At 43.8% G+C, this 72,089-nt stretch overlaps 1 protein-coding gene across 1 annotated transcript; it reads right to left on the bottom strand.

The window, feature by feature from the left end:
- Positions 1 to 26,286: 26,286 nt before the first annotated feature.
- Positions 26,287 to 67,883, bottom strand: LOC147889022 (uncharacterized). Its single transcript, XM_087392575.1, has 6 exons — positions 67,556 to 67,883; positions 56,318 to 56,430; positions 53,386 to 53,464; positions 53,091 to 53,229; positions 47,723 to 47,837; positions 26,287 to 26,956 (listed from the first exon to the last, which is right to left on the bottom strand). The coding sequence occupies exons 1-6, from the start codon at positions 67,717 to 67,719 to the stop codon at positions 26,841 to 26,843; spliced, it is 726 nt and encodes a 241-aa protein (XP_087248701.1). The 5' UTR covers positions 67,720 to 67,883; the 3' UTR covers positions 26,287 to 26,840.
- Between the last annotated feature and the right edge of the window lie 4,206 nt (positions 67,884 to 72,089).

The following is a 72,089-nucleotide window of genomic DNA, read 5'->3' as shown; positions in this document are numbered from 1 at the left end:
TGCTCTAGCATTTTCATTATGTCTTTCCATTCCATTCTTGCACCTTCAGTTTTGATTATCAAGATACTTTTTCTCCCACAGCTCGACTAACCACAATTCGCAGTATTTTGGCTTTAGCTACCCAGGGAAGTTGGCCCGTGTTCAGATGGATGTAAAATCTGCCTTTCTAAATGGAGATCTCAAGGAGGAGGTATACGTGGAACAACCACCAGGTTTTGTGATCCCCAGTTCAGAAGGTAAAGTCTGTAAATTGAAGAAGGCACTTTACGGGCTGAAACAGGCCCCACGAGCATGGTACCAGCGAATTGATGCCTACTTTTTGCAAAACGGGTTTAGGAGGAGCCCATCTGATGCAAATGTGTATATCTTTAGAGATGGACGCAAGTGTATGATCGTGGTCTTTTATGTGGATGACCTTGTCATAACAGGGAACCATGAAGAGAAGATCTTGCAGATGAAGCATTTGCTAGAAAGAGAGTTCGAAATGACAACAGACCTTGGACTGATGCATTTCTGTTTGGGGATTGAAGTTTGGCAAGAGCCAAAATAGATCCTTATTTCATAGCTGAGTTATGCTGGAGAGATACTGAAGGCATTTGGCATGGGAGAGTGCAAGATAGTTGGTACCCCTATGGAGGTTGACGTGAAGCTCTCAAACGAGGATTCATCAACACTGGTGGACGAAGCAAAGTACACAAGGCTTGTGGGCAGCTTGATTTACTTGTGCAACACACGGTCGAACATCAGTTTTGCGACTGGTGTACTAAGCAAGTTTTCCAATAAGCCCCAGGAGAACCATTAGAGGGTAGGGATGCGGGTGTTGAAATACATCAAAGGCACACTTGATTATGGCATCACCTATACCAAGGGCAACATCTTGACCAGATTCTGTGACTCGGATTGGGCAGGAGACGTGGATAGCAGGAGATCAGTGACAAGTTATTGTTTCTCACTTGGATCTAGAGCTGCGTCATGGGTCAGCAAGAAGCAACCCATAGTTGCTCTTTCTTCTACTGAGGCTGAGTACAAATTATCATGCTTTGCTTCTTGTGAGGCAGTGTGGTTGAGGAGGATTTTAGGGGACATTGGTGCAGTGCAGAACAAGCCTACGCAGTTATCATGTGACAATCAGAGTTGCATGGCGATTGCAAAGAACCCTATGTTCCACGCTCACACAAAACACATTGAGATTCAATATCACTTTGTACGCGAGCTCATCATGGATGGAGAGGTCGACTTAGTGTACTGTCTGACTACAGAGAATGCTACAAACATCTTTATGAAGGCTCTTGGAAGAGACTTGCTAGAGAGGCATCTTCATCGACTTGGCATTGGACCAAAAAAGTAAGTTCACTTGTGGGTGGACATTGAGGGGGGGTGTTAGATATCAATGCTCCACTCTCGTGTAACTACACGGGAACCAACTAACTCTACTTGTAAGCCCCCCATATGAGGAGAAGGCATCTGAGTAGCTCAGTTATCCAATAGGTCGTGGTTTGGACACCAGATGGGGGCCATGTGTGGCCTGATGGCTAGACGGCTTCAGATAGAGTTGGCACACTGCCAACTAGGCTACATGCAAGTGTAGGTAGGCATCCCATGACTGACCGCATTAAGGGTAGACAGAGCATTTCCCGGGGTAGCCCACTCTCGAGTTGCGAGGCCCGTTTGGAGCCTCAGATGATCCCAGATGGCTCTGGGCCGAATGGTAACCATAGGTTAGTTGCTCTATTTTTTGTGCACCGATTCTATCGTGTGGTCGATGGCCTATTTCGAGACCAACCCCCAGTTGACCGTTTTGGGCAAACTGGGTCGGTCACCTGATTGAGCCTAACCGACTACGACTGGTGGCTATATAACAGTGAGCCTGTGAAGCCCATTTCATCACTGGCTACAGCAACCTTGATTCCTTAGCATCCCGCCTCCGTCTTCTACTATTTCTTGCTCGCCATCGAAGCTTCTTTCACAAGAGCGCACGGTTGGTTGGGAGGTAGTGCCATCTATTGTATTAGTTCTACATTAATCAAATTTTTGATTCTCCATACTATCTGCTCTTCTCTCTTGCGTACGAGATTCTGTTATCTATTGAGCACAGACATATTATTTTCTTACAGGGACAAACTCTAGAGTATTCGTTCCACAAACTATGAGTCCTCCATTTCAAATCCATGTCAATGAGTTTCTCCTTAAGGACCTTTATCTTGATTAGGTGGACCATCATTACATCACCATCTCTCATTTTGAGATTACCAATTGCGTCTTTAGGATAAGATTTGTGACCAATGTCTTTCCCTCATAGATGGGCTTTTGTGGCATTTTGTGTTGGAGTAGGCACATTACCATCAATAAGTGTTCATATCTTTTGCCCCACAGAGAGATTCTTTATTTAGTATTTTTAGATGTGGAAGCTAATTCCATCAAACATCAAGGTATTTGGCACACAAAGTTCTACCACCACCACCACTAATGTCAAATCCATGATGTATCAAACACTTTAATTGTAAAAATATGCCTTGTGCATGTAAGATAGTGGATCTTCTAATGCCACTATTAATCAAGCCTCTCAAAAGTACCAATTGAGCAATGTACATTTTAGATGGAGATGAGCTCTTCAAACTATTTGAGAAAGCTCTGAATTGAAAATTTTAAGAAAAAAAATTATAAGCCTCTAAAATTGCCAAGAATGAGACAAATATGCTATTTGGACCTTTGATTGTCACCTAACTAGAGATAACCACCTAGTATAGTTGGGTGTAAGAAGTTTTTGTACAAAAGGACAAAAAATACAACATATTTTTCTTAGAAAGTTGAATTTTGGTTATTGCCTAGTGATTATGGACTTTCAATGAGGGCGCTTGAGGAATGGAGCCTTCAAGTTGAAAGAACTTTGGCATTACATGCTCAAAGTCTCCCAATTTGCAATTTTTTTTCCTAAGAAGATGCACTATGGGAGACTTAAACTGAAGACCTCTTATGTGAAAGGATAAAGCACCTACCACTAGGCCACACAAGCCCATGTAATGGCATTTTTGTATTAAAATGTTGTGGATCAATGTAGGGAACCTACTAGTGATTACACTATGGTCATTATCTAGCAATTACCCTATGGTTATAACATTGTAAATTGTCCAATTAAATATAATAAAACGTGTACATATGCATTAGGTCCTAGGATGGGTAGTATTTGCATGGGAGTTGCATTAATTAATGGTAGGAATTAAAGAGTCATTGGCTAAGGGTAGAATAATGGAGTATGCCCAAGGGGAATGAGTCTCATAAAAATACACTCAAGTGGGCACTCCTTGCGCCACTTTTGGCCAATCCATCTCAATTTTTGCAACATTATCCACACATGAGCATCTTGAAATTTTATGGTTGTGACAAGTGGTATTAGAGCAAGGATCCTCTCCCTCGTGGACCTGCCATTGTGGAAGTTGTGCAAGTGTCAACATCAATGTGATGTCACTAAAGAAAAGACCAGGGGTCCCTTGTTTCTCTTTTTGTCCTACATTGATTTTGATAAGACACTGGAAGAGAGAGGAGGATTTAAAAAAGCCCCCCCCCTCCTCTCCTCCTCTCTTTATGAGTCATGCAATTTATGATCTCCTTTGGATCACCACGTTGAGTCACCCCCCCCCCTCTCTCTCTCTCTCTCTCTCTGTGTCACAATTCTTACCCCCTATCATTGTAATCCTCCTGCTAAACAATCTATCCCTCTCTATGTCTAAGTCCTCTACATGTTGCGTAGAGGTTGCTACATGTCATTTTATCATTCTATGTGGCTAGTGATTGCAACAATAGTAGCAGGGAGTGACCCAATCCGATACTAGCATCGTGGGCAAACCATGCGTCAATTATTTCCCCCGCCCCTCTATAGCTAACCGAGTCTACCCTCTGAACCCCCTTACGTTGTGTTGTCCAATAGAAATCCCTGCTTTCTCTTTCTAGCCACCTTACATGGCATCCCCCCCCCTTGCATGGTGCTGTTGCATTAAAAAGTCTATATTTCCTCCCCCCCCTCGCTACACTACTCATCACCACTATTTAGTCTACAAGCCTCAACCCTTGACTTCATCATTCCTTTGTCACCTGCAACTCCGTCTTGTCAACCTGCCTAGTATTTGCTATGTGTCTTTGCCTTGGGACTCACCCCCAAACCCATTGTGTAGTTCCCATGTTGAAGAAGCCACCACTGCCCTTTCTTCCTTACCCCTCCCCTTTCTAAAGTTCATTGACATTAGCACTTAAACCTTTCCTACCCCTCTCATTTAATTAATACCTTCCTAAGTTCCTTGTTTAATTTCTTTTCTCCCCTCTTCTATAGCTCTCAACCCTAGTATATGCTCTAAGAAAATTTCAAAGAAGACAAGAAAAGAAAAAGAAAGAGACCTTCAAGCTCACCTTCTACAACACACAAAGCATATTAATGTACCTTCCTTGTTGGATGGCATCACCTTCTTCTTTGATGTTGACCTTTGTTGTTTACATGAAAGGGTGGCTAGCGATGGTGAGGCTTGCTATTTAGAGGAGGGGGTGGCTTCATATGTTGAGGTTTCTTTGGAATCCAAAAATATGATTCACCCTCAAAGTATCCTTGAGCCTTCAATAGAGCCTTTCAGACCCATATTTGCTTGGTTGCCTTTTGTCTTCATCTTCTTCCTTGGTGGCATCCTTGTCGAGGTGGGGAGGTGGAAGTAGTCTAATAACCCTTTGTAAGTGTCTTGGATCCAGCTTTTACCAAGAATGGGAGCTTTCATTAAGGTACCTGCAGGAGCTACAAAAAACTTGTAAGACACCATGTAATTGTCCAAGGAAACATTCAACATTAAAGAACCAATAACCTTAATAGAGGTACCCTCTATGGATTGAATTTCAGAATCACATACTTGAAGGTGTACTTGGCCAAGATGCTTTAATGTCTCCTAAGAGATAAGGTTGTGGCCTTCTCGCCCATCTACCATGGCTTATATTCGGTATGTTGCACTTGCTAGTGTTAGCTCTGTTGGGATATATGTGATCAAGGGCTTGCTAGGTGCATGTGTGCATCCACTAGCAGTCATATGGTTGTGTGTGTGTGTGTGTGGAGAAGAGGCACACTTAGTGCCATAGACCATTACATAAGTGATGATGTAATGCAAAGGCCCCCACATGGGGTGGTGCCTATGATTGTGGAGTCCCTATGATTTAGGAGCTACCTCCTTTGATGTAGGAGAGGTGCCATTGATTTAGGCCACCCTCTCTCCATTTCTATAAAAGAGGGACTTCCCTCTCACAATGAAAAGAACACCCATTGCTACATCTTTTGTGTTCTCACTCCTCTTGCCACAATGCATCTATTCTCCCCCACGTTCCAACATTTGGTATCAGAGCCATGATCCTCCTTGAGCTTTTAGACTCCTAGGCTACCACCTCATCATCTTCTTCAACCTTCTTCCATACCAATTTTGTTCGAATCTTGCAGCATCAATTTCTATAAATCCAACTGTTAACTTTCAAAATTCTTTTGGGTCCAACTTTTCCACGTTAGGGCACACCTCTTCACCATTGGGATTGACACAATTTTACAATGAGCAGCCGTGCTGCTTCGTTCTTTGCTCGCCAATCTAGCTCAAAATTCTGCCTGTTGGGAAACAATTTTGCAAAACCCTATTAGTCATAGTTGGATGACATTATGAGCTTGTTGTTGATGAAATTTGAGCTTAAATGCTTGCTGGAATAAGGAGAAAATGCAAAAAAACCAGTCAAAATAGGCGCATCTCTCCACAGTGACACAGCTCGAATTTTTACCAATCCTCTCTGCTAGAAGTAGTCCTCAATAAGAGCTTCCATTTTCCTTTAAAATCCCTCTCAAAGCTTTTCTCTTTAGCTTCAATTGCACCCTCCAATTTCAGACTACTCAATTTGGGGGTAATGGTGATATGTGCTTCTAAGATGAACCATTGAATATGATTAAGTGCTAGAAAGTTTTATTATTATCTCAGTCATATTTGGTCTTTAGGATGTTTGACCATTGGAAGTGATATGAGGCATTTTTCTGTCTTATCTTTGGAGCACTATCCTACAGTTTGACAGTTTTGATAAATGCTCATAATGCATTTATAATTCGAATATGCTTGAATCCTATTTTTTGAAGCAATAGACACTGTGTTTCCTTTATGCTAAGAGTTTGGGGTATCTAACTATCTCTCCTTGTGGAGAAGCAAAACGGCCTTGGAGGACAAAGATAATATAGGGGTATAGTACTATGCTTTTATAGCAATGTGCACATAACATTTTCATCGGTTTGTGCTGCCTAATTTGAGAATCATTAGAGGCAAAAGGTTCTATTGTCATTACCGATGTTCATCTCAACTTTGCATCCACACAGTAGTCGAGCCGTGTGGAAATCTTCAGCAATTCCCAAGAACATGTATCTCTTTTTCATTATGACTTAAGATTAGAATTTGAGGAGCCTTTAAATTGCTTGAGCCTTCTTTCTTTGTTTCAATCATTGCCTACCTTTTCACCTTTTTTGAACTGTGATTTGGTGTGTTTAAATCCTTTGCTGCTCTATAATTGCACAGTGTTCCTTCCTTTCTCCAACAAAATCGCATTGTGAAGCTAGGAGCTTGGGAACTTGGAGGGCAAAGATAATATAGGGGTATAGAACTATGCTTTTATAGCAATGTGCACATAACATTTTCATTGGCTTGTGCTGCCCAATTTGAGAATCATTAGAGACAAAGGTTCTACTGTCATTACCGATGTTCATCTTAACGTTACGTCCACACAGTAGTCGAGCCATGTGGAAATCTTTAGCAGTTCCTAGAACATGTATCTCTTTTTCATTATCACTTAAGATTAGAATTTGAGGAGCCTTTAAATTGCTCGAGCCTTCTTTCTTTGTTTCAATCATTGCCTACCCTTTCACTTTTTTTGAACTGTGATTTGGTGTCTTTAAATCCTTTGCTGCTTTGTAATTGCACAGTGTTCCTTCCTTTCTCCAACAAAATCGCATTGTGAAGCTAGGAGCTTGGAACTTTGAGGACAAAAATAATATGGTGATATAGTACTATTCTTTTATAGCAATGTGCACATAACATTTTCATTGGGTTGTGCCTAATTTGAGAATCATTAGAGACAAAGGTTCTACTATCACTACTGCTATTCATCTTAATTTTGCATCCACACAGTAGTCGAGCCATGTGGAAATCTTCAATAGTTCCAAAGAACATGTATCTCTTTTTCTTTATGACTTTAGATTAGAATTTTAAGAGCCTTTAAATTGCCTGAGCCTTCTTTCTTTTTCTTTAAATCCTTTGCTAATTTGTAATTGCAACCCAAAGTTTGATATCTCCAATCACAACTACTACCCAAGAAATTCATTCCTATTATAAGGATAAGCTAATAGATCTACATTGTACATCTCTGCTCTGCAGTTTATGGGGATTTGCACTTGATTGAACATGTAACGTGGCTGATAGGTAGTGACTTCTAGCAATGAATCCAAATGAGATTCAATTCCACTTTGAAATTGAAAGCCATAGCCATAGTGACTCTAGCAATGAATCCAAAAGAGATTCAATTTTAATTTGAAATGGGAAAGAAGGCCATATCCATAGTGACTCTAGCAATGAATCCAAAAGAAGGCCAGAGCCATAGTGACTCTAGCAATGAATTCCAAAAGAGATTCAATTCTAGTTTGAAATGGGAAAGAATGCCATATCCATAGTTACTCTATTCAACCCAATGAATGCTTGCCTCTCTTTTCTATTCCTACTACTATGTCCTCATAGTAGCCTTCTTCATGAAACTTTCTGCCTTACGATTCTTACACACATCTCATCAGTTAGCTCTTGGTGATCTTTCCTCTTCAGTCATTTGCACCTCTCAACAAAATGTTTACGGATACTGTGCCACACATCAATAGCATCACACCAAGAAATTGATTTCATTAGCTTTAGGTGACTCTACTTTTAGAACTCTCTTCTCAAAAAGTTATGTTCATCTCGTTTAAGGTGTCAACCACAACTCCTTGCAAATAGTGCCCACTCTACTCATTGTTGTTGCCCAACATCTTTCATCCCTCCTCTTGATTTGAACTTGGAACTCCTTCAAACACAAATGACCATGACTAGCAACCCATTCCTCTGTGTACTTGTCAATTCTGAAAAGGGTGTGCATTTGAGATCTTGAGGAAAGCCAAACCATGAGGTCATGTGCATACCAAACACCATCCAATTCTTCACCCGCAAATCAAGTGCATGAAGTTGTATGTGAAAAACTCTCTCTCTCTCTCTCTCTCTCTCTCTCTCTCTCTCTCTCTCTCTCTCTCTCTCTCTCTCTCTCTCTCCTCACACCCACTCTCTCACTCACCTCTGTACTCTCTCCTTAGATGATTTCATGTGCCCGTCGAGTCAATTTTGGTTGATCGCCCATGCCCTCGAGACCCAGTCATGTGCATTACCAAACACCATCGAATTCCTCACCCGCAAATGCAAAATCAAGTGCATGAAGTTGTATGTGAAAAACTCTCTCTCTCTCTCTCTCTCTCTCTCTCTCTCTCTCTCTCTCTATCTTTCTATCTATCTATCTATCTATCTATGTATCTATCTATCTATATATATGTATATATATATATATATATATATATATATATATATATATGTATATATATATATATATATATATGTATATATATATATATATATATATATATGTATATATATATATATATATATATATATGTATATTGTTGAGATATCAAGCTCTATCCCCGACATATCTCCTGGATGACTATCATTTATGTCACCGTCTATGTTAGTTGTACTCGTGGTGTAGTTAGACTACCACGTATGTTTTGGTTTGGGTTCACATATGAACCACGTATTCTAGGTTTTGACATATAGGGTATTTCCCTCTTCTATTGTATTGTTGTTGTGTGCAAAAGTGAAGAAAGGCTTCACCCTCCAACCTTGTGTCCTCTCTCTTTCGTGTGTTGTGAAGAAAGCTGAACTTGAGTCTCCTATCTCTCTCCCTCTTTCTTTACATGGTATCAGAGCCTTGTTCGTGGTAAGGAGCTCAAGAAAGCTAGCCAAGTTTCTGGTGTCCTGGTAAGAGGACCAGTGTAGCTTTCCTATTTCGAGTTTGGGAGCAAATCTCTGCAGGTAGCACAGCCAAAAGTGCAGGAGTGCACTGCTTCAGATTGAGAGGCCCTTCGCGGTGCGGCGAGAGCGCAGTATATGCTGCGGGCGAGGGCGAAGCCCTTGGTGACTTTATTTTTCTGATTTGAGGCCGTTTCGGGGCCCGTTTTGAAGGCGGAAGTTCTTCGCAGGCACTCAGAAAAAGGCCCTGTTTTTGCTGTGCGACCACCGCGCGGCTAGTCGGTGGAAAGGTGCCACAGAAATTGCATCGTATGCCTATGTGCAGAGATATTGGGAGTTGCAGATTCATGCCTGTTGCCTGTTGATGCAAAATCGTCACGAGGAAGTGACTGTGTGGTGAAATACCACTTTCGTCAGTGTTGCAGATCTGCCCCTGTGAGGCTTTTCGCAGAAGTTTTGCTATTTGCCCTTGTGAGGCATTTGCTGTGTTTACAGGTTGCTGTTGCAATTCGTGATTTGTAAAATGTCTGAGAATCTGTCTACCATTGTCAGTGAGAAGCTTGACAAGAACAACTTCCAAGCATGGAAGTTCAGGATGACAAACTTCCTTATGGGAAAGGGAGTTTGGGATTACATCAGTGGTGAGACTGCAGAACCAGTTTTGGGTACTGCTCCCACTCCTGCTGAATTGAAGGCCTTTAAGGAATGGCATGAAAAAGCCAGAAAATGCTTGTATTGGCTATCTGTTAGCATTTCAGATTCTATGATTGTGCATATACAGGATCTAGAGACGCCTAAGGAAGCATGGGATACATTGGTGAAGCTGTATAGCACAAATACCAAAGCACGAAAGATGCAGCTAAAGCAGGAGTTGCACAATGTGCAAAGGAAAAATCTGAATATAAATGAGTATTCCTTGAAGGTGAAAGGCCTTGCAGATTCTCTTGCCTCCATTGGAGCACCTGTTGATGATGAGGACTTAGTGTCCGTGACCTTGAATGGTCTTGGGAAAGATTATGCACAATTTCGGACATCCATTGGAGTCCGTGAAACATTTCCTGATTTTCAGGAACTTATTGCTCTCTTGCTGAGTGAAGAGCAAAGGAATGGTGGTTCAGCCACCTCAACTTCTCAAGAGACTGCTTTCTACTCGAATACAGGTAGAGGCAGGGGTAGAGGAAGACGCCGTTCTGGTGGCCGTGCAGGAAATCAGAACCAACAGCAACAACAGGAAAACCAGTCCTATGGAGGAGGACGTGGTAGTTCTAGAGGCAGGGGGAGCCAAAGAGGCCGTGGTTCATGGCAAAGGAACCAGCAAGTAAATAGCAGCACAGAATGCTATTATTGTGGAAAGCCTGGACCCAAGGAGAATACATGCTATAAAAAGCAGAATGACATCAAAAGTGGAAAGTTGCAGCAAAGCAACTATGCATCATCAAGTGGGCATGGTGACGACAGAAATGAGCACCTTTTTGTGATGCAGCATATGGTTAACTCCATGTCAGGAGATGCTGCAGCTTGCAATGATGTTTGGTATGTTGATTCAGGTGCCTCTAACCACATGACCAGTCATGGTGAGTGGTTTCATGATGTCAGAAATTTGGATAAGCCAGGTTATGTTGAAACAGGTGATGATACTGCGCACCCAATTACGCAGGTTGGTAAAGTGCCATTGGCTATGCAGGATGGCAAAACAAAGTACTTGGCAGATGTACTTCATGTTCCAAAAATCACTAAGAACCTGGTTTCAGTTGGCCAGATGGTTGAGCAAGGTCTGCAGGTTAGATTTAACCCTGATGGATGCTTCGTTGAGGACTTGAAAAATAAGTGCCGCTTGGTTGCGAAAGGCAACAAAAATGGCAGAATGTTCACCTTGGATGTTGATATGCCTGAGGTGAAAGCTGCTATGTTTGCGCATGGGAGAGGTGTCATTGCAGATATTGAGATATGGCACAAGCGCATTGGGCACGTGAATATACAAAGGCTGAAATCTATGCAAACGAAAAACATTGTTGCAGGTTTGCCTAAATTCAGAGTTGAGGGAATGCAAAAGGTATGTGAAGCATGCCAAATGGGTAAGCAGGCCAGACATGCATTTCCCAAAAATGCTAAGGTGAGCAGAAGACCTTTGGAAGTGATCCATTCAGATGTTTGGACAACCAAAGCTGCTTCTATTGGTGGATGCCATTATTATGTGACGTTTATTGATGACTACACTAGGAAGGTGTGGATTTATTTTATGAAGCACAAAAGTGAAGTGTTCAGCCATTTCAAGGCTTTTAAGGCCATGGTTGAAAAAGAGAAAGGTGTGCATATTAAAGTGCTAAGATCTGATGGAGGGGGAGAGTACTTTTCAGAAGAATTTTGTGAATATCTGAAAGAACAGGGAATTCAAAGGAAGTACTCATGCAGGTCTACCCCTCAGCAGAATGGGGTTGCAGAAAGGAAGAACAGGCATATTGCAGAAGTAGGACGGGCGATCCTAAATGAGAAAAACATGCCTGATTATTTTTGGGCTGAAGCAGTAGCAACTGCTGTTTATATTATGAACAGAACCCCCACTGCAGCTGTCCATGGCATGACGCCTGAAGAAATGTATACAGGCCAAAAACCAGATATTTCTCACTTGAAGGTATTTGGTTGCATAGCTTATGTTCATGTTCCTGATGAGAAGAGAACAAAGCTGGATCCAAAGGCAGAAAAATGCATCTTTATTGGATATGCTCAGCACCAGAAAGGGTATCGCTGTTATAACCCTTCCACCCGCAAAATGCAAGTGAGCAGAGATGTTGTTTTTGATGAAATGAGCAGCTGGTATGCACCAACTATTATGGTAGGAGATGCAGATGCAGGAAATGGGAATGCTGCAATAAATGCAGAGCAGCAATCTCAAGCCTTGAGTGGACCCAGAGAGTCCTCTACTAGTGGATCTAATGCATGGACAGGGAGATTGAGATCTAGTGAATCGTCACATGGCAGTCCTGATAGTGTTGTGCAGGTATCACATAAGGGAAAAGAAAAAGTGGACCATGCTCCAGTATTTGATGTGTCTGCTGGTAGCTCTCATGTTGATGGAGAGTCAAGCGGCTCTGAAATGAGCCTTGATGAGGAACTTGGGATTCCTTCTGTTGTTACACCTGGTGCAAGGAAAAGCAGGCATGATTTAAAGACTCCTGCAACTGATCCAGTTGTACGGAGGTCCACTCATATTAAGTATCCAGTTGACAGGCTGAGATATGATGGGTATACAGCACATCACTATGCTTATATGGTCAAGGTTCTAGAGGAGCCAGAGCCCACATGTTTTGAGGATGCAGCAGGGCATAAAAATTGGGAAGTAGCTATGGATGAAGAGATGGCTGCCTTGGATGCAAACCACACTTGGGATTTGATGCCTTTGCCTCATGATAAGAAGGCTATTGGCTGCAAGTGGGTTTACAAAGTAAAGCACAATGCTGATGGGTCTGTTAGCAGGTACAAGGCAAGATTGGTTGCCAAAGGTTTTGCACAGACATATGGAATTGACTATGAGGAAACTTTCAGCCCAGTTGCAAGAATGGCAACCGTGAGAGCAGTAATTGCTATGGCTGCTGCAAAGGGATGGTCTTTGCATCAGATGGATGTGAAAAATGCCTTCTTGCATGGTGACTTGCAGGAAGAGGTTTATATGATGCAGCCAGAAGGTTATGAGGATAAAGCACACCCCGATTTTGTATGCAGGTTGCGCAAAGCCTTGTATGGCTTAAAACAGGCGCCGAGGGCATGGTCAGACAAGATAGGGCAATATCTTGTCACTATTGGATTTCAGATTTCCAATTCAGATTTTTCACTTTATGTGAAAAGGACAAACAGAGGGATTGTGCTTATAGTCATCTATGTTGATGACTTGATTATTACAGGTGATAGTGATGCAGACATTAATGAAGTGAAGCTGCTGTTGAAGCAGAAATTTGAGATGAAGGATTTGGGAGAGCTGCGTTACTTCTTGGGCATTGAGGTTATTAGATCCCCGAGTGGGATATGGCTGTTGCAAAGGCAATACGGTTTGGACATGCTGTCCAAATATGGGATGACAGGCTGTAAGCCTATCTCTGTTCCATTGGAGCAGAATGTGAAGCTCAATGCAGAGACAGGTGAGCTTCTTGAAGATATTACTATGTACAGGCGCATAGTAGGTAGCTTGATTTACATGACTATAACCCGACCAGATTTGAGCTATGCTGTGGGGCTGGTGAGTCAGTTTATGCAGGCACCGAGGAAGCCACATTTGGATGCGGCTAGGCGCATACTGCGGTATGTGAAGTCCACATTGCATTATGGACTGTTTTATGAAGCTGGGTGTGCATTACAGGTACATGGATACACAGATGCTGATTGGGCTGGTAGTGTCTCAGACAGGAGATCTACTAGTGGTTTTATGTTTTCCCTTGGGAGTGGTGCCATCAGTTGGAGCAGCAAGAAGCAGCCAACAGTTGCCTTGTCGAGTACAGAGGCAGAGTACAGGGGTGCAGCAATGGCTGCATGTGAGGTAGCTTGGCTACGGAAGCTACTTGCAGATATGGGACAGTCAGTTCATGCAGCAGTTGTCATTCAGTGTGACAACATTAGCAGCATCATGCTTTTTAATAACCCAGTTTATCATGCTAGAACGAAGCACATTGAGGTGCATTATCACTTTGTGAGAGAGAAGGTTCTAGCTGGTGAGATTGATCTTGTCTATGTCAGCACTGAGGAGCAGGTGGCTGATATCTTTACGAAGGCATTGGGTACCGAGAAGCTTCGCAGATTTAGGAGCTTGCTTGGTGTACATGAGATGGATTTGAGCTTGAGGGGGAGTGTTGAGATATCAAGCTCTATCCCCGACATATCTCCTGGATGACTATCATTTATGTCACCGTCTATGTTAGTTGTACTCGTGGTGTAGTTAGACTACCACGTATGTTTTGGTTTGGGTTCACATATGAACCACGTATTCTAGGTTTTGACATATAGGGTATTTCCCTCTTCTATTCTATTGTTGTTGTGTGCAAAAGTGAAGAAAGGCTTCACCCTCCAACCTTGTGTCCTCTCTCTTTCGTGTGTTGTGAAGAAAGCTGAACTTGAGTCTCCTATCTCTCTCCCTCTTTCTTTACATATATATGTATGTGTATATATATATATATATATATATATGTATATATATATGTATATATGTATATACATATATATACATATATATATATATATCCTTCCCCCCTCTCTCTCTCTCTCTATCCTCCCCCCCCCTCTCTCTCTCTCTCTCTCTCTCTCTCTCTCTCTCTCTCTCTCTCTCTCTCTCTCTCTCCCTCTTCTCACACCCACTCTCTTACTCACCTCTGTACTCTCTCCCCAAGATGATCTCCCACGCTCCTCGAGTCAATATTGGCTGATCACCCATGCCGGCAAATGCAAAATCAAGTGCATGAAGTTGTATGTGAAAAACTTTCTCTCTCTCTCTCTCTCTCTCTCTCTCTCTCTCTCTCTCTCTCTCTCTCCTCCCCCTCTCTCTCTCTCTCTCTATCCTCCCTCCCCCCCCCTCTCTCTCTCTCTCTCTCTCTCCCCCCCTCTCCCTCTCTTTCTCTCTCTCTCTCTCTCTCTCTCTCTCTCTCTCTCTCTCTCCCCCCCCTCCTCACACCCACTCTCTTACTCACATTTGTACTCTCTCTCTCTCTCTCTCTCTCTCTCTCTCTCTCTCTCTCTTTATCCTCCCCCCTCTCTCTCTCTATCTTCCCTCCCCCTTGTCTCCTCTCTCTCTCTCTCCCTCTTTCTCTCTCTCTATCCTCCCCCTGCCCCTTCTCTCTCTCTCTCTCTCTCTCTCTCTCTCTCTCTCTCTCACATCTATACTCTCTCTCTCTATCTATCTATCCTCCCCCCTCTCTCTCTCTATCCTCCCCCCTCTCTCTCTCTATCTTCCCTCCCCCCTTGTCTCCTCTCTCCCTCTCTCCCTCTTTCTCTCTCTCTATCCTCCCCCTGCCCCTTCTCTCTCTCTCTCTCTCTCTCTCTCTCTCTCTCTCTCTCACTCACATCTATACTCTCTCTCTCTATCTATCTATCCTCCCCCCTCTCTCTCTCTATCCTCCCTCCCTCCCCCCTCTCTCTCTCTCTCTCCCCTCTCTCTCTCTCTCTCTTACTCACATCTGTACTCTCTCTCTCTCTATCTATCGTCCCCCCTCTCTCTCTATCCTCCCTCCTCCCCCCCTCTCTCTCTCTCTCTCTCTATCCTCCCCCCGCCCCTTCTCTCTCTCTCTCTCTCTCTCTCTCTCTCTCTCTCTCTCTCTCTCTCTCTCTCTCCTCCCCCTGCCCCTTCTCTCTCTCTCTCTCTCTCTCTCTCTCTCTCTCTCTCTCTCCCCCCTCGTCACACCCACTCTCTTACTCACATCTGCTCTCTCTCTCTCTCTCTCTCTCTCTCTCTATCCTCCCCCCCTCTCTCTCTCTCTCTATCCTCCCCCCCCTCTCTCTCTCTCTCTCTCTCTCTCTCTCTCTCTCTCCTCACATCCACTCTCTTACTCACCTTTATACTCTCTCCCTAAGATGATCTCTCGTGTCAATTTTGGCTGGTTGATCGCCCACACCCTCAGGACTTGCAACTCTGGAACTCGCCTCCTTTGGAGACTCATGCAGTGTTCACAAAAAACCTACAAAGCCTTACAATGGAACTGCAAAATTTTGGGTTTCACCTTATAGTTTCATATTTTCAAGTTTGTGGAAATTATTCTTGTATGTGTTTCCTAGGGATTTGACTTGCAAGAAATTTTATGAATTTGAGTCGATAAAACATGCATGTTTTTTAGTGGATTACATTATAAAGTCAAGGTTTTGAAGTATGCATGGCTACATATATAAGACCTTGAGCTTATGGTTTAGAGAGAAGAGAGAGAAAGAAGATCATCATCTCTAGAGGAGGATCAAGATAAGATTGTCTCCCTTAGAAGGCTTTGCCACGTTTGGCTAAGCCACCTCTAAACTAGGTCTTCACTTAAACTACGCATCTTCCATGCTGTTCACGTTTTGGGAATTTCATGCTGCATTCAACTCTTAAGTCTGAACCTTGCCTCGATTTTAATCAGTGTTGAAGATTTGCCCATTCGCGGGTCTTCTTTAGGCCGCCTTGCCTTTCCTCATTGCAACCTTCTCCTCCGTCTTTGCCTTCATCTTTTCATCCTCTTCATCTTCGACCTTCTCTGCTTCAATAGCCTACGCTGGTGGAGTTTCTTCCTCTCGGTCCACTTCCTTTACTTCCTCATTAACGCAACCTGCTTAGAGGTGAGTTCATATGACCTTCCTTCCAGGCTCGGTCCTCATCCATCAAATACACAAGCAATCCAGCCCGGCCTCTACCACGAGATGGCCATTTGATGTAGCAAAGGCCCTTCCAAAAACCTCAGCTGAAAAAAATTGCTTGGGCCTGGGAATCGGAGGAATGCTAACTCATTTCCTTGTTTCAATGTCAATAGCTAGCCAAGATGTCCCTTTGGAGTTGAAACGATGTATCAATCACTCCTTCTCCTTGCTACAGCTGGGCAATAGTGTATTATATTACTGATACACTTAGCTTTGAGTCATATCGAGTATATCTACACACTTTGGGCTTTTCATATTTTCTTCATGGCGGGTTGACAATGATGGCTATTATTGTTGATTGTTGCTCGTTAGTTCTTATTCTAGAAGCAGAAAAGCTTCCTCTTGTATCTTTTTCCGTCTCCAAAACATTTACGAAGCTGTCTGGTAATGAGTAACAAAAATGACATTTTTCATTGTCTTTCGAAGATGTTTTATTCACTTTATTGTCTTTGTTTCAGCAGCAGCAGCAATAATGTCCGTTGGGTCTAGTCTTTGGTGCTCATGGAGCATCATTTGGAGTTTTGCCTGAATGCCAGGTAAGCTTTTTTCCCTTTAGAATCTTACGATGTTGTTTTATGAGGTTTGGACTCTTATTCTCCTACCGGTCTCATATTAGTAGATCTTTTCTTTTGAGTGTAGTTGGAGCACTCCATCAGGGGTTTTATTTTTTGAGTGCAAGTTGCTACGCATCTACAACCTTTATGTTCTTTCATAGCATGTTGTCTTCTATCTTTCTATTCTAACATAGCATTTTTCCATTCTTCTAAATGTACCATATAAAAATATAAAATATAATGGGCTTTCTTACGAGTTTGTGTGAGGAATATCTCTAAGCTTTCATTGTATTTAATCTGAACAAATTTAGGTCTAAGCATGAGTCAAAGGCAAACAACTCTTTTTGCTTTTCCTGGGTTGACAAGAGTGATATCTCCAGTGAAAAGAAAGAGAGCAAGAAAATCTTTGTCAGATGTAGCATCATCCTCTCAAAAGAAGAGATATCAAGCTTGAGTGAAGAAGATGAGGTCTCTAGAATAAAAAATGCATGTTTATCTTGGAGTGATTCATGGGCAATCTCTTTTGAATGGGCATTTTTTGATAGAAAGCTTGGGCGCATCTTTTGTACTACATGCCAAAAAATAAGAAAATGCCGTAGTGAGTTTGGTACTTGTGGATCAGTGAATATTCAGCTTAGTTCCATTAGATGCCATGCCTCTTCAAAACAACACAAGTGGGCTTCATATGCACTAAACTATGGAAAGAAAGCATTACATGAAGGAATACAATGGCAACTAGGTGATGTTGATGCATGAATTTTAAATTTGTTTCGAGCTTCTTATCATGTTGCTATGGAAGACATGGCGTTTCTGAAATTTTCTACAATTCTGAATTTACTGCACTTGTGTGGAAGTGTTTGGGTTCCTAGAGATTTATATTGGAATGAGAAAGCCATAGTTATATTTGCTACTTTCATCAGTGACCATTTTAAATACTACAATAGAGAGGCTGAATAAATCGCCATTTTTTGATCTCTTAGTTCATGAGTCTATTGATATTTCACTTGTGGAGCGTTTGATTTGTATGCTACTTATATCTATGATCATGAGCCTCGAGTTTATTTCTTAAGATTACTTGAAGTGCATGACAGGATAGCTAGGGGTTTGGAAATTGCAATAATAAAGTTCTTTAGAGAATATGATATAGATGAGAGGAAAATGGTCAACTTTGGATATGATGGTGCATCAGTGATGATTGGTTCTACAAATGGATTGGCTGCATTGTTAAAGAAGAGGAGTCTTTCTTGACATTGATTCATTATGTTGCACACCAAACTCACTTATGTGTGTCTGACACTTTCAAGCATAATGTTGATGCACAACATGTGGATTTTGTGTTGAATGAGATTGCTGGAATGTTTAGGAAAAGCTCTAAAAGGTCTCTAGATTGGTTGAATTAGTTCGTCATCTTGATTGTCCTAGCTTGAGGATGGATAAAATACACAAGATGAGATGGTTGAGCAGGTTTAAGGTAATTTCCAAGATATGTGAAATGTATGAGCCACTTTTGGTATGCTTACAAGAGGAGAATGCAAGATTGTTTAAATTGGTTTCAAACTTCAAGTTTATGTACATGTTGCATTTTTTGGGTGACATGGTGGATCATCTCGCAAGCTTGTCATATGCCTTTCAAAAGTATTATGTGGATGTTATAACAATTCCTAGCCTTGTGGCTTCCACCATCACTTTGCTAGAGATGGAGTTTATGGGGCCGCAAGACATCAATATAAATATGCAAGGTCATGATGGTTATGGATTCCCTTCTATTCTTGAGTTTGGCGGCCAAGATGGTTGGTTATGTACTATGCACAGGGCTTTAAAAGGAGATATGTACTATGGAAAAAGAATTGATAGGTGTGTTATTGGCAGCGATCTTGCTGAAGCTCTTGAATTTCAATGTGCTTTTTGTAATGAAGTCAAAAGTAACTTGCAATCTCAGTTTTCTAAAAATCATGTGTTGGAGAGCTTTAAAATCCTTGCACCCTCCACATTTCCTTCAACTCAAGAGTTGGAAAGCTATGGAGGAAATGAACTAGGAGTGTTGGTACAATAGTTTGGAAATAATGCAATTTTAGTGGATGGCACACATGTAGAATGTTTGATTGATGGTCGAGCATTGAAGAGGGAATATCATATAGTTAAAATACAAGCAACATCAGATTGGAAAGGCAAAGTGTTGAAAGATACATGGTGCTTTATTGGTAGAGATAAAGTGCTTATGTGAGAAATATCCCATGCTTCTTCGAGTTGCAGAAATTGCAATGTTGGAATGTAGTAGCATAGCTATTTTGTGAAAGGGGATTTAGCATTCAAAACATCATTAAAAACAAGTTGAGAAATAGATTGGAAACCAAGAACTTGGATGCTCTTATGCGGATTTCAATTGAAGGTCCAGCTCTAGCAACATTTGATTTTATGCAAGCTATACAACTATGGCACAATGCAGCAAAAACATGTAGACATGCATATTCTGAAGTGATATGAAAGTGTATCATGCATCCTTGAGCTGTTTTGGTGCTTTTTTATGAAGATCTATCCACATGTTTTCTTGAATGTATTTTCATCTACATTTTCATGAATGTATGAGCAACTATGTTCCTTCTTGTAACATGTCCATTCACATTTCCATAACTTCAATATTATCTATAATTCCTTTAAAATCATAAATGTAAAATTTTTAAACTGTTAGGATATATGGATGCAGTTGACAAAGGGTAAAATTTTATTGTGGTTAAGTGCTCAAATTTCCCTTCTCATAAGGGCAAATTATAAAATCTCAAGTTTTTGATGACCAGGCTGATCCAAAAACCTACAAACTTTGAGATTTCAGGTTTCTCATTCTACAATCAAAAATATTTTTGGGGAACAGATTGATGCATGCAAAGGGCATGATGAGGTTTGGTGGGGAGGGTGACGACTAACACGTGACGAGGGAGATTGCATCAAGGGGGGAGAGGTAGATTTGAGGTGGCCCCAAGGGAAGAGACAAGGCAAATGGCTTTAAATGTAGGAGTGCCATATGTCACGGAGCAGATGGGTAGGACAAGCGCGCAGTGCAGCCTCCAACACAGTCATGAGACATTGGGACCAGTGTTCCCCAAAAATATTTTCGATTGCAGAAACTTCCAAATCATCAAAAACCAATCGGCAAAACTGCATGTCTCTATCCCCACGGGTCGGCGTGATAATGCTAAACCGTTAATCATTGCCATAGCTGTATCCTGCCAATCAAACAAAATAAATTGGGACACATTGCGTAAATCCTTCATTGTGGGATTTTCCCCTAGTGGTCCAATGTGGCCATTGTTTCATTGGGGAAATCATGACACATCCCAATGTCATTATCCTAGGGTGGTGATTCCTGAACCCATGTATCAACAAAGGCTACATCTACCATCGCCTACACCACCCAATCCATCCAATCAGGCACAATTGGTAATACACGGAGCCACATCAGCCAATCAAGGGCAATTTAGGGCTCAAAATATTCCATTATCGCTGCTAGTACTGGGACCTCAACCACCACCTCCACGAATTACTCACTTGAATCAAGTATTGGTGGAAGAGCTACCTAGTGATTGGGGAGACCCAAGACCTACCTTCAATGGACACAACTATACTCCAAATGGTGACAATGCAAATCAGTCTAGCATTATAAGTCACTACATTTTACAAGGTGACCAATACATTCTGATCTACCAGATGGCACCGATTCCTCAAAAAATGGGATATATGAACTTGACCAAGACACAATCCATCCAATGCCATACGTGTCAAGGGCCACACCCTGCCAATGAGTGCCCATATAAGGGGCAATCTAAGCAGCCAATCACATGTGCACTAGCGTCTAATCTGCCATCGCCATGGTGTACTGGGTGTGGTGTAGACCATCTTTTTAAGGATTGCTCGATGAGAAGGCTATCTAAGTTCACAAGCCTTAACTTGTTAAGCCTTGACAAAGGCCAAGTGTCATCAGTATCCTTGAATGTAATCACAAGGTTGCAAGCTAAAGCCCTTAATAAAGAGCTTCACAAACAAGCCAAAAGGGATAAAGCTAGCATGTCACAGCCTAGAGAGGCAATTGAACCAGCATGAGTAAGCACCAAGGGTGCAACAAAGATTGGGAAGGGAAAAAATAAGATCATCATCCAAGATGGGTCGGATGAAGATATAACCTCCCTAGTAACATCATCTTCCTCTGATGATACTCTCTCAAACAGTACCAACAACAGCCACCTGCATGAGGCAAATGAGGCACTGCTAACGGCCTCAACCCATGGCCAAGCTACAACACCTAAGAGTCACCGTGAATATCCCAACCCATGGGTGGGGAAACAAGGTCTCACCAAGGTGCATAAATTGGTACACAGGTGCCAAAAGGAATGTCAGTAGAGTCTCAAGGCAAGCAAGAGTACTGATACAATTCATCCTAGACATGAGATAAATGCTTGAGCCTCAAATGCCTTGTAAATACCTGAAAGGGTTGAGGAAGAAGGTGTGTCATGCCCTTCAAGGGGATCCACCCTAATGCAACATATGTTTGAAGAAGACCCACCTTGCAACAACTAAAGGAGGATGCCAACATGTCCTTATATGGCTTAGAAGAGTCTAAATCAATAGGCATGGAATCTATCACTGGTCCTCGAGACATCGTAGGATTAGCCTCATTCCTATCCACTGAGATCAAGATTCCCATCCTGACACTATAATGGGGTAATCCTACTCTATGGAGAGACCTCAGATTGGATGAATGGGCAAATACCCACAAATCCTAATAATGTTGAATCTCCCAATCATGCTCAAAACCTTCAGAGTAGGTGTTAGCATCATCATGAAACAATGCTGGGAAACATGGGGAAGTCCCAACCGAGAGAGTACTTCCTTGGTAGTTAGATAAGGTGATGGAGGCACGGCTCATCCTATCCATAGGAGTACTCAAGGACATTAAAATCAAAACTGGTGGTCTCACATATCGGATGTGCCTTGTTGTAATAGATTTTTAAAAGAACCCTAGATATGAGGCTATTCTAGGGAGACCTTTCTTGTGTATGGCAAGATTGGTCCATGATTGGTGCTCCAAAAATATTTATATAAGGAAAGATCAGCAAATCGTGAGGGTTGATCTCCAAACATGGAAGGCTCACACTATGTTTGAAAATCTATTTGCAGCAGCTAAATCAGATACCACCGATAGGTTTGTGACGGTAAAGCTGGTTAAAAAAATATGAGAAAGAAGATAGTGAGAAGAGTCTTGATGAACCTTGGTGTGCTCCTTTACCAGAACTCGAAGACTCACTTGATTGGATGCATACACTGGCAGCAATAGATCCACCAACTACAGAGAGCACTTAGATGATGTACCTTGATGGATGACCAACTTAACTCCATTACACCATTTTACACCATAAGAGTGGTACTACGTAATCAAATTTGTATTAGGAATTGACAATTTCCTTGATCCTAACGAGATAGATATGACTCCATCTCAACTTTGGGTAGAGCTTGTTGGAACTTGGGGGAGAATAGATGCATTGTGGCAAGAGGACTGAGAACACAAAAGATGTACCAATGGGTGTTCTTTTCATTGTGAGAGGGAAGTCCCTCTTTTATATAAATGGAGAGAGGGTGGCCTAAATAAATGTTCACCTCTCCTACATCAACGGAGGTAGCTCCTAAATCATAGGGACTCCACAATCATAGGCACCACCCCATGTGGGGGCCTTTGCATTACATCATCACCTGTGTCATGGTCTATGGCACTAAGTGTGCCTCTTCTACACACACACACACAGAACCATATGGCTACTAGTGGATGCACACATGCACCTAGCAAGCCCTTGATCACATATATCCCAACATACCCGCCCTCAAGGGTTGCCTCTTACTATGTCAAGGATTCATCTAGTTAAATAGTTTCTCATGCCTTCTCATGGACTCTCTGTGATATGAAACAAAATGCTAGGCAAATTGCAAAGAAGATTATCTGGAATAATATTATCACAAATTTCTAGGAATAGTTGGTACAATTGCACAATCCCATCCATAAAGATGCTAATCAAGCTATAGAATGTGTTGTTGAACTATAGACACCAAAAGAAGAAGACATAATTGCTGCAACACCTCTCTCTCTCTCTCTCTCTCATATTTTCTCAACTCAGATTTAGACAGTGTTGTGCAATAGGAGTGTGAGCAATAAGATAATCACATGTTGCATGCAAAGAAGGGACCTATGCAGGGTTAAGGGAGACTAAAAACTTAGAAGGGATTCAATGAATTTACGGAAACTCTCCACTATTATGATTTTTGATAGTCTATACTTGAATCATCTTTGCTTATGGCCTCCACCCATACATCAAACACATCAACCTCAATCATTAGGGGAGAGAACAGACCTACCAATGATGCATCGTGCCATTGAATCTCCTGACGATGATATATTGGGTGGAGAAGAGGAGAGGAAAGAGGAGAGGAATTAAGGGAGGGTTCAGAGGATTAGGGTCAATCCATGGAGAGCATATAGGAAGGAGATGAGGATTGAGATTTCCCCAAAGTTGTTACCATTGTTGCTCCTCCTACTACAACTGTTGGCTACTTCATTATGCTACTATTGTCGGTGCCTCTTCCAGCTACTACACTGCTATTGGGGACAATGTAGTGGGAGTCGTGCAGATTGCGGCAGCAATTGCAAGCTATAGGAGAGGAGCTATAGGGATGCCAATTGTGGGACGCGATATGGAGAGTTGACGATAAAGATTTACAAATGTAGGAATTTGGGCATGGAGATGGGAACTACAAAGGTCGAAAGGAAGAAGGAGAAGGGAGAAGGGAGCTATGGAAATGGAAATGCTTGAAAGGCAAGAAAGAAGAAAGAAGACAAGACAAGTGTCCCTACACACGTGCATGTGCACATGTGTATGTATGTATATCTATGCACATGTGGATGTTTTTTAATCTACGTATGCATACACATGTGAGGGTGTGTCGACATGTGTATGCTGATTCTCTAGGCATGTGTGAGTGTGCCTCTATGTGTGGTGTTATTATACATGTATGTCTCTACGTGTGTATGTTTTTGTTATATGGGTCAGTAAACACACAAGATATCCACAAGATACACACACATCATTGACCCCATGGGCATGTAGATAGAGATGTGCACACTAAAACATGCCCAAAGGCCCAACACACATATATGTGTAGACACACCATGACCTATGTGCACACATAGGCACACACACACACATGCATGTATAGACAAATATACATGATCATATATACACTTGGGCATGTGAACACATTTGTGATATACAAGTGTATGTGTGTGTGTGTGTCACATATATATATATATGCATATATATACATATAAACATAGATAGATAGATTGAGAGAGAGAGAGAGAGAGAGAGAGAGAGAGAGATTATTAGTATAAAAAACATTTAATCTAAATAAATGCACTACTAGGGCTTCATTGAGGTTTGATTTGAAAACTTACTAAACAGCATCCAAATGTTGAGATTTGCAAACTTTCACATGGAGTGAGAGAGAGAGAGAGAGAGAGAGAGATGGCACCAAAATCACTTTTCCCCAACCGAAAATAATTTAAAGATCCAATTTGAAATTTTATTTAAAAGCATTCATATATTGAAATTTGTAAATAAAAGCTATACTTTTATTCCTTAGAATTAAAGGCACCCTAGGATCCAAACCTTGAGACCCAGTGGAGTGAGTCTCTAACCTGTCATAGACAAATTTTTATTTATATTTTAATATTTAGTGCTCTGTGTGTGCGCGCGTGCACGCACGTACATGCGTGCGTGTGCATGCGTGCATGTTGGTATGTCTGTATAAGTTATTCACAAATTGTCTTAAAGTCCCTCAAAGTTCAAGATATATAAATGAAACCTTAAAATTTTATTAAAGGCAATCTATGATTGCAACCTTAAGATGCAGCGGAGTAGGTCTCTAGCCCATCATAGACGGGTCAAGTTACTTGTACTACTAAAGCGCAGAACAATGTATTTTCTAGTAGTGGGCATTTTTTGAAGCCACATGTCCAATGTCCTAAAGAGGTGTCCTCTCTATTGTAAAAAACCCTTCTTGAGGTTTAGGGTGTGCTCTTTGTTGTATCCAATTGAGCCCTTCTTGGCTTTTAAACAAATGTTACCTATACTATCTGGTTTGCAATCAATTTGTGAAATTTTGAATAATCAATTTGTGGTAAATTGAATAAGCACGCTTGCTAGCACAGGATATCACAATGTTATACTCTCTAACTTCTCATTAATTCATGGCTAAAATGCTTCTTATTAGCTATAATGTTCATGTGCAAGTGAATGTATCTTTTGTAGTCCTAGCAAAATATATCCTCTCAATGTGTTTGTTCTTACCAGGCCTACGATCCTATGTAAATTTGGGCTTTACAGTTTATCTAACTATGTTAAGTAGTCAATAACTATTCTAGGAGTAACCTTGATGCACTGATTCAAGCTGCATGATGCTTGAAGGACGTTTTTGTAGGCTGGAAATTCAGAATATTCAAACAAGTGGAGTACAAGTACTAGTGACCACTTTAGTTTTGCATGTTAGTATGGTTTATAATTTGACCGACATGAGAGTGCATATTGTGCTGTGTGAAAATATGATCATGCAAGCAATGAAGAATTATAAGAGAGGAGTGTGATTAACATTCTTTGATTGCTTGCTTCTGTTGGTTTAGTTGTCAATGTTTGCACCTTCCTCATTTCGATTTTTATAAAGCGTTGATATTCTATTGAGGATGCTCATGAGTTGATTTGGGAATAGGGAGGGAGAGAGAGAGAGAGAGAGAGAGAGAGAGAGATCACGCAGAATATAAAGGAGCAAGGGTATTGGATGAGTAGCAAAACGTGGCGTAAAATAACTGGAGGGACACTTCTGAAAAAAAGTGTAAGGAGAGCACTGCCTGCAGGGCAGTGCTAATAAATTACCTTCCTTGGTGCACTGCATCTTGACAAAAGGTATTACGTCATACAACTCAATGGTTCTCTTGCTTGTGCATTGGAGTCCCAACCCTATTACTACCACTAGTGAAGTAAAAAACCTAAACCATTACTCATGAGGTAGCTGAGAATGGACAAAATTGACAAACGCAGCAGCTTCAGAAGATTGAATGAATTGGTGCGCTGAATCTCGCCAAAAGATATTACATCATAGAACTTAACGGTTCTTTGTTGGTGCATTGAAATCCCAACCCTATTAACTACCACTAATGAAGTTGAACCTCAGCAAAAAAAACATAAACCATTACTCATGCGTTAGCCGAGAGTGGACAAACTTGGCATAAGTGGGGCCAGAGATGCTTAGATGCGCGTTCCAACATTTCCTTCATTTACGTGTTCCTATACCTCCCGCTCCACCATAACAGCCTCAAGAGTCCATGTATCCCAGGTACTGCGACCGCAGGCAGACCTAATGTTGAAACATAAGACCTCAATGCAGAAACCCGGTGACACAAACCATGGTTTACTGACACAAATTTTCAGATCAGATGCCTCTATGTTCCTAGTGCCTTTATCATAATTTAAAAAATTGTAGCAGGAGTTTTGAGGAAAGGCTTGCAGCCTGTTTATATTATTGTTTCATGAATCCCAGCCCTAGAAATACATGATTCTCAAAAAAATTAACATTTTGAGATATTGTGACATGGCTGTGATCAATCCCTAAAAGCCAACAATCCTGGCTCCAGAAACAAGGCACATCCACATCTTACTTCTGCCACTCCAAAAACTAACTATTTTAGAAGTTTGGTGCAAGTTGCAACACCAACAGCAGCTGCCAAATGCAGGCAGCATGAAGAAAAGGTGTATCAGGGGAGCACATCGTCAGCAATGAACAGAGCACACCCAACTAAGGAGGATGTGGTATGTAAAACATGAGCTTTCTTCAACTGTGGCTCCATCTGCACCCTCTGTGCAAAAGCAAACCTAAAGAAAAACCATTCTCAGTTAGAGATATTAACTTAATTTTTATTTTAAACCTACAATTTTCAAAGACAAAGAAAAACATAGAGCAAAACATTGCCGCCCCAATTTTATTTTATCAAAAAAAAGAAAGCAACAGTGCATGAAGTGATGCATCAAGCACTGATGAAGCTTGAAAGGGGGGTGCTTCGGCATCCTGAGACATGATAAGAGCACCTTAACATTGTGTGCTCATTTGAATCCCAAACTAGAGTACATTGAAGCTCTCTTGGTTTTCAGAAGAGATATGCCAATTTATTTTTGCAAGTGCTCTTGAAACTTTAAAAGTTGACTTTACCTCTCCCCATGTTTTGAAGAGTAGATGGGCTGTGGACTCTCTTGATTAAGAGTGAGTAGAAGTACAATACACTTCAGGACACATGGTGAAGGAGCTGATTGAGAGACACACTTTTGAAGAAAGCGTGAGCTTTTTCACAGGTATTAGCAAAAATAGTGAGGTTTCTTCAATAAGTTCTCTCAAGAAGAGGTCTGCCAATTTACATTTGCAAGTGCTCTTGAAAGATTAAAGGTCGACTTTCTCCCTCTCCCCTATGTTTTTGAAATGGAGTGGATGAGTCTTGCACGCTCTCTTGATTAAGAATGAATAGAAGTACAATGCACTTGGAGAAAGAAAATGAATTACTTGAGGACAGTAGAGTTTACAATTTGATCATTAAGATGAATCAAGCTCATGAAGCCTGCCCATTTCCTGAGGGAGAGAGTCTTGACTTTCAGCTCTAGCATTGGCCTTACTTTTTTTAAAACCAGCATTTGATTGCAAGCAACTTTGACAGTAGAGTTACGATTAACAACTCAGACTTTTAAGACCGTGCTTTCTGTTCAAGTATGAGCAGGCGAGTTTGGCCTTATTTCTTATTACTTTGGCCAACCAAACAGCTGATTGGGAGTTGCTAGATTCAGTAGACGCTTTCAAAAGGTAGTGTTCCGATTGGCAACTTGCACTACGATCAGAGTGGAAGTTTAATTTTAGCAACTTTAAGGAGTAACCCTCAGGGCCAAAAGTTGATGTTCAGAAAGGGGGTAGTGAGTTGAATGGATCTCTAAAGAAGACACCTACAGGCTGAGAACTGCTAATCCAACACATCGAAACAACAAAAAGGCAAAATATTTAAGCTTAAGTTACACTGGTATCAGTTTTTTTCTTGCTTGTCGCACTGTTTTTCTAAATGAATGGCACATACATGTGTACTGGATGACATTGAAAGACTTGCAGATGAATGATTTTATGTGAGACTCAGCAAAGGCTCTAGCAGAAAATGTCCAGTACACAGATGTGGGAAATAAGGGTCTTGAATTCTTGAGTTACAGTGACTATGGGCCATTAAATGAAAGGATCCTATGAAGACTCTTAAGAATTCCAACCATATCTTTCTTATGTGACAACCTTGAGATAGCTTTTGATAGTGCATGAATTGAAGTCTTAAGATAAAGACTCAAGCGATTAAAAGATTACTTTGCTCAATATTCTACCATTCCCAGAGAAGACCAGCAAGACAAAGACGTATTTGAGTCACATGTATGTACACCAGTCATTTATGGCAAGATGTTCACCATGGGCTCCCCTGATATTCTCAAGAGTGTTGGGAATATGAATTTTTAGAATGGGGTGGGAAAGTTTTATACAAGCTAAAAGGGATTAATCTTCCATAAAGATAGATTTCACCTAATAGATCAAGAGGGATTCAGAATCTGGAAATCTCCTATTAAAATTGAATGCTAGGACGAGTGCAATCATCATGGTATCTACAAGCCTAAAACTTGATTTAAATGGAAATGGGATGTGTATGTCTAGTCATATGTGGCCGAGTGTTACCAAAGCCAATGAGAGAAACTAGAATGCAGTCAGCTTGTTCTAATTTCAATAGGCAAGGGGAGAAATACCATCAAGATAATTGTCACAGGGTTATCCCTGACAAATATGAGGATATTATAAGCTTGGGTGAGAGTCAATGACTACCAAGTGCTACATGAACTTACAAATTGATACAGCTCATATCTTTACTCGGGCTTTGATGATTAGCTAATGACTTTAAAGGTGACCAAAGCTCCAAGTTATATATTGATATTTGTAGACGAACCAAAAGTTAGGTTGGAATAACTCACATGGAATTAAATATTGGAATTAAATGGCACTGGATTGTAGATCTTATCCATAGGCATCGTAGGTTGGCAAGCCAGTTCAAAGGCTCCCATGTGGAGGGGGCACCTACGGTATGGGACATGGATGTCTACAGGACTAGGAGCAGGCCATGGACCTTACCTGTGACCTCTCTATGCTTAAAGTTGAGCTCGAGAAGCTCTCTGCTTGGGTTATGAGTTCTAGAAGGTGATTACTAGTGTGTGATCTAAGTCGTTCATTTGATTGAGCTATAATCAAGCTAGACCCTATGCCTACGGTTGTCTCACAAACATTTGGATACAAAGGAGCTAACTTTGTACCAGCTGGAGGAAAGAGTCACAGAACGCAACAAAGTAAGGGCAGTGAGAAAGGAGGACAAATGGGCAGTTTACAGGGGAAGGGAGAGCAATCAGAGATTCAAATCCAAATCTAGGGATTCTTAGGCTTGAACTAACGTAATGATGAGTCTCTTACACTTAGACACTTACACTTAGACAATAGAGCCATAACATGTAGCAGAAAGTAGATATGCTATGTAATAATCCGAAGACAGTTTATTCATTTCTTAGAGATGCTTTACAAATTCACATTTTGGATGCTAGACTGGATAGCAGCATGTCACAGACTTCTACACATTTGAGCTGGAACGTAGACAAAATGCAGTGGAGGAGGGGGCGGGAGGAGGTGACGAGGAGCTATGGAGCAAAGCTATAGAGACCACGCACAAGGCAGAAAAAACCAAAGCACACATGATGGAGGTCGCACCTATATTGGCTCTACTCTAAGGGAACCATGAGAGATGGGTATCACTCTTGAGATGGCCCACCAAATACAGAGATCACATAGGCCACGGCCCCCACTGTAGCGAAAGACAAACTGGCAGAGGCAAATACGAGAAATCCTCATATCCCATCAAGGGCTATTGTGACACCAGATCATAGTTGATTTGATCATATCTCCTACCCTCTCTCAAAATTTGAGTTTTGAGTTCTAGCTAGATTTTTGAGTTTCTTAGTGTAGCACTCAGCAAGGGCCTTAGCGTGCCCTGCTTGAGCCCATGGTGGCTTATATGAGATACTATTTTGGCTGTACTTTCATTCTTGAGGCCGTCCAACGTAGAGAGCAGCTGCTCAGGACACATAGGTGAGATAAGGGTGCACAGCCAGACTCCACTCAGAGCATGGTCAATGAGTTTTCCAGCAGGATAGCATCGACCAGCAGGCCCATAGGAGACAGAGGAGCCGACAAAGCCAAGATCCAAATGATAGACACAACCGACTCTCCAACGACTTGTTGATGCACAAACCAGGCTTGGGGACCTTCCCTCCATGTTCACCAGACTGGAGGCACGGCTGATAGGGCTGACAGTGGCACTTGTCCGACGCAGGGACATAGCTAGGAGACCACAACAGACCACACATATTGATTGTCACCAACACCCTATCACAACTTTTATGCCACCACAACCCAATAGACCGCCGGGCTTCCCCTTGGGCTTGTCCCTTTCGCCAGCTTCCAGAGGACCACCGTAGTGATGCCACACCATAGTTCCACTCTCTCCATGGGCTCATACATTTCATGCATTAGTATTCCTATGATTATGTTGTATTTGTCTTGGGCATTGATGCCCACTTAGAAGCTCCACCCACCCAGGTCATATTATCAAGTTCTTCCATTCTCATAGACCCTTGGGTCTTTCAAAAACTTTTAATAAACTTTGTTTCTTCCTTTCTTTCTCATAGGCCTTTGAGGCCTTCAAAAAATGTCATACCATCCTTGGATCTCATAGTAGGCGGGGCACGCTTTTGGACCAATCCGTCGTTATCTCTTGTGACGTAGTCCCCTACTATTGTCTGCTCTGCTGCAATAAGGCCTCTTTGTGTCATCGCATATCCATCAAATAGAGGCCAATGCAGACCTGGTCATGGAAGTGGATAAGCGGAGAGAGTGAGCAAAGTGACATGTCACAAACTTATAGGCATTTGAGTCAAACCCCAGACATAGGGGAGTAGAGGAGGAGGAGATAGCCAACATGAGAAAGTAAGATTAGTAAGAAGAGACGATGCGGAACTGTAGAGCTAGAGACCAAGGCACGCACGATGGGGGTCCAGCCCCTCCCAGCTCTACTCAGAGGGACCACCCGAGCCAAGGTGTCACTCTTGATAAGGACGCTGAATACGGAGATCGCGGAGACTAAACCCTCCCCCCTCCGCACAATGAGAGACCACTCAACAGACTCGGATACAAGACATCTTCACAGCCCACCAGAGAGTCACCATGGCACCTGGATATGTTTTTCCCAGCACTAGTTTTGAGTACTTGTGTTTTTGAGCTTTTGAGAATATTAGCATAGGAATCAGCAAAGGCCTTAGCGTGCCATTTGCCTCACACCACAGTGGCTTGTATGAGGTGCCTTCTCACAAGAGAGCCACCATGGCACCTGGATATGTCTTCCGACTCCTACTTTGAGACTAAGTCTAGCTATTAGTCGCTAGTTTTGGACTTGGAGTTTACATGTTTTTGTATTTCTACTTTTAGTCTAGTATAGTACTGAGCAAAGGGTCTTAGTGAGCCCTTTGTGGCTTGTATGAGCACATCTCACTTTGATATTGCACTTTTGTCTCATAGGCCCGCGAGGCCTTTCGAAGATGTTAATACATCTTTCTTTCTTTCTTTCTTTCTTTCTCGCCTTTCAGTACAGCCTAGAGGCCCCCTCTCCTTGGATACTACAGAATGAGATCAATTGTGTCATATGGTTGGATCTACTTCAACTCCATATAACATAGACTTGGGGAGGGATCAAGAGTTTCCCACCAAGCTCCAATTCTATCACGATCATTTTCTGATGATGTCGAAGGATGGATGATTGTTCGGCCTACTCTATTGTCTCACATGCATTGAGGATTGCCAATAGGTAGTTGCGGGTATCATCCCATCAATTTTCATTTGAGGCAACGAGGGCAACAAAGATACCTAGAGAGTAGACAATATGCAGACTATGCACATTAGGGGAGGTGGAAACGGAGGAGCACTTTACGTGTAGATGGCTGGAATACTATGAGAAATGGGAGCGTTCTCATTGCAGAAGGGACATGGTTTAAGACCACTAACCTAGGTAATTCATTTTCCCAATCAGGTGTGGGTCAGCCTATACCTGATAGAGCTGCAGAGGCATAGGGACCCTATTGCAACGGATCAGACAACAAGAGAAGATATCAACACTTGATATAGGGATGAATTGGACACAGATGCATGTCACAGACTTCTATGAGTTTTGAAATAGGGCTGATTCACAAGGAGGGGGAGGAGGAGGAGGTGGATGAGATGAGGGCAACTGGATTAGTAGGAGAGAGAGAGAGAGAGAGCACAGATTGCAGAGACCAAGAGCAGAGCAAAGACGGACCAAAGCATGTACGATGGGGTTTCAATCTATCCCAGCTTTACCCAAAGGTGACCACCAGACATGAGGAGTCACCATTGACAAGACTGATGAATACAATACAAGACATGGAAACAATGCTCCCCACCCATCCCAAGAGACGACTCGACAATGCTAGATCTGTGATATCCTCGCATCACATCAGAGGACCTCACCACCATGACATAGTTGTGCCCATCAGGAGGGTCATCTCGACTATCCCCACTTCTATATATATAGCTTCCTTTGATGTGTGATGTTCAGCTCAAGGGTCTAGTGTACCTTGCACCAGCCAATGATGGATCCACTTTTAGATATATTTTTTTGTCTCATAGGTTCGTGAGGCCTTTTGAAGACCGTGATACATGTTTCTTCTTTCTTTCTTTCTCTCACCTAAGCCTTGTAGCCCCCCCCCCCCCCCCCCCCCCCCCCCCCACAACACACACACACACACAAGAATTCCCACCTCCCCTTCTGCAGGGCTCCCCTCTACCCCACTGCTGATGTGCAGACGCTACCTGCTGCTTCTGTGCAAATGCCTCTTGCTGCTGCAGCTGCTGGCGCTGCTGCCTGTTGTTGCCTGCTCCGCTGCCACCCATTGCTGCTGTTGCTGCTGGCAATTCTCTGCAGCCACCCATAGAGGCCCCAAAAAATCCCCCTCACCAGAAGGGCACTGCTGCCAAGGCAGCCCAAACAAGTGGAGCATTGACAGGCTGCTGCAGGGCAGTCTACACAGCCCAGCAAAAAAGCCCTCCCCCCCCCCCCCCAACTTGAGATCGCTCATAATCACCCTTACCTTCACATCAGCCTCCCCCCTCCACCAATAGCCTCTCTGACAAGCCTCGACAACCCCCCCCTCTCTCTCTCTCTCTCTCTCTCTCTCTCTCTCTCTCTCTCTCTCTCTCTCACACACACACACACACACACTCAGGCACGCCTGGCAGCTTTGCGTCATAGATTGGCCCTACGGGATCACCCCACTATATCGATGGATGAGGATCTGACAACTTTGCAGATAGAGGAGAGATGGGCTCTTTTGCAGCTGCGGGATGCGGCTTGCAAGAAGGGGAAGTGGGCAGTAGTGCGGGATGGACGTCTCATCACCGGACGCCACCGATCACCTGACCGTTCTCCCACATAGGGGGGTAGGGTCTATGAGATGCAGGATACCGAGACGCTCGCTTGCACCATTTGGAACTGTAATGGTACCCTTTGGTCAGAGCCTGGGAATTTCTCAGTCCTACACAAGACAAGACATAGTCTTCTACACAGAGAACATCATAGCCCAGAGCGTCCCTTACCGATGGCCAGTGGACACACTTGGGAGTCAGCCTACAGGGAAGAGATGAGGGAGATAGGCGGAGTACATGGATCAGGAGAAGTGGCAATCCTATATAGATCATCTCTCATCGAGGCGATCTCAAAGGAGAGGAGATATCCACACTTTGGGTTTCTTTAGGTCCGATTACGATGTAAAACTAGCCGAGATCTCTTCATAGCTTTCTGCTACTTCCCACTAGAGACATCACACTTCGCCAGGGCAGTGCGGGAGGACTCTGAGATATCACCATTCACACCTCTCCACCTGGATATCACGGATTTTTTGAGCCACGGAGATGTTCTCCTAGTTGGGGACTTCAACGCGAGGACGGGAGCACGTTAGGTGCCACTGCTAGATTTTCAAGAGGATGTTGTTTTACTTTCCGACATAGATCTTGCTAACGCTAGCATATCACCAGTGTTCGCTAATAGATGGGCCCCTATTACCTCCTTTGGGCATGCAATCCTTGATCTAGGTATGGCGCACGATCTCATTCTCTATAATGCACGATCTCATTCTCTGTAACGGTCTTGAACGATGGCCTTCTTCCAGTGGCTTCACCTGCTTTCCACATGGAGGGGGGTCTAGCAGGGTTGATAATATCCTGGGATCCCCTACCTTCACATCACACATCACGGACTTCTTTGTTTCACCACCTCCACCTGGGGCTGATCATACATATATTTTCTTTAATATCACCACTCCTTGCCTTGCTACACCACCTACCACACCACCCACTTACACTACCTATCACGATATACATTTCGATCACACCCTCTCACCAAGATATTCTGCACGACTCTACACTCTACTCACTTATATTGATCACATACCTCTCCTAGAGAACCTGGCCGCTTTGATTACCCAATAACTGCACGAGGCTGCCCTTCATGCCTTCCCGTACACCACATGCTCTAACCGTCCACCGCCTCTACGCTCTGTGCGATGTAATAGTTGGTACGATGACGATTGTAAGGCTCTTCACCCACAACTCCGATTCGAATCCAAACATGGCCTACTGAGCGCACCGGACACATTACCCGATTACCGCCGTCTAGTTCGCCAAAAGAAATGAAACTTTGTTCGCCGAAACGAGGAGGAATTGCTGAACATCCTATTCAGTAATCATTCCAAAGACTTTTGGCAACGGTTTCTTGAACGGCGGTCCCCCTCACCACTCACAGATACTCAGGTTTGGCTCGATCCGCTCACACATTATATGAAATCCCCAACCAGCCCAATCCTGATCTCTCACACACACCACGACCGACCTCTTGCACTCTATTCACTCCAGGGGACGTCAAACACGCGATCATGAAACCGAGTCAAGGATCATGAGGGTTTATGCACCAAGTTTGTTGCATGCGGGATTGATATCCTAGCCCCTATCCTAGCAAAGCTATTTAATGAAGCAATTTGTCTCCGTTTCCCACGTACATGGACCCTCAACACTATCACACCTATCCACAAGACAGGGGATCCTATGAGTCTAGGTAACTATAGGACCATTATGAAGATTTATGCTTCAGTACTAGATATGGAGGTCAGTTGCTATGTAGAGATGCAGGGACTCAGAGCAGATGGGCAGGCAGGCATTCGGCATAATCACGGAACCATGAACCACATACTAACACTCAGGAGTGTCATAGAGGAGGCCAGGGCACAAAAACAAAGGGTCTAATGCTGCTTTGAGGATTTCCACAAAGCATTCGATACAATACCACAAGCACGTCTCAACAGGTACTCGCACGAGTTTGGCTATGGTCAGGAGATAGTTTGAGCTGCTATGGCACTTTACGAGAGCATTTTTGGTAGAGTCCGGACTCACTCTCACCAACCTTGTTTGGCCCTTATATCGACGAGCTTGAGTCTTTTATGTGGACCCTAGAAGGAGATGGTTGCTCTCTCGTCGCCTCCTTACTCCAGATTCTGTTATACGCAGATGATGTAGTACTCTTATCCTCATCCGCAGCCCGCTGATGGGCTCCAGAGACATCTAGATGCACTATTGGCTTTTTGCGAGTCCCATGACTTGAAGGTCAACCTGGGTAAAACCAAGGTTATGATCTTCAACATCTTTAGAGATGTAGCACACAGAGAGCAATTTACGTTTGACAGGGCACCAGTGGGGATTGTCTCATCATACACTTACTTGGGGGTTCTGTTCTCTGGATCTATCTTCACGATGAGACCGGCGATGCAAGCCCATTTGAGTAGAGGATACGCCTCACTTGACCGACTGGAGAGACAGTGCTTCCATTCGCATTTTCATGACCCACTAACCAAGGCTCTCCTTTTCGACTCCTTGGTCCGTCCTATGGGTATGTACAACAACAATTGTTGGGAATCAGACCTATCCAACATAGAGTGGACTCGAGTGGAGAGATTACAGGTTCTCTTGTTATCACGGATGATCTGCAGCAAGCCATCTATTCCTCATCAGATCATTCACGGGGCATCTCCATTGTAGTTAGATGCGGCATTCCAGACTATCACTTATCTATACCGTATGCGAGCTTATGGCTCCTGTACCATAGGGCGACGCAGGCTACCTTGGTTGGCATTAGCATCTTCTATGGCACTAGCAACTCAGGGTGATGAGAGATACTGGTATGCATGCACATACAGATGGTTTAAGAGACTGGGTTTCCATATAGACAAGCTGCCACCCTTCCAGTATAGCATTGATGCTCCGTTTGTCCCGTTTCTAGGGAATGAGTTCAACCCGATCATCCGGGAGGATCTCCTACAGTTAACACACATTCAGGACCTGGTTACAACAGATAGAGCTTCCTGTGAAGCTCAGTTTCTATCAGAACCACTGCCTGCACATCTCTGAGGAGGGTTTCATTATCCCACCCTGGATACACCCAGATCCACCTCCCACACTCAAGATTGCCATTGGATAGTTTTGTGTGCCCTCACACCAACTCCGTATCGAGAGTAGGGGCAGACGGGATCCCTAGAGAGAGTCGTATCTGCACATTATGCGAGCGGCACGAGGTGGAATCAGAGGAGCACTTTATCTTCTGTTGCCCAATCTACTATGAGATCCGTGGACAATACCACTGCCTTTTCAGAGATGGATTCGAGGGCCTCTCCAGACTCCTCTCATACCCAAAGCAGAGTTGCACCTAGCAGCTTTCATCCACGAGGCGGTTCGACATAGAGAGCGTCTCACAGATCACGGAGATAGGAGCAGGGGGCCTTGCCTGGCCCATCCCAGAGTATGATCATTGAGTTCTTCCAGTCAGAGCATGTTGCTTCACCGGCCACAGATAGCAGGAGAGACAGAGACCCCGAGATCGAGATGCGACACACTCGATAGAGGACAAATGCGCAAATCACACTCACCGACAGTTTTTTTGTTTTTAAACCTGGGGTGCGGACGACCGGGGTTACTATGGCGCTCGTCAGGAGTTGGGTAGCTACCAGGAGGACACGACGGACTACTCGTCCACATAGCAGACAAAGATCTATCACAGGATTTTTGCCTCTCGGGTGTACCTTGACGTTCCCTTATGCACTGTATTGTATTGTATTGGATCAGACTGCGTCTCCCATGGGGATGATGATGTCAGGGATGGATGTATATGACTATGGTGACATAGTATGATGATATCGTTGATTGTGTCGACACACTTTTCTCTAGCATGGGTTAGGATGCTCACTTCGTAGCTCCACCTTTTTGCTCATTGTATCAGGTTTTCTTTCAGTGTCATAGACCCATGAGACTTTAGCAGACTTTAATAAACGCTCGTTCTTTCTTTCTCTCTTACTTTCTAACGGAAAGAAATGCCCACTGGAGCATGAAATATACACCCAATGAGGGGCTTCCTTAACAACCCACTCCTACAGACACAGGATGATAACCCACAGCAAAATTGCAATCTACCATCCAGGAAAAAAGGTTGTTGACAGGATGCCATTCACAAAAGATGACGGACCCGTCAATTTCTGTCACTACACTAACACTAATCATTTCTTGTCAAAGACCAGCAAGGTGTACACTGATTCTCCTTACAGTCATTTGGAGCTTTTAGTGGGAGATCTTCTTTAACTCAAGGATGCTACCGAGCCCCAATTAGATGTTCGAAAAACCTAAACAGAGGGTATGCGCACAGCGGAAGATAGATAGAATAGAATAGCCTAGGAACTCACAAAGTGGTCTTGGGGGTGGGGTGGAAGACACTGATCTACTCCAAACATACCGCCACTGTGCGCCTCCTGTCACAATGATATGCCAAGTTTTGTAAATAGTTTTTCCACTTAATGCATGCTTGTGGGTAGGCACTTAGGTGTGCACATAGCCAAATAGTGCTGGTCCTGGGTATTGTGAGCACCTTTTATCAGGAGACTCTATGTTCTGATGTTAAAAATCTGTTTGAGCTTATGAATGAATTTTGCAAGGCAACAAATGGGAAGTGATGAAATGCAATGTGGATGCCAGGCACTCCATAGCATAGTATCCAGTGTTACGGTGATGGTGGGTTGAGTATTCATTTGGGCATATGTGGTTGTAGTCTCGTTGTAATGTCATATGGGCATTGATGTATGAATGAGGGTGAAGTATGTAATTTCATGTGTGGCATGCATGCATTAAATGCCTAGTTTAAGTGTATGTGCAAACGGTGTGTCAAAAGTTGGGATTTTGGGCATTAAATTCCTTGGTCTAAGATTGGGGAAAGGGAATTGGAGAGTGCTTAGTGGCAAATTGCAAGGGGTGAGGTGGCTTGAAACTTTGGAAGCAAAGGAATGTACATACGAGGTGGCTACGTGATGGAGATTTCCAGGCTTCTGGAAAGCAAGTTGGCAATGGCACGTAAAGTTGCAATTCCTGGAGAATTCGAGATAAGGGATGATTGGCAGAGATGGACATAGAAACGTCGCCAGACAGAGATAAAAGAATGGTTCTTGTGGAGATGCAATCGGCACAAGAAGAAAAGGAGCGATAGTAAGGGAACTGGATGCTGCAGAGATCGTGAGACACTCATGCGCGAAGCTGGTCAGCCTGAGGGCTGAAGAGGAAGTTTTTCCTTGACGTCGCAAGTACGTTGGACCAGGAGATGATTGCGTGGGTTTTTGACGTAGAGATAAGAGAGAAGGGGGATGTCCTAAGGGAACTGGAAGCCTCCTTGTAGGTACGGAACGAAAAGAAAGAGAGAGAGTGCATGTACAAGACGAGTCGATAGAGAAGTCATGTCAATCTTAGATAAAGTACAAAATGCACAAGTACAAAGTACTTGTACATAGACCTAGGACTAAGTGTCCTAGGTGTCACATAGGACTTAGTGTACTATGTGGCCTAAAAGGCACTAGCACTATAAGTGCCCACACTTATGCCTACAAGGCACATACCATGGCCTATAGGGCATCACTAGAACCACCAAGAGATGGCCTACAAACCCCCCTCCATGGGATGGGCTGAAGTACTCTCGAAACGTCTCAGAATACCTGGTAGTTTCTGGTCATGGTGGCACATGTTCATCCAAAGGGATATAGCCACCTATGAATGTACAAGGAATGTCAGATCCTGTAACAAAGGGAACCAAGTGTAAAGCCTGTCGGAAGACTTCGAACTTGGGACGAGGAAGTGCCTTTGTAAACATATCTGCGACGTTGTCCTCTGTGGGAAGATAGGAAAACTCTATGTCTCCTGTTGACAACCGCTCCCGAACATAATGATAGTGAACTTCAATATGCTTGGTACGCGCATGAAACACTGGGTTACGCGCAATGGCCAAAGCACTCTGGCTGTCAGTGTAGACAATAGTGGAGGATGTCTGGCAAATACCAAGATTTGTAAGTAACTGTCGAAGCCAAACACACTCTACTGTAGCGGTGAAAGCTGCCCTGTACTCAGCCTCACAGCTAGACGTGGCAACTGTCGGTTGCTTCTTGCTGAGCCAAGAAATACATGAATTGCCAAGCAAAAAACAATTGCCAATATGTGGCACTCTGGTGTCCGAACATCCTGCCTAGTCACTATCCATGTAAGCATGCATGGTAAGTGAACCCTGATCACCATAGAAGAGGGCTAAATCCTGAGTGCCTCTGAGGTATCTGAAGACTCTTTTCACTGCCTGCCAATGCTGTGAACTGCGCATGTGCATGAATCTGCTGAGCTGAGATACTGCATACTGCAAGTCAGGTCTGGTGTGACATAAATAAATAAGGCATCCAACAGCCTGCTGATAAAGAGTGATATCACATGGTGGGCTCCCATCATGAGCTGAGAATTTGAAGCCAGGGTCCACCGGAGTAGAGATTGGCTTGCAATCCTCAAACTGAAAACGATCAAGGAGCTGTCCAATGTATTTGGACTGAGACATCATGATACCCCCCTCAACATGAGCAAACTGAATGCCCAAATAATAATGGAGCTGTCCCATGTCTGACATGTCAAAAATCTGGTGCAAATCAGCCTTAAAAGCTGCAATTTGCTGAGTATCTGGGCCCGTGATAAGCATATCATCCACATATAAAATCAGCACTAAAAAATCAGATCCACTCCCACGGAAATAAAGAGTGGGTTCTGTGGGACTATTATGAAAACCAAGGGATAGTAAGTGTGCATGAATTTTGGCATACCATGCCCTGGGTGCCTGCTTCAAACCATAAAGGGCTTTTCTAAGCCGGCATACCTTATTTTCAGAATTAACAACCTCAAAGCCAAGAGGTTGTGTGACATAGACTTCTTCCTGCAGATCCCCATGAAGAAAAGCGGTCTTGATGTCAAGTTGATGCACTTGCCAATGATGATGGGCTGCAATGGCAATGACACATCGAATGGTAGTAATCCTGGATGTGGGAGCAAATGTCTCCTCAAAGTCAATGCCTTGTTGTTGGGCATACCCTTTTGCAACAAGACGGGCTTTGTATCGATCTATGCTGCCATCAGATTTCCTTTTTAATTTGTAGACCCACCGCGTTCCAATGGCATGCTTGCCAGGTGGGAGATCTACAAATTCCCATGTGTCATTTTTGGCAATAGATTGTAACTCAGCTTTCATTGCATTTATCCACTCTTTGCTGTCAAAAGCATCTTTATGGCACAAAGGCTCTTCATTGCAAGCTGTAGCAAGGAGTGCAAACTCAAGAAAGTGACCATGCTGTCTATTCCCTGATCTTGTGCGGGCAGCAAAAAGCTGATCTTGTTTGCTGTCCCTCAATGTGTCAAGAAGCCATCTGGGAACTTGCCTTTGTTGCCTATTGACAGCTCTTTCTTCAATGACTGCATCATGAGTAGTGGGATCATTTTGTGCCGGAAGAGAAACCTGCAAATCAGCATGAGGTTGGGGCTGATTATTGCTTAGTGGAGGGCCTGCAGGAGGCTCATGTTGCTGCTCAAAATCCTCCTCTGATGATGGCAGAGGTAACCAAGATTCCAAGGCATCAAACATGTCAATATCTGGCTTTGCTTTGCAGTCCACAAGAGGAGAAGCTGAATGTTCAGCAAAGATCACATCTCTACTGACAATAATCTTCCCAGTATTTGGTCGATATAGCCGATACCCTCTGCTCTCCTGGCTGTAACCAATGAATATGCATTTGATTGCCTTGTCGTCAAGCTTATGTCTCAGCTGAGATGGTACATGAACATATGCAAGAGACCCAAAAACTTTCATGTGTGAAAGTGAAGGCTTCCTGCCTTTCCATGCTTCATAAGGTGTAATAGTCTTTAATGCCCGTGTAGGTGATCTATTCAGCACATAGTTGGCACACATTACTGCATCAAGCCAAAATTTACTTGGCCTTAAGCATGCATCTGGCCATCTCCATTGTGGACCTGTTTTTCCTTTCAGAAACAGGATTCTGCTGAGGAGTGTAAGGAGTAGTGCATGAGTGAATAATTCCCCATGAGGATAAAAATGCATCAAACTCCTTTGACATATACTCAGCCCCCCTATCTGTGTTGAGGGTGACAAGCTTGCATCCTAATTCATTCTCAACCATATTCAGCCATCTCTGAAAGCATAAGAAAACTTCAGATTTGGCCTTTAAAGGATATACCCAGCAATACCTTGTGAAATCATCAATGAGAGTCATGAAATACTTGTATCCTCCGATTGCATTTGTCCTCATTGGGCCACAGACATCACTGTGTACTAGCTGCAATTTCCTTTGTGAGAGTTTTGGACAATTCTTTTGAAAAGGAAATTGATGCATCTTACCCAAAAGACAGCCCTCACACACATGTTTAGAAACTGTGTGAGTCTGAGGTACATCATTTGCCATCTGCTGTGAATGTAGCTTTGCAAGAGCTCTATAATTGAGATGTCCCATTCTCTCATGCCAAAGATGAGTTTCAGCAAGCTGTGAATCTGAAATAGCCAATGCTTCAGTAGAAAGTGCAGCTGAATGATGATCAAGGTGATAAAGTCCTTTTTGCAAAGTGCCAGTGATAACTATGGCATTGTCATCACGAAGATCATATACTAGGCATCTGTAGCCATCAAAAATTACTCTGAAACCTGAAGTAGCAATTGCTGAAATTGAAATCAAGTTGACTTCAATGCCAAGCACAAAAAGAACATTTGTCAGAGTGACAGGATGGCTGGAAATGGATGTGAGCTGCAAATCTCCAACTCCTTTTACAGCATATGAAGCATTATTGGCACATGTAACAATCCCCCCTCGAGGTGCATCAGCTAGAGAATGAAACAACTGTCTGCAAAATGTGACATGCTTGGAAGCACCACTATCAAAGTACCAGGACTGAGCATCATTAGCAGTAAATAGTGCATCAGCTTTGGGAGATCAAATGAGCAATGAACAGCCCATGCCCAATCATCACGAAGAGCACGTGCATGTGAAGCATCTGCTGGCTCATGGGATTCAATGGCATGTGAGGCATTAACTGTCAATCCTGCTTTCTTTTTCTCCGAAGCAATGCGCTTCCTGCATTCTGAAATGTCATGTCCAAGCTTGCGACAATAGTTGCATCTTTTCTTCTTTCCCTTATCTGCTGTATTTTTAGATGCATGGGAGGAATTTCAGCTGCTATGCGTAGAGGAATTGCAGCTGCTATGTGCAGATTTTGGCTTGCCCATAGGCTTGGAAGCCTTGCCTCTTCCTGTCTACTGTGAAGCAAATGCATGATCAAGAATAATGGCTTGTCTGTTAGCTCTACTTTGCTCTTCCTGCAAAAGCAAAGTAACTAGTTGGTCAAAAGAATAGTGGTCTAGATTACCCATGGCCACTAATCGAAGGGTTGTAGCAAACCCTTGATATGTATCTGGCAGTCCATTCAATGTGGTTCTGACAAGCTGTGAATTTGGCACCACCTCATCAATGTTGGCAAGCTGTGCCATGAGGTCTTTGACCTTTGTCAAATATGCATCCATTGACTCACCTTCATTCATATTCACTTCATGTAATTGCCTTCTCAAATATGCAACACGAGCTTCATTGCGTATCTGATAGAGAGAAGCCAATTTATCCCAAGCATCCTTTGCTGTCCTGCAAGACCGGATGTGTGGAATAATGATTCTCTTGCATGATAAAGCAATGCATGAATGTGCATTTGCATCTCTTGCATCCCATCTTGACTGTTCTTGAGTTGGAAGAGCAGCAGCAGGAGTGCTAGAGGAAGAGGCATCAGGAGGAGTACCACCTGCAGAAGGACCAGCGGTAGAAACAACCACTGTAGCATTGGCTGGCCTCAGATCAGCCCCAGAAACAATATTCCACAAATGCTTTGCAACAAGAATATGTTTCATGAGATAAGACCACATCGGATAGTTGGTGCCATCCAACTTATCATCTTCACGAAGAACTCCAAATAAATCTTAATTGTTCCCAGCCATAGCAACTGTGATAACCTGTAAAAGACCTGAAAACCCAAAAAGCCTCAAGGCTATCACTGCAAAAAGCTGGCTGTCCCAAAAATGACAGCAAATTTCTGACCCAAATCAAAGAGCAAATGCAGATTTGACCCAAATGTGACTGTGACAAGCAATGTTCACTGCAAAAACAGCAAATTTGGCAAAAGCCCCAAATTTATTGAGGGCAAATAGGCCAAAAAGAGAGCAAATTCAGAAAAGCCCCAAATTTTGCTAAAATTTTTGCAAATGTGACCCAATGTATGCAAATCTGACTCAATGTCCTGCAAATGTAACTTAATGTCCTGCAATCTGACCCAATGTACTGCAATCTAAACAAGAAATTACAAAACAAATCCCAAAACTCCAGTATTCTTGCAAGAAATTGCAATCAAAGGAGGTGAAAGGAAATGAAAGCCCCAAATTTGCCAATGTCCTGTGGTGAAACGTACGGAATACCCAGATCAAGTACAAGCTGTACGATCAGCTACTGAAGGTATGTGTGTACGGGAAACTGGTACAAGCTGCTGACGACTGATCTCTAGGTACGGTGCAAGTACCTTGCACGGTGTTCCTACGCAGGTACTGAAGGTACGGCATACGGCGAACTGAAGGTACGGCGTACGACGAATTGGAGGTACGACGATGACGCAGAATACGGAGCACATAGCACTGCAAGTACGGCGCAGTGTATGGTATACGTACGGAAGGTACGGTGCAGAGTACGACTGAAGGTACGACGCAGAGTACGGCGATGCACGATTTCAGTACAGCGATGCAACGCGCAGGTACGGCTACGTGCAGTACCGACAGCGACAACGCAGGTACGGCACAGGTACAGAGAAGTGCACGGACGTGCAGTACAGTACAGCGACGCGCAGGTACGGATGTGCACGGACGTGCAGTACGGCAACTACGTAGAGTACAGAGCAGATAGCGCTGAAGGGCCTCGAACAGGCTGGGAATATGTCGACCAGCAGGGTAGAAAACTCCCAATGAGCAATGGAGGACTCAGGGCTGAGGAGAGCTAGAAGGCTAGAGCAATACCTGCTCTGATACCACTGTAGGTACGGAACGAAAAGAAAGAGAGAGAGTGCAGGTACAAGACGAGTCGATAGAGAAGTCACGTCAATCTTAGATAAAGTACAAAATGCACAAGTACAAAGTACTTGTACATAGACCTAGGACTAAGTGTCCCAGGTGTCACATAAAACTAAGTGTCCTATGTGGCCTAAAAGGCACTAGCACTATAAGTGCCTACACTTATGCCTACAAGGCACATACCATGGCCTATAGGGCATCACTAGAACCACCAAGAGATGGCCTACACTCCTCATGTGGATTGCTGACTTTCTAATTGTTGACGAATTCTGATCGTCACCTCCTGGTAGTCACTGAGAAGAGAGTGTTGATTTGACGCATGGGCTGGTCGGTACTGGTCTGTGAGTGGAAGAAGAAAATGATGATGTGCGTGGCCTGAATTGTGGAGAGAAGGAAAACTGAAATCTGATCTTAGTCGGACCTGAGTAGACACGAAAGGAAGCTTTTTTCATCTTGATGAGGATTGTGGAGTTTTGTAAGCATTACGTGGCTGATTGTTCTCTGAACTGTCAATAGTTCATGGATAAAGTGCCAACCTGAAGTTGCCATTGCCTTTGGTAGTGTGAATCGTGGATTTTCTGTGAGTTTGTGTGTTTGTTTTCAATCAGTTTGTAAGGAGTACCTTGAGTTTTGTGATTTGGATACCTGCTCCGGAACCTAATGCATCTGCTCTTTCTCTTTGAGCTCCACATTGCTGCTGATCCCATTGAAGACCTGGCATTTCAATTTGCTTCTACAGATGTAACTAAGATGGGACCTGCTCCTGCCCTTTGGCACCTGCCCTCAGCTTGTACTACAGACCCTCCTGCTCCATATTGTTATTGCAGGCTTCCATGCTGCTGCGTGGCAGATTCGTACAGTCCTAGGTCTCCTTGACAACCCCATACTGCCAGGTAAGCCCTTTGTTGTGCTGCCCACATGGCAGCCTATGTGCTGCCCAGGTGGCAGCCCCATCTTCTTGGTTTTCTGTCTGACTTTGCTACCCACATGGCAACCTAGGTGCTGCCTATGTGGTAGCCACATAAGCCCTAAGTACACCTCCCCCACTATCTCCTCATATGGGGAGGTGACTTTTCAAACATTAAAAGTCTACCTCCCCATGTTACCAAGATGAAGGAGTGCATTTCCCTACGCATGAACATTAGAGAGCATATTATCAAGATGAAGGAATGGAATTCCCTATGCATGAACCAGATGGACTCTCACGCGCATATGCAGGAGCCATGAAAAAGGACAATGATGACATCAGGAAGTCAATGAATGAACAAGCCTCAAGCAATAAGGCCTTGGAACTAGAGATTCAAGACCTCCGAAATAGAGTTACAGGTGGGACAAATTCTTCTGTCTTGGGAATCCTCAAATCTGAAAAAGCAGCCTTGTAAATGAGCTTGGAAGAATAAAAAACAGTCATGGACAGATCTTGGAAGACTCCGAGAAGATAGGCCAACAAGAAAGATCATGACAAGGATGTTTAATTATGGACAGCCGTAGTGAAAAGACACAAGCCTCAGAAAGTCATCCAGAAGACTCTTGACATAGAGAGCAAGCGACAAAATAAAGCCTTCAATCTTAAAATGGTAGGAATTAGAGACAATGCAAACATACCGTTGCAGACGGCCAAGAAATACGTAAATGAGAAGTTTCAGGTGGACCAAACCCACATTCAGAATGCATGGAGAATGGGAAATGGTGGACCAAACCCACATTCAGAATGCATCGAGAGTGGGAAATGGTGACACACAGAAAAAGCCACTGACTCATCAAGTTTATATATGCCAAGGCAAGACAAGTGTCTCTCATTAAGATGGCAACCTTAAAAAGGGACCCCAATATTGCTTCATCAATGAAGATCTCCCACTTATGCAAACTGAGCAGCAGAATGGAGGCAAGAGAAAAGGGAAAATCAGCGATGTATAGGGATGATAGAGCCATCATTCAGGAACGACGGTGCCCCACCCCATCACAAATAGGTGTACACAGCCTATGGTGCCACTAGTGCTTTGTCCTTTACTTTTTGGAACGGCAACAGGACCTTATTCACCAGGCAACTTTGCTCAATACTTTCTGGGGGAAAGGCCAAGACACACAAGATCCAAGAGAGGGGATTCCCATAGTACATGGGTACAAGGACATGAGCACAGTAATACTCAGACCAGAGATGTGCTGCACTCTTTCATATACTAGGTCACCCAACTTAGGTCTATACTTGTGAGACTGCCATGAGATACGGCCCCAGAGAGTAGGAGATCACAGACTTCTTCACAAGAGAAGATGTGGATGGAAGATGAGACCCTGATTTTCAAGCATGCCACGTCAACAGGACACTGGACAGTGGACACACGCACAAACCAGTCAAGCCCACAGGACACATGGCAGGAGAACTCCTCACGACATATGGAGTTTCTATCCTGTAGTTCCTAGTTACATGAGGGGTGTGATAGACACCTCTGTTCACCCCATTGGGGTGTACTCGAATGATAATTTCAGATTTCATGGTCTCATACACTTTTTTGGCCTTCCACAGAAGTTAATAGATCTCTCTCTCTCTCTCTCTCTCTCTCTCTCTCTCTCTCTCTCTCTTGCCCCCCCCCCCCCCGCCCCCAACCCCAACACACACACAAGCTTGGTCCCTTCTCGATACATTAACCCTATTCATGTCGTATACACACACTGGCATCTATGCAGAAGAAGCCACACAAAAGATATATGTCTTGGGACCTTCTAAATAAACACCAAGACAAACATAAACCAGTAACTTGAACGATATCCGCTTCAGAGAAAGTGTTATTACCTCCAATAATCCAACAATGGCATAGATCAGGGCAACCTTGAATATATGCATTCCAATTGGGAAATTTAAAAACAAGCATACCATGTAACTATTCACAAAATCAACAACTCCATGGATGTTTGTACAGGAAATACCTCCATTAATCCAACATGAACAGCTGCCACCAGTACAGGCTGGAAAGGTAGAACAACTGCTGATGCAACATACAACAGCTTTGACTCGTCCCTCCTCAGAGCTCTGGAAAGAAACTGATGCATACAAACAAATTTAGTCAGTCAGGGCAGTGCCTAATGTGGCATCCTTTCCATAGCAAATGACATGTAGCCCAGCATGCCTGCAGAGACACAGCCAAGAACGATAAAATTTTATTGTTTATAGACTCCTTATCATGTGCCTATCATGTAACTACCACCGATTTTATGGTACTTACGCATCTAATGAGATGAAATGGAAGACTTGCATGTCCAAAAAAAAGGCAAGTAATGAATGCAGTGTCAAAGTGCTTACTCGCTAGGACACTCAGGACCACATGGATAACGGCGGCTAGCAGTAGCTATTGAGACAAGAATACATGAAGAACCTTGGATCAAGTGGAAGAAAAGGATGGGCTGTACCACTGAAAATTTACAAACAGGATTCAACTTTCAAGTAGAAGCAAAAATCTGTTTCGATCGCTTTAAGATAATGAGACACTAAAATTTCACAGCATTGCAATTTGAGATGCACAGACAGTACATTTAAATTGACCGAGTAAAAAGTCATTCTCAAACAGAATCCACCCAAAATGCAGCATAACAAACATATATCTAGATGCCAGGAACTTCCCAAACTCATCCTCTAAAAAGAGGACACATAGTGCAGTTTCAATCTCATGATAGTCACTCATGCATAACAAACATACTTACAAGCATGTCGTTCAAAGTATATCAAACTATAGTAATTCTGAAACGATAATATAAATGCTCATCTTACTATCCTGAAGTACAGAAATAGATTGAGCTCATGAATCTCTACCACTTGGTTGAAAAGAATTTGCTACTTTTACTTGTTTATTTGGAAATGAGAGGTAGGAGTCAGTCAAACTCAGTTAGCACTAACTAGCTTTGTTACATTTGCCTTTCACCATGTTGATGCATAAAGAACCATCCAAAATTAGACATCAGAGTGATAGGGCAATTCAAAACCAACATTGCAAAATCCCTTTCTTCAGTTGAGAGGAAATAATTTGAAACAGAAGTCTGTCTATTATCTGCAGTAGTCAACGAGCATTCATAGATATTTGGCGTTGCATCAAGGCTAGAGACATCAATAGCAGACACAGTGTAATTTGTGATGATTCACAAGGCTACATGCGACATAGGACATGCCAAATTCGAGTCAGGTCTGCTACAGACCCCCCTCAGCCATCATAAGGAGGGGGACAGACAGAGTCCCTCTCCATCTATAAATAGGGCCCATTTTGGACCTTGCCAAGCATTGCAGAAAGCCACAGAAGCTCACTGGAGGAGCATAGATGCAGAATTAGTGCAGGATGGAGTATTACGAGTAGATCTTGAGCTACCACTGAGCTTCCAGGGTTATAACTTGCCTGCATGTGATGGGACCCTGTGGGAGCAACCTGGTGTATGGTTTTTGCCCGTTTTGGTGCCAGATACTTTGGCATATCTTGCTGCTGATTACCGCTGTCTACAATCTCTGAGCTGAGTGTTTGTGAGATTATTGTTATGCGCACTTTTCATTTGAAGTTGGGTCTACTTCAGTGCTCCCCTCTGGTTGAAGATTCTTCAATTGGTTCTCCATTATGCTGCTGCGTGGGAGGTCTAGCAAGGTATCAAGTCTTACTAGGGTACAAGCCTAGATTCTCAAACCTGGTATTAGAGCCATGAAGGGGAGCCAAGGAAGTGAGATCTCAGAGCCAAGGCTCCAGTGGGAGGCAAGATTTGAAGCTCGGAGGTGCATGCTTTGATCATCAAGCCATACCAATCAGAGATTGACTTCGTGAAAGAGGAAGCCACTTTCTCCTCAGTGGAGGTGTGACAAGAGTTTTGATTGTGAGTGGGAATTCTCTTCACAAAAAAATCTCATTGGTGTCCCACATGCCTATCCCAACTTTAACAAGGCATGCCTATTCCGAACTTTGGCAAGGCGGGTATGTTGCATAGGATCCAACTATCCAATCTAGAAGATCAAGATCCACAGCCACCTGATTGCATGTGCCTTGTAAAGATAACTGAAGAAATGGAAAAGAGCCCCACTGATCAAGTGGGTCAACCAGGCAAAGTGATAAAAGCTGCAGATCGAGATGTGATCAGAGAGGATATTCAGGGCCCCTGAGAACTCAATGATCGTAGAGACGATGGTCGATACATCCAGTTAGCAACGTTTCCATCTAAGGCCTGGAATATTTAGCCTGGCCTATACAAGAATGCTAATATGGATCGGATTGGAACACTCCAAAACCAGTCGTTCAGCTGAAGATGGAAGGTGACGGAGAACGTGGACATCTGGTCAAAGTGAAGGTCTAAAGGATTAACTAGCCGCTGTTGGTCAGAACGAGGACATTAATCGGTTGGCCACACCCTCATACTCTATAAATTGCCTAGGAGCTCATAGCCCCTGTTGGTCAGAAGGCAGACAATAATCAGATGGCCAGCCTCATACTTAATATTGCCTAGGAGCTACAATGGGTTGGTGACGACCCTTACAATTGGAGAGGGATCAAGGCAGTGGAATTTTGAGGAGCTCCATCCCTGTTGATCCAAGAGGAAGCAAACAGAGACTGTATGAGGATGTTGGCAAGAATAAGACAGTTAAAGCTACCACCAAAGGTAAGGGCATGCAGGAGAAAGGCAAGCCCAAGAAGAAAGATAATACTGCTTCCAAAGATGGTGACTCTTTTAACAGGGAGAGCAAGAAAAAGGAAAAAATGTGCTACTACTGTAACATGCCTCGACATCCAGTAAAGGATTGCTGGAAGAAAAGGTTGATCAAAAGAAAAGAAGAGGACCAGTCCAAGGAAGATGAGTTTAGTAAGCAGACCGCTAGTGTGTCAAGCGCACAAGGAAGATGATTCTAGTAAGCAGATAGCTAATGTGGTTCAGGAGTTGCTCCTAATAATATCCCTGAGATCAAACATGCAGATCATGAAGCGACAATGCTTGGTCAGAAGATCCAGGATCGTTTGTGAAGGTGAAAGATAGCAGAGGTTGGCTCAGAGCATGCTGACGATGCGGCTGTGTTCACCACGGGTATGAGGATGGAAACCACTACTCTTAAGGTAGAATATTAGTTAGTTAATGGAACTAAATGAAGTATTTTCTCCAAGACTCATAGGTATGCTAACGAAGTACTTCTGGGATGTCCTTGGCTTGTTTCGACAGCAAGCAACGTCAAAGCGAAGAACAAGGGTACATAATCTCCATGCCTTTATATGTTGAATACAGTGGCATGTTTGGTGCTCATTGTTTGCTTGGATAGAGGGTGAGAACCTTTCTAGCAAACGCAGGAAGAGTCTTCTTGGCAAAGGCACTTCGGCCGGTTGGTGAACCTTGTTGGTTGTATAGCTCTACAGAGCTGATGCTGACACGTGAAGTTGACATTGAGCATTTCTCAAAGAGGACCGATGGCATGCTGCTGGATATGTTTGGTAACCTAGTTGAACACTATGTGTCAGAGACAAAAATCAAGTGATTGGAAGTGCTATTTGGTACCTCGGTGGGCTCAAGCTTCAAACCTGAACAAAACTCATTCAGGGCTTGTTCCAGGAGATATCTAGGAGCAGTACTGGGATGTCTAGAATTGTGCTGGTTTGCAGAATGGATTGAAACAAACCCATGATACTTGGTGCGTTGCAAGGTCCGACTTGTTTCCAGCTTGAGAGGGGGACCACTCAGTGTACCTATGGTGTATGCCTGGGTTGTTGATATGCTTAGGTTGGAGACAGATTTTGACAGTGCCATTGAAGAGTAGCATTATCATGGTACATGTGTACTGGCATGGTTCTTGGTGTTCAAGGATGATGTGGAGCTGGACATGGAGGGGCAATGTATACAAGCATCTGGATCAGATTTTGACAAATTTCTCAATCTATTTCTGAGAGCTTCTAAATGGAAGCAATTGGAATGGTCATTGGGTCATTGTGGGCCGAAGGTGTGACATTGAGAGGGGGTGTTGTAGGGGGGTTCTGTCCCACCTACAAGTCTTGTGGGCCCAAAGTGTGACATTGAGAGGGGGTGTTGGAGTAGGGGGCTCATTGTCCCACCTACAAGGCTCAAATGAAGCACAGGGACATATGTTGGGGAAACCTGAGATGGTGGTTGTGCCCCATGATGGCTTCAATATGCTCAGGTTTTAGGCTGACACATGGGCAGGATCTACAACTGACATGGCTGTGTATAGGACAGCATGGACACATACAGCAGATGAGGGAGTATTATTACATTTATGTCCTTGTCTAGGAATTAAGGGTCTCATCCGTTTCCATAATCTGACACGTGGGCAGAGAAAGGCTGCCACATGGGCAGCAAATCAGCAAACAAAGAAAGCATTAGGAGCTGTCATATCCGGAGATGTCGTGGCTGAAGCTGAAGATGAGATCAGGCCCCGGTAGGCGGAGCTGGAATGGACAGGAGCCCAAGACGGGGGTGGATTCAGTGCTCAGCAAAGGGCCCAACGCAGAAGTGGGTGGGGCATTTATAGTGCCCAGATCTGGTCAGCCAGGCAAAATGGCAGGGTATACGCAGGGCCTGTAGGCAAATAGCAGAGTATAGGCAGGGCCTGTAGGCCAGTAAAATAAGGCCAACCAGGGTCACCAAATTAGCCCCCTAGGTTCAGAATTCGTGGGCCAGGTCAGCCCTACAGGGGCATCCATTTGAGGCCTGAAAAGGGTCAGCGGAGGGGAAGACTTAATTGGGTCTGCTACAGAATCCATTCATTCATCATAAGGAGGGGGACAGACTGAGGTCGCCTCTCCATCTATAAATACGGCCAATATGGACCTTGCCAAGCCCTTGCAAAAAGCCAAAAAAGCTCATTGGATGAGGATGCAGCCAGAGTTAGCGAAGAGAGAGAAATAGGAGCAGATCTTGAGCTCACCACGAAGCTCCCAAGGCAGCAATTTGGCTGCAATTTATGGGACTCTGAGGGAGCAACTTTGTGTATGTTTTTGGCCCATTTCGGCACAGTATATATTGAAATATTCTGCTGTTCACTACCACTGTCTACAATCTCCGATCTGTATAGTCCCACAGCAAGCTTCAAAGAATTTAGATTAAAATGAATTTTGAATTAATACTGAACCTCGGTAGATTTGCTGAGGCTACAACTAAGACAATGTATCCAAGAACTCCTTAAGAAGCCCTACCTAATTTCAAGAATGCGCTGCTAATTTTACCACCTTTTTAAACTACAGATCCTCTTCTTATAACAGCAAATATGATAGTCATGTTTGAATCCACTACTGCTAGTGTACATGGCCAAAGACACTGAACAGACAGCTTTACCAAAGTGGATGTCGCTATCATTGCATAGTCACCCCATCTGAACAACCTCCGGGCATCTCCTTTTGAGGAATGATAAAGACTTGAAACAAGTCCAACACCTATAACAGAATCCGCATAGAGTTTTGTTGCAAACTTTGTCCTGTTTGTAGACAGAAGTCCCACCATGTTAGGATCAACATGCACTGATACCCTTACTTGAGACAGCATTTACAACAAACACTATTACTCAAAATAACTTGACATAGTATGTTCCCTTTATTTTCCATGGAATATGAATTCTCAACACATTCCTTACCTCGGAGCCTGAATTCCAATAAGAACGAAGGGTATTGAAGTCAAGACATTTGCAACTCTCTCTATAATATGTCGATCACCTGCAAATGCATGAGCACATCTGCCCTTAGTTAAAATCTCAACCATTTCAGTAATTCGGAAGCTGCTTAGTTTACAATTGGCAAGTCCTTCTTAGCTTCATTTAATTCAGCTTTTTTTAGATTACACCTACCAAGGCCATTCAAGCATTGAGGGTCAATCAAAAGAAACCTCATTTTATTGAAGGAAACTACCAAGCCTTTAATTGTTCGACTTACAAACAAACATTGAGAATGAAAACGACCTCGATGATTCAGAAGCTGAAATACACTTGCATTGTACATGGAAATTACATTAACAGAGTCCATTACAACCAAGAGCACAGCAAACACAAGAGCCTCATGTGGAGCACCTCTTCCTTGTGACCTGGAGACATAAAATCAGGGTAATCCTGAAAAAGGCAAGCCCAAGAAGAGAGATTCTTCAGACGGGAACTCTTGTGATGAAAAAAACAAGAAGTTAGCTGCTTCTATTGTAATAAGCCTGGACATCTCGCACAAGATTATAGACACAAGAAAATTGATCAAAAGGAGGACCAGTCCAAAAAGGAACAGTCAAGAACCTACAAGTAGATCTAGCTCAATAACTCCCACAAGGATGATGTCGGCCAGGTTATAAGACCGAAGAAAAGACTCCATCATCACAGTCCAAACCCTGTAGTTGTTGCCATCCAACTGACGGTCGGCAAAAAAGTTGGGTATAACGGGGATCTTGACCAGTTTCTCATCTCAAAGGGGTGGAGAACTAGCTCTGATGAAAGGGAGGGGGGGTGGGAAAGAAGAAGAGATAGGAGGCTGGGGAAAGAAGAGAGAAGAAGGCTAGAAGAGAATATGGGAAGGAAGAAGAGGCTACTCCGATGCTTGTTTCACGCCTTGCAATACCTTCTTCAAGGAATGGCCTTCTACCCCGAACTGGCCTCTCCTTCTTCGAGTGCTCCTTTGCATACGACATGTCCACTTCTTTCAACACCTCTGTCAGCCCAAACGATCTCTAGATTGTGGGTGCGGGGAGCAATGGAGTGGAATAGAATGTGAGGGAGTAGACAACAACTGAGGAAAACGAAGGATGATGAGAAAGTACAAATGTGGCCACTACATGGCCCCATAGTCAACTGGTTGACCAACACTACGACAAAATGCCCTAACTAGCCTACAAGGCCATACCAGGGCTAAGTGCTAACAAACCCCCCTCCCTGGTATGGCTGAAGTATCTCGGATACATCTCAAGTATACTTGAAAACTATATCATTGTTGCACATATTTGTCCAAGATGGATATAGCAACCTATGATAGTACAGAGAGATCAACATTGCGTAATAAATGGTGCCAAGTGTAAGGCATGTCAAAAAGCCTCAAGCTTCGGTCATGGTAGAGACTTCATGAAGAGACCTGCTAAGATATTCTCTATGGGAACGTATGACAACTGTATATCTACATGTGACAGGTGCTCTTGAACATAATGATAATGTACCTCAATGTGCTTCGACCGCGCATGAAACATTGGATTATGTGCAACTGCTAAAGCACTCTGGCTATCAATGTAGATGATAGTAGGAAGTGTTGTGGTCGACATGAAGATCTGACAGTAACTTAGGAAGCCAAATACACCCTACTGTAGCTGTGAAAGCTGCCCTATACTCAGCTTCACAACTAGAAGTGGCAACTATAGGCTGCTTCTTGTTGAACCAAGAGATGCATCAAGAGCTAAGCATGAAACAGTTGCCACTGTGTGACATGCGGGTGTCATAACAACTCACCCAATCACTGTGCATGAATGCATGCAAATCCAGTGAAGACTGATTACTATAAAAAAGTCCAAAATGTTGTGTGGCCTTCAAGTAACAGAAGACCCTCTTCACTGCCTACCAATGCTGTGTGCTAGGCTTGTGCATGTACCTGCTTAACTAGGAAACAGCATACTACATCAAGCCAGGTATGACAAAGTAAAATAAGGAAGCCCACAGCCTGCTAGTAAAGAGTGGCATCAAATGGGGCACTCCCATCTTTGGAGGAGAAACGGAAGCCAGGTTTCATTGGAGTAGAAAACGGCTTGCAATTCTTGAATTGGAAGCGCTGCAAGAGCTGTCCAATATATTTGGATTGACTCGTCATTATGCCTCCCTCAACATTAGCAAAGTGGATGCCCAAATAGTAGTGCAATGGCAAAGAGAGAGACCGTGCTGAAGACAGTAACAAAAGACCATATTGAAGATGGTAAACATAGGCCATGCTGGAGATGGCAATACAAGACCGTACTGAAGACGGTACACTGAAGGTGATAGAGCCACGCTGAAGGTGACGTTTTTACTCATATGTGGTCTAACATGAAGAAACACTAAACGTAAAAGCCCCTTCCTGTCATGACATCACAAAGCTGACCCTGCAGTTGTCCCCACAAGGTAGACTTCCCTATATTAGCCATAAATATGACCTTCAAACTGCATATTTTCATTATGATGCACTAGCTTCCGTAATCCTTCTTGAAGCAAACAAAGGATGCAAAATTAGAAGAGTTTTATGAGACATAGTTTAGTAAAACATTATGAGTGTCAACATAACAAGTAGACTACAACCATGCAAAAGCACCCACTACTACATATGAGCTCTTGATGGCCAGACCTTAAGTATTATGCCATCAAAGAGCATTGCATTTTTATATTACAGCAGCATGAATGTATCAAGTTCAACATTATCCTCAAGTAAAGCAAAAGGATGAACAAAAAATCCTTCATAGAGCGATTAAATGGGATTGTTAACATAAGCCTACATTCATAAACAGGTTCGAATGGTTGATAAGCCACACCTAGATTGCGACCATGTCATAAATGTTAGTATAATCAGTAGAGCTGAAATTACCATGACTATGAGGAGCAGACATCCTTAGCCAAACTGGTCTTTGCCCCCACAATTTCCTTATAGGAAACAAATCCCACAGTTGAAAATTTTGCAAACCTCCAAATTCATCAGATCTGAAAGCCAAAAGCATACCAAATCTACATTAGGTCTCTCTCTCTCTCTCTCTCTCTCTCTCTCTCAGGAACCAAATCGTCAAATTAGATCTATTATGCCTAGACACCTCCTGCTCTTAAATTGAATCCTTTAATACACTTTCTTTTAAGCGTAAGTTGTTGGAAAGGTCACCTCCCCATCTGTAAGCCCCCAAATGAGGAGAGCGTGGGGGAGGGAGACCTAGGGCAGAAGATGCCCAGAGAAGAAAGAGAGAGGGGGCTGCCACATGGGCAGCACCTCACAAGACAAGAACGCTGCAAAGGACGGAACCTGTGGAAGGAGCAGAAGGCGGGGACAGCAAGCCCTAGATCTGACCTGGCAGGGTGCGATGACATCAGCAGTGTACGGCACTGCACACATGGCTGGGAAGAGAGCCTGGCAGAGGCACAGATATGGCAGGGAGTGCAGGCCCAGATATGCAGCAGGAAATGTGACTGTCAGTGGGCAGGAGGCAGGCCTTTTATAGGCTGGATACCTGCCTTGAATGGAGGGCCAAAGGACCCTGAAAGTGTGGGCCAAAAGCCCTTGGGGGTGTGAACTTTTAGGGCTGGACCAGCCACAGACTGGTCGGCCAGTCTGTACCAGGCTGGTCGGTTTTTTTGCCAGCCCCCTTGGGGCCTATAAAAGGAGAGGCCCTGGGCCTCATTTCTCATCCAACAGTTCAGCAGAACCAGCAGCAGACAGGAGCAGCCAGAAGGCATGTTCTTGGGCCTCATCTTGGAGGTGAAGGAAAGTAGAAGGTGTGCTGCAGACTGAGCTCTCAAGGGCTGAACCTTGGCTGTCTCTCAGGGCAGCAAGGTGTTGTGATCTGGACGGAAAGTCTACAGAAGCTCCAGGTGGAGCACGCGGGCTCGAGTCTAGAGATAGCCAGCAGATTGGAGAAGGACCTTGTGGTTAGATCAGAGGACCACACCATTGGTGGGACTCTGGATCTATCTCTTTTGTATTGTGTCCATAGTTGAGGACGGAAATATATATTTTGGTGGTTTCTCTATCTGGTTGGTTCATTGTCTATTGATGAGTCTGCACACCTATTGTATGCACATAAGTAAAGAAGTCTGTGATTCCACACCCACACCGCACACTGTGTGAGCTCCTGGGCATTACTATAAGTCTTCTGCTCTGCGTGTACCCTCTGTTGGGTCTTTTCTAACATGGTATCAGAGCCCAAGTAGGAGGTTCACAGGTGTGGGAGCCTGAAGGCAGGGACCTTGCTAAAGGACGACCCTGATTCAAAAGCTCTAGGGAATCGACTTCCACGACTGGAGGATTGTGCCCTTGAGAGAAGGAGGGTGACTCAAGTTCAGTCAGGTGCGTTCAGAATTCTGGTTTACTGAAATTGAGTTTGGTTGACTTTGCTGTGTGGTATAAACAGCAGAGATGTCAACCTCTACAGCCTCTTCAGCCCCTGCTTTCCCTTCCTCCTCCCCCAGTTTTCTCTCTTTCACTATCCCTAATTTTGGAGAGTCTGGGAACCTGGACGGGACTAATTACCCAATTTGGAAAGTGAAGATCCGGAGTCATTTAGTGGCTCGGAAGTTGTGGAAGCTGACCACGGGAGAGGAGTCGAAGCCGGAGGACATGGTGGACAATAAAGGGGAGGTACTCATGGCAATAGACAGAGAGGAGCTTGAAGCTTGGGAAGAAAGAGATGCCCATGCCCTGGCAATAATCATAGGGACTACGGCGGACTCCGTTCTTCCGCATATCCAACTGGCCGAGACGACAGTAGAGGCGTGGGCCACCCTAAAAGATTTGTACGAGACAGACAACACCTCCCGGATTGTGCTTCTTCAGCATCAACTCTACAATCTTGATATGGAAGGAGATATGGTACATAGCCATTTGACGAAGGTCAAGGTGGTGAGGGATCAGCTGGCAGCAATTGGTCAGAAGACAGACTCATGCTATCTGGCCTTGATGGTACTGAGGAGACTGCCTCTGATTCAAGAGCTTTGTTACGGCTGTGACAGCAGGACAGAGGACCAAACCTCTGACATTTGAGGAGTTGTGTCCATTACTGCTACAGGAGGAAGCTCGGGAGAAGCTCTACAACGAGGACAAAGACGACAAGGCGATGCTGGTAAAGGATTCCGCTGGCAAAGGAAAGGGCAAGCCTAACGGTGGCAAGTCCAATAAAGACGACTCTGACGACGAGGGGACTTCGAAGAGAAAGCACAAGAAGAAGTGTTTCTATTGTGATACGCCCGGACATTTTGCAAAGGACTGCAGAAAGAAAAAGGCGGATCAGAAAAACAAACAAGAGTTTGACTCAGATTCAGAGGGAAAGGCCAAAACAAATGTGATAATCGAAAAGTTGTTCTTGGTGACATCACCGAGTGTTACCGAGGTCAGATATGTTGATCCAGAAATCACAGTAAGGATGTCTGACATAGAGATGTGGGCCGACGAGGAGTCAGATGCCTTTGTGAAGGTGAAGGACAGCATGGAGCGCTTGGTACCTTCTAGGTGTGTAGCTGTTGACACTGACACGAGGGTGGATTCCATGGAAGGCCCTGGGGTCTCATGGTCAAATGGATGCTGGAGTTCAGAAGGGGACAATACAGGATTACACAAGCGCTTGGTGGGTGCCTCAATGAGAGTTTGCTTTCAAAGCGAACATTCAGGCAGTACAACAGTTTGGTATGTATTTGGTATTCTACATTTGAGCCTTTATAGCATGCTATGGAGAGACTCTACTCTTCATTTGTCTCAGGTGATAAGAGATTGGAAGGAATTGGCCTTCTTCGAAGGCAGAAGGGGAAGTATTGGTGCTTCTTCAAATCTCGGACGCCAATTGCTAGAAGGTGATGGACAAAGAGTACTGAAGCCAGAAGAGTACCTGCTTGAGAACTCAGCGAGAGTTCATGGTCCAGGTTATCTGGAGATATTCATTCGTTGCACACCTTGCCAAAGGATGGACGGGTTGAAACAGACCCTCAGAGCATGGTGCCTGGAAGACTCCAGGTTGTTCACTCATTATGAGGGGGACGACTGGAAGATCGTGACGGCTGGATTGCTCGAGTTCAGAGGTGGGAACGTGACTAAAGGAGGTGGTACCAGGAGGTGCTACCAAAGATGGACCTGTGTACCAGGATGGTGTGCGGAAGCGGAACCGGACCTGGTGGAGCAGGAGCCATTGGATGAAAAGCCAGGAAAAGATTTCAACACCGAAAGGTTCCAGAGGACTACGACCAGGAAGTTACTGGAGCATCTTCATCGACGTGTTGGCATTGGGCTGAGATGTGTCGGTGAGAGGGGGTGTTGGAAAGGTCACCTCCCCATCTGTAAGCCCCCAAATGAGGAGAGCGTGGGGGAGGGAGACCTAGGGCAGAAGATGCCCAGAGAAGAAAGAGAGAGGGGGCTGCCACATGGGCAGCACCTCACAAGACAAGAACGCTGCAAAGGATGGAACCTGTGGAAGGAGCAGAAGGCGGGGACAGCAAGCCCTAGATCTGACCTGGCAGGGTGCGATGACATCAGCAGTGTACGGCACTGCACACATGGCTGGGAAGAGAGCCTGGCAGAGGCACAGATATGGCAGGGAGTGCAGGCCCAGATATGCAGCAGGAAATGTGACTGTCAGTGGGCAGGAGGCAGGCCTTTTATAGGCTGGATACCTGCCTTGAATGGAGGGCCAAAGGACCCTGAAAGTGTGGGCCAAAAGCCCTTGGGGGTGTGAACTTTTAGGGCTGGACCAGCCACAGACTGGTCGGCCAGTCTGTACCAGGCTGGTCGGTTTTTTTGCCAGCCCCCTTGGGGCCTATAAAAGGAGAGGCCCTGGGCCTCATTTCTCATCCAACAGTTCAGCAGAACCAGCAGCAGACAGGAGCAGCCAGAAGGCATTTTCTTGGGCCTCATCTTGGAGGTGAAGGAAAGTAGAAGGTGTGCTGCAGACTGAGCTCTCAAGGGCTGAACCTTGGCTGTCTCTCAGGGCAGCAAGGTGTTGTGATCTGGACGGAAAGTCTACAGAAGCTCCAGGTGGAGCACGCGGGCTCGAGTCTAGAGATAGCCAGCAGATTGGAGAAGGACCTTGTGGTTAGATCAGAGGACCACACCATTGGTGGGACTCTGGATCTATCTCTTTTGTATTGTGTCCATAGTTGAGGACGGAAATATATATTTTGGTGGTTTCTCTATCTGGTTGGTTCATTGTCTATTGATGAGTCTGCACACCTATTGTATGCACATAAGTAAAGAAGTCTGTGATTCCACACCCACACCGCACACTGTGTGAGCTCCTGGGCATTACTATAAGTCTTCTGCTGCGTGTACCCTCTGTTGGGTCTTTTCTAACATGGTATCAGAGCCCAAGTAGGAGGTTCACAGGTGTGGGAGCCTGAAGGCAGGGACCTTGCTGAAGGACGACCCTGATTCAAAAGCTCTAGGGAGGGCCAAAGGACCCTGAAAGTGTGGGCCCTTTTAGGGCTGGACCAGCCACAGACTGGTCGGCCAGTCTGTACTAGGCTGGTCGGTTTTTTTGCCAGCCCCCCTGGGGCCTATAAAAGGAGAGGCCCTGGGCCTCATTTCTCATCCAACAGTTGAGCAGAACCAGCAGCAGACAGGAGCAGCCAGAAGGCATGTTCTTGGGCCTCATCTTGGAGGTGAAGGAAAGTAGAAGGTGTGCTGCAGACTGAGCTCTCAAGGGCTGAACCTTGGCTGTCTCTGAGGGCAGCAAGGTGTTGTGATCTGGACGGAAAGTCTACAGAAGCTCCAGGTGGAGCACGCGGGCTCGAGTCTAGAGATAGCCAGCAGATTGGAGAAGGACCTTCTTGTGGTTAGATCAGAGGACCACACCATTGGTGGGACTCTGGATCTGTCTCTTTTGTATTGTGTCCATAGTTGAGGACGGAAATATATATTTTGGTGGTTTCTCTATCTGGTTGGTTCATTGTCTATTGATGAGTCTGCACACCTATTGTATGCACATAAGTAAAGAAGTCTGTGATTCCACACCCACACCGCACATTGTGTGAGCTCCTGGGCATTACTATAAGTCTTCCGCTGCGTATACCCTCTGTTGGGTCTTTTCTAACATAAGTTCTACATGGAACACGTTCTTCAGGTCATAGAGGAAGGTTTCATTTATCGTTTAGTCAACACAACACGCATTTCGTGAGACACAGGGCCAGTTCACATTTTGTCACAAAATGGCTTTCTCGAAACGATTGAAGCACTAGACATCATCCAAAAGAAAACTAGAAAATCAAAAAGTCAACAAAAAATCATATTTGTTGTTTTCAACAGATAGAATTGAGAGTCTAATTATGACTTTTCCATTCAAATACACCATTTCCACGTTCAAGTTCAACATTTCAACATGGCACACCCAGTTGAGCTTGGGATAGTGACACTCTGAGGATGTGTTGGAAAAGTCACATCCCCATCTATAAGCCCCCATATAAGGAGAGCATGAGGGGGGGTGTACTTAGGGGTAGGGCTGCCACATGGGCAGCACATTGGCTGCCATGTGGGCAGCATACAAGCGAGAACTAGAATGAACATAGAGCTGCCACATGGGCTACCATGGGGCAGCACAAAGGAGAACATACCTAGCAGGTTGGATGCTCTTTGGAGGGCTGGAACAGTACGGATCTGAGGTGAGGTAGTTGCAGGCCATATGCGACTGTCTACAGCAGGTAAGAGACCAAATCCAGGGCTGAAAAGAGTCCAAACAGAGGGCGGGACAGGTGGGAGCTGTACAGGATCTTTACAGAGGTTCCAGGGCCTGGCAATAGCCATAACAGAGGCGCATTGCAGGCAGCTATGGTGAAGGCCAGATTGCGTACGATTTAGGGCCCATTGCATGCAGCTATAGTGGACAGATTGCGCATGATTTAGGGCAGAAATGGGCCCCGACCAGGGCTGGCATAGCCTGGGCCACTGGCTGCCTGCCACATGGCCAGGTGGATCTGGTAGGGCAGCAAATAAGACTGCCTACCAGTTGGTTTTGGATAGACCTGGGACGGCCAGTAGGGGCTGACAGGGTCAGCTGTTTTCCCCTACTGGGTCGGCCAGTTTGGAGGGCTTTCAGCCATATAAAAGGGAAGCCCTTGGGGCTCATTATTCATCAATTGTAGCAACCTTCAAGGAGCAAAATGGAGCAGCTCAGACAGCAGGAGGTGATAGCACCATAAGAGACAAGGGTCGATCGAGCATAATGACATGTCACAGATTTCTACACATTTTGAGTCAGCCCCAGGCCATAGTGGAGTGGAGGAGGATGAGATATCTGACATGAGGGCAGAAAGAAAAAAAGAAAGAAAGAAAGAAAGAAAGTCTATTAACGTCCACTGGAGCCCAAAGGGTCTATGGGACAGCAAGAAACCCTCTAGTACATCTGCTTTAGGGAGGGCACATGGCAGCTCCCAAGGAGTGCAAAAAGCCACCCCCATTATTTAGAATACCTACATGATAGTCTGGAAGAGTAAATAGCCATACATCAGTTTAAGACTGAGAGTCTTTTGGTTTTGATTTGAACTCTCTGATTAGTGCTACGCCTTCACGGTAAACTGCCCATTTTCCATCCTTTCTGGCCACCCTGACTTTAGCTAATTCCGTTCCCTTGATCTTAAGTTGAGCTTGTGTAAGCTCCTCTACTCTCCATGCTTTGGTGCCCTTCAACTTGTAAGATTGTCGAAGAAGCTTAATCTGCATATCTTTTGACTTCAGTGTAAGGATAGCATGACCTTTATAGTGCAAAATAGAAGCTGGCTTGGAGTCGTCGCCATCTTGCTGCTCATCATCCACCCATTCAATGTTGGGCAAGCTTGCTTTGATCTTTGCCAATATTTCACACTATGTGTCCTCCTCTTTGTACCAATCTTCTGGGAGTCCCCCTATTCTAATCTTCAGCGCATTATCACATCTAGCTTCGAGTTCTTTAATCTCTGCTTGAATATCTGACTTACATGCTTTAGTGTCCACTTCCACAATCACTTTCTTCTTAGCAGTTTGTACTTCAGTGTGAACAAGATCTTTGACTGTAGAGACTAGCTGCGGGGTAGGGGGGGAATCCTTACAAGATTTTACAGCCTCATCAATCATTGCCTACTTACCAGGCCCTTCCACAATGTGAAGTCGAGCCTTTACTTCTGCCAGTTCCAATCGTAGCTCTCTCACTGCCTACTGCAAATAAAAGATCTGATCCTGTTGCCCAAGGATGGGTCGTTTTGAGCCTTCTTGTTGGTAATTCCGTGCATATGGAGAGGGTGTCATGGTTGCAACTATAGAGTACCGAGTCTTGATGGATGTTGAAGGAGTTGACGAAGTTGAGGGGGACTAAGGACTTGGAGGAGAGGGTAGACCAATAGTCCATAGTTGGTTGTCTATTTGAACCCCCTAGCTTAACCTAACCCCCGGGTTGGGTTGGGAGTTTAGCCCAACTCGGGGTTAGGGTTAGTTAGCTGCTTCTAATGGATATGGAGAGTGAGGTACGAATGGAGATGTACGGCTTCTGTTGACGGGCGGTACGATACTGGCTCTTGCTCACGGATTGTACGGACGGGGGGAGGTACGGACGATGGGAGTGTACGATACTGGTTGCCTGCTGTACGGACAGGGGTGCGGACGACGAGGTACGCAGGTACGTACAGGGATGCAGAGTATAGATGTATGTACGGGGTACGGGCGAGGTACGGACGGGAAGAGAGAGAGAGAGAGGCTAACGGGAGAGGAGAGGCTGAGCCGGGGGAGGAGATGATGCAGAGCTAGAGACACAAAGACCACTTGCGATGTAGATGCTAACCACAACTCGCATGACAGAGGTCCAACCTATCTCAGCTCTCCTCAAAAGGGACCGTGAGTCGAGGTGTCACTCTTGATATGGCTCACCGCATATGGAGATCACGGAAACCATGCCCCCTGCCACAAGAGATACGTCGAAAGATTAAGAGACAAGACTCCACCGGAGAGCCGCCATGGCATCTGCTTTTGTATTTTGAGTACTAGCTTTGAGTTTTGAGTAAGGATCACAAGCTCGTCGAGGTGGCTCGGTGGGTACTGGCAATTCAAATGCCATGTAGCCTCATCGACTTCAGATTGCTTCACCCTCATCTCCACCAACTTTGTCAACTTCACACTACTCTACCCTCTCTACCACTCTCGTCGACTTACACAGCTCCACCCTCATCTCCCACCCTTGTCTCCTACTCCATCATCTCACACCCTCATCTCACAACCTTTGTCAACTTCACACTCCTCTACCCTCGTCTCTAACGCCCTCGTCAATTTCACATAGATCCAAAGTCTCCTGCTCCACCCTCCTCCAACTCCACCCTTGTCTCCACCCTCTGGCTATGTCCCATCTTTAGTTGATTCCATTCTTATTCATAGATATCTCCAAAGCAGTGGCAGCTCTCTCCCACGATCGTACAGTGGGATGCTAATGGACCTTAATTGAATGGGCAATCTGTCTGATTCATTCCACTTGAGAACTGCATTTGAGTCCTACAGCGATGATGTTTATTTGTGGATTCTATATGGGCTGCATAGCCAGGTTGACTGGTCCACAAAAATGATCTTGGAGGAGCTTTTGTGACATGGTGGAACCGGAAAGCAATAAAGTCATTTTTAGAGAAGCTGGGTAGCTCACCAACTAAGCAGAGTGTCAAATGAGCTTTTTTGGGTAGCTAACTTAGCAGCTGAGCTTCTTGTGTCTACAAAATACCTTTTTGTATATAAGCTGAGCTTTTTGTAACAGTTTTTGTATATAAGATGAGCTTTCTTTAAAATAGGAATTTTAATTTAAGGTTCTCCAGGGGACATATAAGATGAGCTTTCTTGTATCGACAAAATAAGATTTTGTAAAACCTTTTTTAAGATAAGCTTGCTAATATATATAAGCTTGTTAGCATAAAGACCTCAATGTTTGAGATGTATATGTTCAGTTATTAATGAAACCGCTCTTTAATTATTGCCAGAGTTATCGAAAGTTTGTAGCCTTTGAATACAAGTTTCATTTATACAAACAAGCTATTTTATGGTGACACTTTGTATCTTATCTTGTTCTTGAAATGAGTTATTTTTTACAAAATCTATGACTAAGACACTGGTGTCATGGGGAAAATTGGCAATTGCGCTTCTTGAAGTGGTTTTCTTGCTGGCTGGCCGTGAAATTGTGAAGCACATATTTTGGGATGGATTGAACCGAGTGCTTTATAAGCTCCCTCGGTTGAGTGCTCTTATACGATAGTAGCCATCTCTTTTTCTCCGATCCATCAACATTAACATGTTCAAATCTCCTCCATTTAGAGGAGCAGGCTTGTCTTTCCTCATTTCATTTGGATAGACATCTTAGCATAGCACTCAACAAGGACCCTAGCAAGCCCTTTGCCTCAGCCCACACACAGTGGCTTGTATGAGTTCCTCTTTGATTGTACTTTGTCTCATAGGACCGTGAGGCCTCCTAATGACGTAAATACATCTCTCTTTGCTAAGTTAGCTACCCAAAAATGCTCACTTGACACTCTCCTCAGTTGGTGAGCTACCCAACTTCTCTAAAAATGTCTTTATCGCTTTCCGGTTCCACCATGTCACAAAAGTGATGGTGATTGGGACTCGGAATTTCACTTTTGAGGGGGAGCCTCTAGACAGTGTCACTACATACAAATATTTGGGGCTGCAATTTGCAGACACTTACAAGTGGAATGCATGTGTGGAAAGAAGAATCCTAGGAGGTTTGAAAGCTTTATATAGGTTCCAAAACAAGTGCAGAAAGGCACACTTGTGGAACTGGGAAATGTGAAAGTTTTTGTATACCATGCTCGTACAAACAGTGGTCCTTTACGGGTGTCCAGCCTGGGCACCTGGGCTCTCCAGGGCCTACTGGAACCGAATAGAGACTTTGCATAAACGATTTCTCATAGGGGAGTTAGGGGTGAAAGCACAAACACCGTACCCCATCTTGTTGGCTGAGACAGGTATGATACCTCTCGAAGGAGAGGCATTGTGCCAATTCAGATCTCCACCATTCTCACAGGTCATCCCATGCATCCAAGAGGTGGACAGCATCCAGATGGCTGTGTGCTCACTGTGGGCTGTGTGCTCACTGTGGGCAAGTGACTACTGGAGCCACTAGGGATACAGCTTGTCATACAAAGCGATTTGCTGAGGCTAATAGGACTATTTTCAAAAGCAGCAGCTCACGGTATGCTCCTAAGACGAATATAAAAGCATTATTGATCAAATTCACCGTGACTGATGTCCAGTTACTTTCAAGGATAAGTAGGCAATGCAATAACCGGTCTGCAACTCTCCATTCACTGTATTTCAAGGCACTCTTAGCGCCCCTCCCAAGCGTCAGCAGCGCCTTCAAATAGCCTCTAGCTTCACGTATGTCTTAAAATTTCCTAGAAGGACAAAAAAGTATATACGTAGAATGGGCACCAAATTTCTATGATAAGAGAGTAGAAGTACGCATGGGTTCTAGTATTTAGAGCCTAACAGCAATGAGCGATTTTGGTTGAGGTCTGTCAACCCTATGATACGCCATCGAAATTGTAGGGTTTACAAAGCAACGGATTCTACTAATAGCAATTGCTAATCCAACCGCTAGATAAGATTTGAATGCTTCTTAAATATTTAGGTCCCTCCGTAGCGTCTTTGGACAATGTGAGGAAGATAGACGAAAGTTTTGATTCGCAACCAGGACTACATGTGCCTTGGCAATTAAGATGCCCAGTGTGCTTCTTGGTTGTACTTTAAGTGAATTTAAGTACCTCAAATGCATATCCGTCTGACAGCATCTGTTGCCATCTTTTAGTAAAGGGATATCGAGGGAGTATATGAGACAAGAGCAGTAGATTCGTGGCTAAGGAAAGCACAAAGATCGCCAGCTCCTAGGGAAGACGATATTGTCTTTTGGAAGTTCGATCATTTATGTAAGAGCGGCACGCCAGAATGCAACGATCCTATTTCGAATGCAACTGAGATGTGATGACTGGAGAGCTTCTAAGGAAGCGCCACACTAAATTCGTTTGGTTCCCGTGATTCGCGAGTCATAGATCAAATTGGAGCCATTAAAAACCGCAAAGATCTCAAAGATCTCTGTGGTTGACGGGATAGAAGTATGGTCATTCAACTCACTTAATTTGCAGCTTCTGCCGTTCGAGCGGTCGATGCAAATGCGAATCGTCCAAGGGAGTTCTTGCATCGTCCCTGCTGCTACTATGAACGAGGCAGATGCCGCGCAATCCATCGAGAGCGTGAGTACGCCGTGATCTCCAGGGTCTGTGTTTGAGCTCAGTCATGCTGGAGGATATCAAATAACGGAGAGCGGAAAGGCAGAAACCATGATGGATGCAGGAGGTGACGAAGAGAGGTTGGTTGATTGGTTTTGAGACGTAGTAAGTCCTCTCCACCAATGCCCCCAGTCCTTACGGAAATATCTCTCTCCTCTGCACCGAGCGATTCCGGTCGGGAGAAGTCGGATGCCGGAAACATATCTCCGTCAACAGCACGGGTTGAACCTGCACCGTCAGATCAGATCTGATTCATAATAGTAATATCTGGCTGACAAGGTAACACCAAAACTACCAGGACCAGCCGGTCGCCACCTAGTCACTGCGCGCGCACACGTTTCCTACGTGTCCAATTGCTCCACCTTTTTTGCCAATCACTAATGGACACGTGTCCATTGGCGCCACCTCCCCCCTCTGTGTTGACAGCCCGGAAATCGGCATCAGTCGTCGTCGATTTTCGGTCGAAAATCGGGGCAACCGGCTTTCGGCCTTTAGCCGGTCGTGAGTGTGCTTGGTTTCCTCTCGAGAATCGGCTCCCTACTCCGTCACTTTCAACCGGAGGCGATTGTCGGCTGTTGACAGCATTGCGGAGACAGCACGCCATGTGGCAACACATAATTGGAGGATTCGCGATATATTCCAAGTGGATACATGTGTGGGAGGGGCGACGGCAGAACATGCAACTCGGAGGATCATGTGAGCCGTTAGATCTAAAAAAGATCTAATGGCTTTAAAAAGGCATCATTCATGCGCCTAGATCTTTCTTAGATCTAACGGGTTCAATCAAGTGCAGTAGGCACGATTCAATGTAATGTATTAATGACAAGTCAACTTTACCAAATGCTAGTAATTTAGACAGTCAAACTATGAGGCATGTTTTCTGAGTATGAAAGTCCCCAATCTGGATTAAAGTTCCATCAACCCCCACCATTAATGGAATATATCAAGGTATCAATTGGAAGCTTAACATTCCAATGCAACACCACCTGTGTGGATGACCATCTCAAATTTGAAGTCTGTGCATGATTGTCTCAAAAGTGCCCCCACCTAAAGTGCATGTGCCCCTCCACTCAAGGCACCCACTAACCACCATTGCCATCAAACCCTTCTCCTTTACATAAGACAAACAAGGTGAATTACATTTAGAAGGCTTGCCCTGCATGGAGGTCAATGATTATGTAAATAAGACAGTGGTCAAACCAGTAAATGAAGTTTGTTCCAACGTTTTGTTGTTCATTTGTTGTATTTGTCCATATATGGTCAATAGTGTAGCCAGCAATAGTTGTTGGTTGATGAATCAATTGTATGAATTTTTTATGGGTCATGGATGTGATAAGTTGTGTTGAAATAGTTCTTGAATGATCATAGTGAATGTTGAAGTCTCCTATGATTGTAGTTGGAATTCCATGTTCTATTTTTTGGAGTAGTTTTTCCACAAGTATTGAATGTGGTGATGAAGGCCCTTTGTACACGTCAATGATTGCGATGCTCGAAAGATGTGTGGTCTTGAATATTGTTAGGAAGCACTCGCAATTGTTTTCGATGATGTATTCTTTAAACTCTAAGATCAAATTTCTTTTGAAACATGTTGCAATTCCAACTCCGTTATGTTTTGGTAAGCATGTAAATCCTAGCAATGAGAGAGAGTTATTATTTTTGCAATGCAACTCTTGGAGGCATAAGATTGTAGTATTTAGTAGGCTTCTGTCATGGAGTATGGCTTCATAGTGTGATGTTAATGCTCTTGTGTTAAGTGATTGCAATGTCATTTTTTTGTTTATTTTGTGAGAGAAGTTTGTATGTTGAGTCTTCCATTTTCGATGATCTTTTAGTCACTGAATTTCTTGTAGAACATTGACATCGACTTTTATGTGGTTCGGTTGGATTGGGTTGATGAGGAAAAGATTTTATAGATTGTGTACGTGTGAAAGAGTTGTGTATGTAAGCCCATGTGACTTAATGAATGATGGGTCAAAAGCGAGGCAATCCATAGACAACCCTTGGGAACGATGGATTGTCCTAGTTGTTGCAACTAGTTGTATGGGGAATTGATTTCTCAAGACTGTGTTCAAGTAATTTTTCCCAATTTGGAACTCCCTTGTTATTGGTTGTATTGGTGTCCAATTTGGTCGAATATGGCTTTCGTAGAGGTTGGAGTTGTTGTAATGCGTTCTTTTTCCTGTGTTTTGATTGGTAAACAATATCCAAACCACACGTTGTTGAGCGCTCGTACACGTATGCTTGAAAATTTCGCCTGCCCTGTTGACCAAGCCATCTTGGATGTCGAAGTTCCCATAGCGTATTTCTACTATCATTCCCGGCTTTAGATGTAGGGCCTGATGCAATCCTGCTGTATTCTTTGGACTTATTGGAATTGTTATTGTTTTGCTACATGTCTTGTGTCTTTTGTCATTTGCTTTGAAGATGTGTGGATCTTGTTGAAGCAATTTTAAAACCTTTTCATTGTGAGCATCTTTTGTAGCATTTATGTGAAATAAGTGTGGGCATATTGTTTTTCTTTTGGATGATGATGATATTGTTCGTTAAGGTAAGAGATGTCATGAAGAGTGTGCTCCCCGGTTCTTATTCTATTGAGTATGTCTATGAATGCACCGTCTTGTTGATGCATTGGTGTTGTCAATTTGTAGACAATAACGTTTTCTTGCCAGAATGACAACATTGCCCGAAAGGCTCTAGATGATTGTTTGATCTCACAGAGGCGCATGTCTACTGCAACCATTGTGGTGTGGGCCAATGAGTGATACCTCATCAAACACAACAACCTCAAGGTCTTTGTATAACTACGATAACTCTTGCAGTTTTTTCGATGAAAGGCTAGTGTAATGGGATGCCATGAGAGGCAAATGAAGGGCTGAATGTAGTTGTTCCTCCAATGTTGAATGTTGCTTTCCCAGTGTACGCAAGTAGAAGTATTTTTGGTAGTTCTAAGTTTGCACTTTGATTGTGTGAATAATGCCTCAAAAGTGCTTGGACTATTAGTAGCAAAACAAAAGTTTTTCTTGTTCCTACATTTCCAGTCAAAAAGAGATTATGTGGCTTTGTGGGATGGCATCTTTTCAATATGATGTCTTCGAGAATCAAATGTTGCTCATCATTTAGCTTCCTCTACGAGAAGTAGTACTCATTGTTAGGTATCATCTTGTATGATAGCAAAGAATTTTATTGATTTGTTGTTGACTTTGTTAGAGTTTGCATATCAATTCCAATGTCATATGTGTCGATATTCTTTAATGCAGAAGAAGTAGTGGAGAAAGAGTTTCCAGCTATTATCTGATCGTGTGGGGAACGTTGGAACAAGTTTATTAAATTTGATTCTATTTTGCTCCACAATGTGTTTGTTGTCATTGTACATGACATGCCATGTACAACTATTTTGATCAAGGTGTAGCTCAACATCATGATATGGCAGGAAGAGAATACATAATTCTCTATAGTAGTTTTCTGGATCATTTATCTCACTATAGTTATTGTAGCGGATGATCTTGTTCTTCTTCCTTTTTTGTGTTTTTGAAGGTGAAATTGTGTATTCACTTATGAACTTTACCAAGCGAATGCTATGGAGGTTGTTTCTATGCTTTAAGTTACTTTGCCACCATGGGTTTGTGTTGATGTATTGAAATTGTCTTGTTGATGATGTTAGTGGCAACGACAGGGCTAGGTACACTACTTGTTGAGAGCTTATGTGCTGGGTGTTCAAGATTGCATTGCCGACCCTTCGAATGCATTCGTTAGCTAGGGCATTATTGCGAGTGCTTTGTGCCAAAGCGGTTCTAACTGCTTTTGTTGTCTCCTTGTCTGTTTTAATTATGTAGGATGTATAGTATGTAGCGGCTCCGTGTGGATTCAAGATGAATTGCACATCTGTATTTGCTTCCCATAATTGGACATAGTTGGGTTAAAATTGTTTGTATAAATATCTTTTGGAAGCCTCTTCAAAAACAATTTTGGTTGACAAATAGATGATCGTATAGCAAGGATGTATTTGTCTTCAGTTATTTTCAATGCATTTAGAAAGGACATGTAGACGAGTGACATTGTTTTCTCCTCCAATAAGATTGACGTGATGTTTTTCTTTCGAAATCATCTTGCAATGGCTGTAAGATTCTTGTTGTTTTCATAGGTAGATGTGGAAATCGAAATTTGCACTTCTTCTCATTCTTGAAGCAGGTCTTAGATTGCTTGTGTGTTTGTATGTCTCTTTTTTCTAGTGGGAATTTCTTGATGTCAGTGGAGATGTACGTATCCACAAAGACTTTTATGTCATGGTTGGGAGAAATTCTAAAGACAGGTGCGTCTTCAATCCATAGGAGACCGTGATCATGTTGGCTTCCTCGATTTTGGTTACAAAGAAAAAGTCT

This window comes from Dipteris shenzhenensis, chromosome 21, assembly GCF_047967505.1.
Source record: "Dipteris shenzhenensis isolate YYH24624 ecotype China chromosome 21, Dip_SZ_1.0, whole genome shotgun sequence".
NCBI lineage: Eukaryota > Viridiplantae > Streptophyta > Polypodiopsida > Gleicheniales > Dipteridaceae > Dipteris > Dipteris shenzhenensis.
This window is presented reverse-complemented; position numbering and strand designations above follow the sequence as displayed.

What these genes read in the sequence shown, in the direction of transcription:
- LOC147889022 (XM_087392575.1), bottom strand. Translation starts at nt 67,719, where the DNA reads ATGACTGAGCTCAAACACAGACCCTGGAGATCACGGCGTACTCACGCT. An exon ending in CGGCAGAAGCTGCAAATTAA is followed by an intron (nt 56,431 to 67,555) that starts GTGAGTTGAATG and finishes TTTGGCTTTCAG; the next exon opens with ATCTGATGAATTTGGAGGTT. An exon ending in GTCTGCTCCTCATAGTCATG is followed by an intron (nt 53,465 to 56,317) that starts GTAATTTCAGCT and finishes ATGCATTTGCAG; the next exon opens with GTGATCGACATATTATAGAG.